The sequence below is a fragment of the Notamacropus eugenii genome, chromosome 1, assembly GCF_028372415.1.
Source record: "Notamacropus eugenii isolate mMacEug1 chromosome 1, mMacEug1.pri_v2, whole genome shotgun sequence".
Taxonomy (NCBI): domain Eukaryota; kingdom Metazoa; phylum Chordata; class Mammalia; order Diprotodontia; family Macropodidae; genus Notamacropus; species Notamacropus eugenii.
Window position 1 is genome coordinate 746856464 of NC_092872.1, and position 72089 is coordinate 746928552.

The window sequence follows — 72089 nt, forward strand, 5'->3', positions numbered from 1 at the left end:
ACCACCTTTCACCTCTTACTCTGCAAATAGCAATCAAATAATTACTACCATTTTTCATATAATGTCCTTATGGATTAACTGCCCATTGATTTCTTTCTAAGTTTTCCCTAGAAACTCCCTTCTCAGCTCACCACTCTCCTTTTGGGTTATTTCCACATTCCATGCAGGTTCCTGGAGGGAAGGGCAATTTTTTTGCTTTTGTATTGCCAGCACCATGGGCCTGGTGAAGAGTAAGCATTTAATAATTTTTTTTCATCTATTCCTTTACTAATTCAAAAATCCAGCCAGTCCTCCTTGGTGCTGGACATAGTCAACTGAAAATAAAGGTGTTAAACTCTTTTTAGAATGTGTTTCCAAGAGGGACTCAACACCCTACAGCAATATTTTCTGGTATAAAAGGCCACCATGCACAGTAAGTTCCTAAGCCAGTGGTTTTTCATGACTGAGTGACCTGTCCCCAACCCTTCTTACCTTTAAGATGCCCTACACAGCTATGGTCACTCACTACCCATACACTGACAAGTTCCCTCAAGTGCATTGAAAAGCAAATTGCTTAAAAAGGCTAGAAAGCAGTTCCTATTCATCTGAGTTCCCTCCATTCCTTGGTATACTTTAATTAGCTCTTCTTTCTCCAGGGCTTCTAGCAATGTGTTATAATCAACTGAATAAGTTTGGGGTCAAGGTTACCATAATTTAAAACTGTCAATCAGCCTCCACAGTTTCTCAGCTCATTAATACATGTTCAAGCTCCTAACTCATGTTCTCACCAGATTTCATTAAAATTATAAAAGCCACATTTCCCTCCTGCCCCCCTACTCAAGCTCTGGTTCTCTTAATTTGATTTCTTGTTAACTTCATTGTGTCTAGAGGAATTAGGGTTCGTAAAAGGCAGTAAACAGAATTACATTCTGGAGACTGGGGCAAATTAAAAAGAGCCACATCCATAATGGTCTTTTGTTACATATAAATGTTAAAAGTGAAGCATTGGGCATATCTGTATTGTGGGACACATGATATTTGATTCCCTGCATTACAAATGGTCTTTTTTGGACATTGGACCTAAGTAGGTTGATTACTCTGAAATAAGAACCACGTTCCCCCCTTTCCCAAATTGAGGGGGAAATGTCTATTATGATCTATTTTCTATCTTCCTTTCTTTACACTGTCAGTCACACATGCCTAGAATTGTCTTATTCCTTGTGCATTCAAATATCTGACTTCCATTTTCATGTGTCTATCTCAATTCTGTTTCACCTACGATACCTGGAGGATGGATACTGTGTCCTGCAGGGCTTTAGGTTTTGCCTTAAGAGGCTTGGGTAAAGAGTATGTTTTCTAATGCTGTAACTCAATATTTCACATGAGTGGTTCATCCTTCATTTTCAAAAAGGACAAATGACATCACAGGGTGAAGACTAGATTTGTGTGTGAATTGGATTTGAGGCAGAGTTGCACAAAATCTTTAGCCTCATGCTCTCTTCCACGCTCAACAAAATCCAATGAACAGACAAAAGTCAGGACAACTGGTGATGGTCTGGCATGCCACTAATGACCTTTTCATCTTCAATGTCTGACCAAACTCTGGTTGCTTCATGGTGCATGATTCACCCCTTTGATGGCCATTGGAACAAATTGTTCTCGTCTGTCCATTACACTGGGGAAAATTTTCATATGCTTGGGGTAGATATCCTCCTACTTCCCCAATGGGTTTAGCCTGTCCATTAAGACTGTTTTACTGGGATGTGGCTGCTGCATATGCTACAGCTTCTTAGAGCCACATGTGAAAGTTGGGTGACAGGTAGATATGAAAAGTGGATAAGTAACCCTGAAAAGGGCTCACTGAGGCTTCATACTAGAGGTGTTAGTGCTCCCTGAACACTGTATACATCGCCTCACATGAGTAAATAATTTTTCCCCAAGATTACCACTGGAGAATCTTTAGTTGGTCAAACTTAACTAGCATTTTGGAAAGTGGGAGACAGGCTAAATCAAAAAGGGCATTGGATGCTAAAAGGAATATTTTTTTCTATTAGATCTTAGAGGTTAGGAAGCCAGGGAAATTTGTTGCATACAGGAGTGGCATTGTCGGCCCAACATTTTAACATCAATAGAACTGCAGAGTGGAAGATGGGAAGAATTAGGTAGAGACTTAAGAAAGTCCAAATAGCAAACTATCATAATAGTTTAGAACGAACATGATGAGAGCTTCCATCAAGATGGTAACTGTGTCAGAGGAGAGAAGGAGATATATATGAGAGAGTTTTAAAAGGAGAAGTGGAAAAGACTTGGTAACAGATTGGATAAAGAGATACAGGAGAGTGAGAAGTGCTAGATTATACTCAGATTGGGAGCCTGGGTGACTGTGAGGATGTAATACCATTCACAGTAATAGTAAATATGGTAAGAGGAAAAATATATAGTATGGACATATATGTATGTACATATGTATATATACACACGTGTGTATTTACATATATACATTTGCATACATTTTATGTGTGTGCAGTTATATATACATATACACACATTATTTATGTGGGTATATGTATGTATATGTGTGTATATATTTGTATATGTGTCTATACATGCATACACACAGATGTGTGTCTATATCTCTTTAAGAATCATATGGAAAGTGATTATGGAATATATTATAGCAGATGAGATCACTAATTGAAATAGTATAGAGATAGAAAAGAAGAGTTTTGGGGAGCATCCCCAGTTAGTACATGTGACCTCGATGAAAATCAAATAAAAGAGATAAAGAAAAAATGGGAAAGCAAAAAGAAAGAGAACAAGATGGGGGCGATGTTATGAAAAACTAAGAGAAAAGATTATCAAAGAGAAAAAATTGATCAGTAGCATGAGGGCTGCAGAGAGGTTAAGAACAATGAGAACTTAGGAAAGACCATTAGATTTAGGACTTTAAAATGAACCTGACTCTTAACTCATTAAGGCATCATGCCATCCTCTAACTTTTTAACTGAGGTGAAATAACTTTATTGATTTATACAATCACCATTGCCATAATAACATGGAGATCAACTTCAATTTCTACTTTTGAAGTCAGACTTTTCTGATCCCCTCAGAGTCATGCAAGTTCCTGCCTTCACTCTCCTCGAATCAGATCTGTCTCTGTCTACAACATATGTATACATATACTATATACTACATACCATATATCACATACATATTCTGTACACATATACCATACACACACTCATGTGTGTATATACATATATTTGTGTATATATATATGGTATATGTATGCATATATGTGCGTGTGTATGCAGACACAGAGATTTTCATACCCAAAGACCTGGCCTGAGCTGTGGAGTGTCATGGCAACACTAGAACTTGAGAACCTGTTCTGTCCCCTGCACTACAATTTTCTCTGGTGAGAAGATCATGAAATACATCAGCAGAAATGTGGGTGCTGAGAACAAGGCCTATGGGAAAACCATATAGGATAGAATTTTAAGAGAAGGCAGAGATAGAAATATTGGTATTAAGGAGAGAGAAAAAGGAAAGAGGAGAGGTGGAAGACACGCATATGTAAATATATGTGAATGGATCTGGGGCCATCTCCAGTTCTCCTGACTTGTATCTTGCCACTGGACTCAGATAGCTCTGGAGAAGAGAGTGAGGCTGGTGACTTTGTACAGTCCTCCCCCACTTCCATCCAATTCAGTAGCATGTCATGGCATCACCTTTCTGATGCCATAGTCCTCTTTGAGAATGATGGGCAAACATCAGCAACACAGGGCTGGTCTTTGTTGACACCCAGTGATAACCCAAAGTGGGCCAAACAACCAAGCAAGTCATAGATTCTAAGGTGAAACTCTTTCTCAAATACAAGGACATCATAAGCCCCTAAAAACCTTCAAACTAATTTATTCACACACACACACAAACACACACAATGACAGTAGCACAAGTAGTACTGATAATTATCACTACAGCAAAAATTCATTTTTACATAAATGTTATGATCCTGAATGCTTATAATTCCTAAGCTTGTGAAATACATTTCAAAATATTGTTACTTATAAAAGAAATTAAAATAACTGGGAAGTTAATGAGGTATGTGGCATCTTTCCTGTCCTATAAGCTAATGAAGATGAAATGAAGACTCATTTAGCGAGCCTACCAAAGATTGAAAACATTGGAACTTTTTTCTCATCTCCAAGTAACCCACAAATCATAAAACAAACAAAAATGATAGCAGGATTATGACTTATAATAGTGCCAAATTGCCTTGTAATGAAGAAGGAGAGAGAGCAATAAGAAGGAATAGGCCAAGGAAAATGAAGAGAAAGAGATGGAGGAAAAAGAGAAGAATGAGGGAGAAAAGGAAGAGGCACTTTGTAAAGTCCCTGAAATACAGAGCTAAAAATAGAACAGTCTCTGCCCTCATAAAGGTAAATGTATCTTGATAGTGCTAGGGAAGGAGGAGGATGAGGAGGATGAAAATTATTAAGGAGAGAATGATGAGAAGGGTCTTAATTGTGATGACAGAGACAGATAATATCTCTAAGATATTAGGGATGCTTCATTTTTCCTTCCCTCAGGGAGGTGATACTGGTGGTTCTGGTAATGACCACAAAAAATACATGTGATGGCATTGATTAATGAATTATTTTTTTCCTGAAAATATCATAATGATCTTGAGAATGGGTAGTATTTTGGCGTTTTGTCTGTAAACAATGTTTTCCCCTAGGAAGTGGAGAACAGAAAAGGAGTTTAGAACATTCTGAGAAATGTCAGAGAAAACTTCAAATTCCATTTTGTTTCATGAAAAGCACAATTTCACAATAAAAGCATTTTGATAAATTTATAAAGTTATTTAGATTTTTGTCTAATTACGCTAGCACTCTAAAGTGTTAATACTCCACATCTGTTGAGAGAGACAGAGACAGAGAGAAAGAGAGAGAGAATGAAAGGGGGGGAGGGAGGAAGGGAGGGAGAGACAGAGAGAGAGAGAGAGAGAGAGAGAGAGAGAGAGAGAGAGAGAGAGAGAGAGAGAGAGAGAGAGAGAGAGAGAGCCAGGCAACTTTTTCATGATCAGGAAACTTTATTCCCTTTTTGATAGTTGTTTTCTTACAGTACTTAAAAACTTTCAAAATTGTAAGCATCACCTCATTTGATATTGTAAACAACCCCATAAGTTAGGTAGTACCGTGTTTACTTTTTTTTCCCTAGATTACGAATGTGCCACTAGATATGGAAGGGATGGTGATGATGTCAGTTCCTAAGGGAAGCAAGTGGGTGTGTTTGACTGGATGAAAGAGTATAAGAAGGGAAATAGAGTAAAAGAAACTAGGAGATTGGTGTCAGGTTGTGAGGAGTTTTAATTATCAAACTAATGCTTTCATTGTGTCCTAAAATCCATAGAGAATTAATGAAGATTCTTGAGCAAAGAAGGAAGGTGATGGATTGGGCTTGGGATTTAGGAAAATTATTTTTGACAGAAATAAAGGATGGATCAAAGAAGGAAAAGATGAAAGCATGTAATCACAATACATGACTCCCCTGCATAGATAATAGCTGATATTTCAATAGCAATGATTATCTTATGTGTTTGTCATGTGATACACCCAAAAATGTGTTTTAGCTCCTTTTATTTCCCTCTCCTTATCTTTTTTCATAATAAGTTAGGCTGTGCAGCAGATATAGCCCTAGGCCTGGAGTCAGAAAGACAAGTTCAAAATCAGGTTCAGAAGTTGAGTGGCCATGTGACTTGGAAAGTTGACTTAAGCTGTGTCTCTTTTGTCTCTGAACTGTAAAATGAGGATTAAAATTATGCTTATATCCCATGGTTGCTGTTAGGAATGAATAATATATTTCCATAATGCTTAGCATAGTGGCTGGCATTTAGTAGGTGATTAATAAATGCTTATTAAATTCCTCTTCTACTTCTCACCCTTCCTCTTTTTCTCTTGCTCTTCTCCCTTTCTATTTTTCATCTTCATCATTATTGAAAACTAGAAAACAATGTTTAAAAGTGTGTTGCTTGAGGGTGTTCTTCTTTGGTGGGGGATGGAGGGGTAGGGGATGTTTTCTGTCAATGAAGAAACTCAGGCTAAGAAAAATTGAATGAATTGCCTACTTTCTCAGCCTGTCCTGAATTCCAGACCTTCCTCTTACTTTCTTTTTATGATAGCACCTCTCAAGAGTGCAAGAACATTAAATGCACTAGATCAATCTGAAATTGCTAATGTATGCTTAATACATAAACCTCCTTACTTTTATAAAATTTAAATATTTTCTCTGAGAATAAGAAGCAAAAGAAAGGACTAAAATAAGAACTTCCATTGGTCGTTCACTTCAAAATGAACACTTTCATTGATAATTAATCTTTTTCCTTAACTGATTGAGAACAGCCATTCAGACATTTGAGTATAAAGTGGGGATGGGGGAGTGGGAGGTTTTTCAAATCTAACCTGGGAGATTATCAATAAAAATGAGGCATAGCACAGATAAGTGGATTATCAGGTTATTGAGTCATTTAAAAGTATCATGATTTTATGTAACATTTTCACTTATTTGTTCTAAATCAATTATGCATTTCTTAAGAGAGGACAGTGTAGGAGTGGTGGATGGACAAAAAAATTGGTGGTTATTGCCCTGACAGCAAAGGACAAATGCCTTCACAGAACAGAGTACTTCCTAGGGCTAATTAAATCAAATCTTGGTAGAAATCCCAAAGGTACTTCTGCATTTGTAGTATTTCCATCAAGTGCTTCTGAGCACATGAATTCAATATTTCAAATTTATGGCACTCACCTATGGTTCGAGGTGAAGGGTAGCTGGCTGGGTGCCATTGGCTTCTTGGATATTTCATTGGGACCCTCATTGTCCTCTCTTTTGAGGCATATAGGATAGTCATGGATGAAGGACTGTGCTTTTTCAGAGAGATTGTGTGTGTTGGGATGGGGACAGAAAGAAAAGGAACACTTGACAGAAAGAGAAATTAATTGCTGAACCTTCTGCGTATTTCAACTTCAGCCTATGAAAGACTGCTGGCAGTCTTAATGAATCATTGCATGGCTTCATTAATCTTTTCTTGGTGCCCTTTTTCTGATCAGCATAAAAACCTTCAGGGAATTATCTTTTCAATAATTTTTGGAGGTTTCATTCTTAAACTATAGGATGTTCAACAATCTTTATATATCTGTTTGAGTGGACTCTAATATTCTCCCATTGAAACAAAACTCATTTTCACCTTCTGTTCATATTTAAATGTTCTCCATCATATTTCCCATTTTTCACAAATTCTATCCCTTAAATATATATCTTTTAATATGAAGTGCTATCCTATTCAAGTCATAGTCTAATGTCATATTTTAATCATGGGTCTAATTCCCCCAAGTCTAAATGATATTTCTGAAATCAAATCTGCATATATGCCTGAATTTCCAGTTCAGTTAGCTTTCTACCTATACCTCATGCAATTTTGGAAAGACATATAAGGGCATGATTCTGCAAATTACTTCAAATCTCTGCCTTCAGTAATTTTGAGGGCTCCACCCTGTCATGGAACAAGAATCCATGATTCCTATGATTTAGATAGTGATTAGATCTGAATTCCAATCTTAGATTATTTCTTTTCCTTAATAATCATCATTCTTAAATTTTGTCTTTATTTTTGTAAGGTTTTTTTTCCCTCTCAGCAGAAGGAGGAATAAAACTTGTGTCCCTACCGACCCCACATGGCAGCATGAAGTTTAGAAATGCTTACAATACTAGGCAATTATATTGGAGAAGTATAAATACCTTCATGCTTACTATATCTGGATGACATAAATACTTAATATAGCACCAAATTGTTTTAATATATAAAAAATATAATCTTATTTGATATAATGAAAGTTTAATGTTTCTACCTTGAGGTTTTTCTTGTAGTTTTGCAAAGATGTTTTGATGGATATGCTAAAAATAATAAGAGCTGGAGAATAGCTCACACCTGCAAATAGATAGCTTCTCTCTTTACAATCAAAAGTATATAGGTAGACACAATGATGTAAATCACCTTAAGTAGACCTTAATATATTTTTTCTTCATCAGCTGCAAAAGAGCCTAGTAATGGTGATCATAGTGGAATAATTACCATTGGAATTCTATTATGCTTTCTATTCCAATAATATTCCTTTTTTGGGAATGCCGAAAAGTCTTCGTTTTTGTAGCAGAGAACCATAGCTTAGCGTCTATTTTGGGAGGAACAATAAATTTCCCCATCTGTGATTTCAGAATAAATGAATGATCTACCTTTTTGAAAATATGATGGAATACTGAGCAATAGCTAGCTGGAATGAGGTGACTGAATGAGGGGGTGCTCTATCCTCAGACACTACATTATAGCAGGGCCACTTCTTTTTTTAACACATTGTATACTTCAAAAGCTAGAACTCCCTGAGTTTAGTACTTAATTAGAAAGAATAATTAGTTCAAGTATGCATTTAAGGAGAAGAATAGATCTGTTGAATGCAGCAATCAGAGAACAAGTATGCAAGAAGGCATTTCCTCTACTGAGATGTAGATAATAACTTTCACACACAGCAGTACAAGAATACACAACAGAAGCAGGTGAAAGTGATCTACATGAAGCTAGAGGATTTTTCAAGCATTTTTCAAGCTCTAAGCAGCAGGTAGGGTAGCCTGATTTGTTCTTCAGGGTGGATCCTTAAAATATATAAAAAAATATTACTCCAAGTTCTACATCTGAACCTTTTCTTGGTCATATGTTCATCCCAGAATGTGTGTGTGTGTGTGTGTGTGTGTGAGTACTCGCATGTGTGTACATACAGGCATTAACAGGAAAATTTCCATATTGGAAATTAAATATTACATGTGGCCATGTGGCCAGCCACACCTCATTTAACATTCAATGAAATTCAACTCCTAATCTCCTACAAATTATTAAGACATATCTGTGTTTGGACCATTACAATGAATTAATCCCTTCCCTACACATGTTTTCTTGTAAATAGTATTTTTCCTATTAAATGAAAAGATAGTTTTCAACATTGATTTTTTATAAGATTTTGAGTTATATTTTTTCTGCCCCTCTCCCTTCTATATCTCCCCCAAAAGACACCAAGCAATCTTATATGGGTTATACATGCAGAATCTTGTAAACAGATTTGTATATTAGTCATGTTGTAAAAGAAGAAATAGAACAAAAGGGAAAAGTCACAAAAAGTAAAAACAGTATGGTTTGATCTGCATTCAGATCAAAGAGCTAAGTCAATCATAGATGTTACTGTTACTGTGTACAGTGCTCTCCTGGTTCCAATCACTTCACTCAACATTAGTTTCTATAACTCAAAGTATTTTTCTGAAATCTGCTAGCTCATCATTTCTTATGGCACAATATTATTCTGCTATAATAGTATACTACAAGTTGTTCAGTCATTTCCCACTTGATGGGCATCACCTCAATTTCCAACTCTTGGCCACCATAAGAATAGCTGCTACAAAAATTGTGTACATGTAGGTCCTTTATCCTTTTAAATTATCTCTTTGGGATACAATTCTACTTGTGGTATTACTGGATCAAAGGGTATGCAGAGTTTAATTGCCCTTTGGTCATAGTTCCAAATTGCTCTCCAGAATGGCTAGATGAGTTTACACCACTACCAACAATTCATCAGTTTTCCAATTTTCCCACATCTTCTCTAACATTTATCACTTTTCTTTTCGGTCATATTAGCCAATCTGATAGGTCTGAGGTAGTACCTCAGAATTGTCTTAATTTACATTTTTTCTAACCAGTATTGATTTATATCATTTTTTCATGACTATAGATAACTTTTTTCTCTTCATCTGAAAATGTCCTGTTCATATCCTTCGATTATTTATTAATTTGGGAACAACTTGTAGTCATATAAATTTGAATCAGTCACAAATGAAAGGGATATTATTGTACTGGCTAGAGCATTGAATCTGTGGTGAAGAATATCTAGGTTACAAGCTCATGTTATACACTCACTTGTGATGTACCTCCCAGTATATCACAATCTCTCTGTACCTCAATTTTCTTTTATGTAAAAATTGAGATTTGTATGTGATAGCCTCTATGATCTATTTTTACTCTCAATCTATGATTATATGAAGTATGATACACATATTAAAAATAAAGTATTCATGGAGAAGTAGGCAGAAAAGTAAAATTTATTTTTTTAAAAAAAGGACGTAATGGGGCTGGGATTCCAATAATCAAATAAACAGATGATTTTGTTTTGAAAAGTTATACAATATCCTCCATATCCTATCACATCTATGAAAAAAGACAAAATTTTGTGAAATACTGTCATTTCTGTAGTACCTAAATCACAATTGTGTTAGGATGATCAAATGTAATATATAATAAGCTAATTCAATAAACATTTATTAGCTGAGCCCGGAAAGGGCTAAAACAAGAGTCTAACATTTGTCATGCACTGTCCTAAGTGCTGAAAATGCAAAAGTAAAAGTGAAAAGAATAAACAATTCTTGCCTTCAAGAAGTACTCATTCTACTGATTAAATATTTTTTAAAAAACTATATGAAATTCTATGCAAATGTCAACTGCTTGGTTTATCTTGTTTTTCTAGATAATACTAGATAGAAGTGTAGGCCCCATGGGAATTTAATTGACTAAATGAAAGGATGGGCCACCTAAGAAAAGAATGGGAACTAAAAATAATTCTAATAATCAGAACCTCTGGTTAATTTGCCAATGAAATAAAATACACTTTTCTCAAATATAGAAAAAATCTCTTTTCTAAGCTGGAGAAATTGCAGTTACCTGTTAATTACTAGTTTCTGGTGTTGTTTCCCAAAGTGCAAAAACAGACATTCTGTTAAGTCTCTGGCAAACGCTCAGACAGCTCATTGCACTTGGAGGAAGGGGTGTGTGTGTGTGTGTGTGTGTGTGTGTGTGTGTGTGTGTGTGTGTGTGTGTGTGTGTGTGTGTGTGTGTAAGAGAGAAGAAGGAAACAGAAAAATAGGGACAGAAATATAAAGAGGGCAACAGAAACAGTTGGGTACTGGCATAGATAAAGGCAAAGAGAAAGACACTGATGTAGACAGAGAAACAAAGGTATAGAGACAATAATGACAGAAAGAGAAACAATGATACAGCGATAAAGGGGTAGAGATGCAGACAGCAAATGAGTCAGGCAGAGACAGAAAACAACAGGCAGAAACAGAAAGATATTTCAAAATATTTTAGTGTTTTTCTGATTCAATTAAATTTAATGAAACTGATTAAGCATCTACTATGCATAAAGCACTCTGGTGAACACTGGAGATGCAAAATGACTCTGACCCTGCCTTTAACAAGTCCTTACTAAGGAATTTCTCTGACATAGTGGAACAATTTCTGAGATTGGGGTCAAGAGACATGTTAGTCACATGCTCCCTCTAGACCTTGCTGGATATAGGGCTATAAGTCAGTCCCTTAATTACTCTAAGACCCATTTTCTGAATAAACAGATTAGAAAGAGCACAAAGTAAGATAAATAATAGCATTCACTGGATCAAGTACCGTACTTGAAGTAAGGAAGCACTGAGCCCAAGTCCTCCCTCTGTCTCACTGTTTTTGTAATTTTCAGTGATTCATTTCAGCTTTCCTGACTTCAGTCTCTTGGGTGTAAAGTGAGCAGGAGTGGACTTGATGTTTCAAAAGATAGGTTTCAAATAAAAATATATGTCATATATTCTATAATGATATGAACTTCAGCAACTATAAAGATCAAAGAAATGATATATAGAAAATACTGGTCAAAGCAGTTGGTCAAAGTGTTACATAAATTTCTGACATCATCATATTAATTACTATTATTTCTTTCCATAAATCAAGAGAGTGGTGAAGGCAAAAAATAATTAATGACTTTAGAAAAAAATGATGAGAAAGAAAATACTCTTCCCAAGGATGAACTGAGGGCAAAGTCAGTAGATGTTACTTATAAAAGGTAGAACCAGATTTGGGTCTTGAAAGAAGGATATTTGGATTAAAAAATAGGAATATCATATTATTCCAGACATGGAGAAAGGAATTTAAGTGTAAAGAGACAGGACAAGATCAGGGCCAACTGGTTGTCCACATTGGTTGGCAAGGATATAGAGGGAACAGATAAATTTAAAATGACTCTAAAAAGGGAAGTTAGAGGTAGTTTATTCAACACCACATAATTTGTAATCTAACTTACAGTACATGGGGAACCACTGGAGATATGTATTCATATGTGTATGGGTGTGGGGGTAATTAATCTCAGGAAAGAAAAGGTTATATGCTGAGTGAGAGGATTCAGGGTCAGTTGAAGGTGTGAAGAAGAATGACTGCTGAAAGGAATGTGAGGAGGGAGGAGAGGGATGCTGCATGGGGTCATTTTACTCCAAATGAGAGGAATTATACCCAGCCCAGACAGCTTAGTTTCATGACTTCCTATAGCTCTTATGATGGACAAGGAATAATAGTGGTGAAATTGGATGGCAGGGCTTATCCAGAATACTTTTATTTCAACACACATCATGAAATCATTTTTTTTTTCAAAACATTTATCTTCTGGCATGCTGTTTCCTGTTGATTGAAAGCAAAACAGGTAACAGGAGGTGTTGACTGCATCAGATAGAGACCTTTTCAACGGATAAAGAAGCTGGCTTTTCTGAGCACACCATTAGCATCAGGTTCAATGAATTATCCCTGCTGGTAATTTACTGTCATTCCTAGAAATATAGCCTTGATAACCAGCCATGGCAATTCTGGGAATGCAGTTGAAAATTTAACCCCTCAACTTCAACCTTAAGTCTACCAGTCTTTCTTCTTTTGCAACCTACAGTATTCTCTGAGTATTTAAGGAGAAGGATTAAAATGTATTGGCATTGGTACAGATCCATTCAGGATGAGAATTTGTTGCTTTATAGAAGTATCAAAAATGGTTACATTGTTTCCATTTCTTTGCAAGATTTCACTTCACTAGAGGATAGTGTGGTTCTGTGAACAGAGCACCGAAACAAGAGTTTGAGGAACCCTGCTCATATCCTGGTTCCACCCTGTGTTGCCCAATGAACTTAGAAGGAAGTCATTTCACTTGTCTTGTTTTTGGTTTTCTTATGTTTAAAATGAGATATGATTAACTAAATAGCTTTTAAGGTTCATTTCAATTCTAATTCTTGATACTAAATCCAGTGTTTAACTAAATTAAGACAAAATGTTCCATTCAATGAGAAAATCTTAAGAATGAAATGGTCTATGTCTTATACATTGAGTAAGTGCATGTTTTTCATTTTGTTTTGTTTTTCCATTCACTCAATCAAGCATTGAGCCTGTCCTTTAGGACTCCTTCAAAAAACATAATTTTGGAATTGGAAGGTACCTTCATGGTCATTTAGCTCAGTTAATATGTGGAAAAGAATATTGAGCCCAGCAATTCTATATTGTCTTTGTTCAAAGACCTTCAAGGAGGAAATGTTCTTTATAATGCATTTGTAACCATTCATTTTTGGAATAACTATAATTGTATCCATGAACCAAAAAAAAAATATCTGGTCTCTCCATACATGATATCTAGATCTGACTTTCTCAGCCTTTTACCTTTTGCTCCTTGTTCTGGCTTTTGTGGTCAAACAGATAAAAATTAATCTCTTATCTGTAAGTGGTATAACATCCAAATTCTTAGAGTAGAAGTTAAGGGAATTACAGAAAGAAATAGAAAACAGAACTATACTTTAGCAACAAGAGAAGAAAAAGAAACTGAAAGAATTAGAATAGGCAAAGAAGCAACTAAGTTATCACTCTGTGCAGATGATATGATGATATACTTAGAGAATCGCAGAGAATCAAGTAAAAAACTACTTGAAATAAAATACAGCTTTGGCAAAGTTGCAGGTTATAAAACAAACCCACATAAATCATCTACATTTCTATATATTACTAACAAAGCCCCACAGCAAGAGATAGAAAGAGAAATCCCATTTAAAGCTCTGGTAGACACTGTAAAATAACTGGGAATCTACCTGCTAAAACAAATCCAGGGACTATATGAACACAATTACAAGACACTTTTTGCACAAATAAAGTCAGATCTCAGTAAGTGTAAAAACATGAGCTGCTCATGGGTAGGCTGAGCTAATACAATAAAGATGAAAATTCTACCTAAATTAATTTATTCAGTTTCATAGCAATAAAATTATCAGAAAAATTGTTTTCTAGCACTAGAAAACTATAATGTCAAAATTCATCTGGAAGAACAAAAGGTCCAGAACATCAAGGGAATTAATGAAAAGAAATGCTGGGGAAGGTGGCCTAGCCCTAACAGATCTCAAATTGTATTATAAAGCAGCAATCATCAAAACCACTTGGTACTGGGTGTGAAATAGAAGGGTAGATCAGTGGAATAGGTTAGCTACACAATATACAGTAGTCCATGAATAAAGCAGTCTACTGTTTGATAAACCCAAGGACCCCAGCTTCTAGGATAAGACCTCACTGTTTGGCAAAAACTCTTGGGAAAATGGAACAGTGTGGTGGAAACTGAGCAGAGACCAATACCTGACACCATACATAAGAGAGAAGTCCAAACGGATACATGAATTAAGTATAATGATTGATACTATAAGCAAATTAGAGGAGCCAGGAATACTGTATTTGTCAGATTTATGGAGAATAGAGAAATGCATGACCAAACAAGAGACAGAAAACATTATGAAACGCAAAATGGATAATTTTTATTATATGGAATTGAAATGTTTTTGTGTAAACAAAGCTAATGCAACCAAGATTAGGAGGAAAGTAGAAACCTGGGAATTTTTACAACTAGTATTTGTGAAGGCCTCATTTCTAAAATATAGAGAGAATTGAGTCAAATTTACAAGAATGCAAGTCATTGCCCAACTGATAAATGGTCGAAGGATATGAACAGTAAATTTTGAGAGGAAGAAATTAAAGCTATCTACAGTCAGATTAAAAAAATGCTCTAAATCACTATTGATTAGAAACGCAAATCTAAACAGCTCTGAGGTACCATATCACACCTATCAGATTGGCTAACATGATGAAATAGGAAGATGACAAGTGTTGGAGAAGATGTGGGATAGTTGGAATACTAATTCATTGTTGGTAGAGCTGTGAGCTAATCCAAACATTCTGGATAGCAATTTGCAACTACACTCAAAGGGTTATAAAAATGTGCATACTCTTTGACCCAGTAACATTTCTTCTAGGACTGTATCCAAAAGAGATCATACAAATAGGAAAAGGACTCATGTGTACAAAAGTATTTACAGTAGCTCTTTTTGTTGTTGCCAAAAACAGGAAATCAAGGGAACATCCATGAGTTTGGGAATGGCTGAACAAGTTGTGGTATATGATTGTAATGGAATACTATTGTGCTATAAGAAGTGATGAACAGTCAGATTTCAGAAAAACTTGGGAAGACGTATGAACTAATGCTGAGTGAAGGGAGCAGAACCAAGAAACATTATACCCAGTAACAGCCACAGTGTGTGACGACTGTTTCTGATAGACTAAATCCTGCACAGCAACAAGGAACTAAAGCATTTCCACAGGACTCGATGCAAAAATGCCATCCACATTCAGAGAAAGAAGTATAGAATTGGAACGCAGAATGAAGCAGTCTATTTTCTCTTTTATGTTTTGTTTTTCTCATGGTTTTTCCCATTCATTTTAATTCTTCTATGCAACTGACTAATGTGAAAATGTGTTTTATAAGAACATATTTGTAGAACCCATATAAGATCTCATGTCATCTTGGGGAGGCAGGGGGGAAGGAAGAAGAGAAAATTTAAAACATATGGAAGTGATTGTTGAAAACTGTAAACAAATAAATTAATTGAAAATTAAAAAAATAAAATGGCCTTAATAATATGCAGTATCTACTTCAAAAGGTTTTTTGTCAGGATAAAACAAGAATGTAAGTGTAAAAAAAATTTGGAAACATTGTTTGACTACTATTCAAACTATTATGCAAATAAAATTTGAATAAGGCTAGACAATTCTTAAAAGACTACTGGTGTAAAATTTAATAAACATTTCTACTTACCAGGCCAATGTAGTCATATCCTTGATTGTAGGATGTTTTTGTTCAAATTATCATCAGTGGTAATTATTTAAAATAAATATATTATAATTAGAAATCAGATACTAACTTTACTAAATATCTGATTGAATATTATTTAGTAAAAGGTTAATTAACAAAATATTGGGTTCAATTTAAAAAAAATAGTCTTCCATATATTTTAAGGTATACTATTTTCCTAGTCCTAGAAGATGTCCTATTTCACCTTTCTTTAAATGTCCACAATTAGCTGATTATATCCTATGCTAAAACAAATAAAAAGATACCCATTTATTATATGGGCAAATTACATTTAGTAATTTATTTTAATAATATCAAATTCTAAATTATTGACAGAATTAAATATCTCAGTTGGATGAACCTGAAAATCGCTTTCACTTCTAAACCTGGCATTGTGTGGGTATAATCCCAATGAAAAAAAAAAAGAATCCCCATAAGTAAATGACTTTGAAGTTATTCTGTATATTCTTGTCCCATTTCTCTCCATCTTTTTCTAAGAGAAATACAAGGGGCAATTCTAGAAATAATTGTCACTCCATATATATGCTAATTCAGTAGGTGTGTAGTAAGGGTGGTACATTTAGATTCCAAGTTTCTTAATCCAATTATTTTCACACACAAAAAAAATCCTACGTCCTCTTACCTAAGTGAATATGAAAACCATCCAAGTGACAGCCTTTGTCATGGGCATAGGAAACATATTTTTACATCAAATGCTAGAATGCACAAGCAACAATGATTGAATGAAAAAAATAGTTAGTCATTTACCACAAATGAAAAAGACATCCTCCAATGCCTGATTATACTCTATGAATAAAATAATATCACTGCACTTAAAGATACTGAGTTGTGAAGACAACTCTCCCATTGTTAACAAAAATACTCCCCTCAATTCTTCGGTGGAGAGAGTATTTGCAGCTTGGCTACCATAGGTTAGCAGACCACACCTAATGAATTATTCATTCAGTCATACACAGGTTTCTTCTTGAAATCTGGTTGTCCTTAAAAACACATGCTGACAACTACTTTAGACTTATGAAGTTACAGCATAAAAAACAAGTACCAATTACAGTGCATCATTTTTTTCATGAGGAATTTAATATATGATATAACACACCTAAAGACCCATATGCCCCAAGCATGCTACGTGAATCTCAACTGAAGGGTCCCTTTCAGTCACAGTCTTGCCTAGAACTAGTTAAGTGTTAGAATAGTCTTTAAAAGTCTCTCCATATGGACTTACTCTGCCTTCAGGGATTGGGAGTTTGTCAATATCCTTCTTAAAATGTGATACTCATTATTGAAAATTATATTCCATATGTGGTAATCAGAACAGAGTAGATCACCTTTAGAATGACTGATATTCTGAGCCCTGCTTAAATATTCACGAAGTTGGGAGCATGAGCCACAAGAGCATTTAATCTCAGGAGACCACAGAACCCTTCAGATATAAAAGAAGACACAAGTATCTCTTTAATAAAAGAGGTCAGTGTCTTACAAGACTTGAGTTCCACTGAGAAAAAAATTGAATGGCAGCATCTGCCAAAGATGAGATCAAAGGAGAAAGGGGAGAACAGAGAGAGTCTTATGCCTTCTCTACTTTTACATTCCCTTCCTGAGTGGTGGGAGAACTTATATGTCACCTGGCCACTCCAGGGTTGTGTTTTCTCATACGTAAAGTTAAAGATTTGGGCTAAATTGTCTGGTGTAGTGACTGAGTTGGATTCAGGAAGATGCAGTTTCAAATTTGCCTCCAAAACTTTAAGGTTTTGTGATTCTGGGCCTGTTTTAATCCATAAAACTGATATAATCATCATAATAGCACGAACTTTATGAGGACAGGGTGACTCAAATGAAATAATGTATATAACATGCTTAGAAATACTTGAGGTATTACCCATACTCAAATGTTTGGGAGGTATGGATTATCATAATGAGGTTTCCCTTATAGGTAGAAGGTTGCTATTTGAAAGTTAAGAGATCCAAGAAGCCATAGGATTTGGCATCTCTACCAATCATTGGGAGAGAAATTTCAGAAAATTCTGCATTTCACAACCCATGAAGTTGAAAAGACATAGATATTTACTTAGGGATTTCCTGTAATCTGACAGTCATAAGATTCAGGAGAATCAGCTCTACCTGAAGAAGCAGCTAGTTAGCACAGTGTATAGAGAATTAAGCCCCCAAGTCAACAAGACCAGAGTTCAAATCTTACCTCAGATATTTCCTAGCTGTGTGACCCTGGACAAGTCACTTCATCCTTTTTACTTCATTTTCCTCTTCTATAAAATGAGTTGGAGAAGGAAATAGCAAACTACTCCATTAGATTTTGCCAAGAAAAACCCAAATGGGTTCACAAAGAGTCATTCATGACTGAAATAAAGGAAAAACAACAAAATCTCCCAGAATTGTTATGAAGATAAGATACAATAATAATTGTAAAGTATTTAGTGTTATGCCTGGCACATTGTATGTCCAATATAAATGTTGCTATTATTATTATTATATCTACTACACAACACTGCCTCTATTTGCTTTCAATTATTTAAGTAATTAAGTTGGAGGAATGAAAGAATGGAGAGGATTTTTTTTCTTCTTTTGCTATGTTGACTTCACTTAAAACACTAGACATTTTAATTCACTTGCTAGATTTCATTAATTTTTTGCCTATTTTGAACACCTTCCATCTCCAGTATTGTAAATGGTCAATTAGTAGCTACTTTCACTGTTTGTTGGTTTTTTCATCCTCCACATACTTTGTGAAGTCAGGAATTAATTTAAGGGGAAAATATGCAAACAAGAAATTGATGACTGGTGAATGAAGATTGAGCTACACATCACTTGTTTCCTGAGTGAGCTTCCACTTTTCTCTCCTCTTTTCTCCCCCATTACTTACTCAATGGAAATTCCATATTAGAAATGGTTTAAGGTGAAAATTTGATTAATTTTTATATACAACAAATAAAAGTTTATTTTTCTGTGCTAGTCATGATAATAAAACTTATAAAGGAATTTCAAAAATATCATATTGACTGTATTTCTTTATTTTCAGAAATTAGTTAGATTTTAAAATACAAATAGAACGAATATGGCATCTATGCTTGGAAAGAGACAATACAGTGATAAGGGGGCATTTGAAGACTGAAATGCCTAGCCAAAGTTTAATACTCCGTAAATCTGTGAGCCTGGATATTGTATGTATACTTAAACCTAATTGCTCCCCCACAAAATGGGAATACTTATATTTTGATTAATCTCACAGCTTTTCTGTGGAACATGAAAGGACATAAGAAGTAATTTACTCTTCTTTTTCACAATGCCATATAAGTTTTCAAATCCTCAGGTACTTCTCCTGCAAATTGGGAAAAGAATACTAATACCTAATTAGATGTTGTTTGGATGATCAGTTGAGATAGTGGATATTGAGTGTTTTGCAAAAATAAAGTTCTATGTAATGTAAACCATTACTATCATGTCCATGTTTAGATTTTATTTAAACAACTAGTTTTATATATAGTACTTACTGTATGTGACAAAGTGTGATAAGTACTGGGGACAGAAAGAAGAGGAAAATAAAAACCTAAGACAAACAAGCGATAACTTGGTTGCCAACTAAGCAAATTGACACTGAAAAAAATGGGATTGTCATATCTTGAGCATGACATGTAGCCTCTGGAGGATGAAGAAGAGGAGGAAGAAGAAGAAGAAGGAGGAGGAGGAGGAGGAGGAGGAGGAGGAGGAGGAGGAGGAGGAGATGATGATGATGATGATGGTGATGACTAACATTTCTAAAGAATGTTAAATCTGACAACTTGCCTGACATATATTATCTCATTTGGTCTTCAAAACTTTGTGAGTTAAGTTTTATTATGATCCCTTTTTTGCAGATGAGAAAACAGATAAGAAATTAATTTAAGTGATTTACCTAGGTTCATCCATTTAGTAAATATCTGAGGGATTATTTGAATTCAGGTCTTCTTAACTTTATGGTTAACCCTCTAATCACTGTGTCACCTGGTTACCACTATCAGCTGGTTATCGTGTGACAGTCCTTCACTCAATACGTAAAATTAAGAAGACGCTTAAAAAAATTAAGCTCATTGGGTGGTTGTCCAAATGATGTTATATTTGTAATATCCTTCATGCAGTACTAGATACATAGTAGGTCCTTAACAAATATGCGATCCCTACTATGTACTTCTCTTTCCCTGTGATTCCTTTATGATAGTACATGATTGTGTGTCATGTACGATGATTATTTGTACAATACCTAAATGCACCCAATTTCCACATGAAGAAGATCAAAGAGTCATTGATGTATCTGAATTAGGAACTTGAAATGAAGCAGCAGATATCAGCACTATGTTTTTGAGGAAAAGAAGTCAGTGTTGTCAGGTAGGATACATTACACAAGCCTTTTATACTGAATAGTCACCTTTTTTTGCGGGGAGGAATGATGTGATTTGACCCAGGGTATGTCTGAATATGTGAATTAATGAGCTGTATTGTAATGGCTTTCTAACATATTAGACCAATTCTGGCTGGTTCCCTCCTGAGACAGGAGTGACATGACATGCATATAGAGACAAAGAAAACCAGGGTAAAAGCCAGAAATGGAATCCAAATTTCATGTGCTTAATAGCACATTCTCCTTAATTCTACTGAGGACGATGGCAGATCAGGTTCATCTAAGCTCAAATCACTTTTCCTTGTACTTTAACTTGAGAGAGCAGCATCATTGAACGGTTTACCATAAAACTATGATTCTTGTCCATAATTTGGTCTATCTGCTAAAGATTTTTTCCCACATTTTCACTAGACATGCTAAATGTATAGAATTTAAACCATGCTTTTGAGGAGAGAGGAAGAATCAAGCTAATATTGCAAAGTTATTTTCAATTTATACAATACTTTCCTGTGAAAGATCCTGAGCTAGATAACAAAAGTAATTTTCATTCCCATATTACAGGAAAGGAGATTAAGGCTCATGAAATTATTTTTGGCATCAAAAGTTGCAGTAAATTCCAGTCATTACTCTGAAAGGTCCACTGACTGTGGAATTCAACACTTCACCTCGGTGCAGAACCAGAAAGAAAGGAAGAAATAAAAAAGAGGAAAGCAATCTTATGTTCTATTTAGAGAGTTATATTTTCTAGGGAAAGGGAGAGGATGGTATATTGCAGCCTATTTTAGACAGAAAAATGATGAGTGCCATATGCAGTTGTCAATGTCCCATTACAAGGACAATGTTTAACTAATGATCTAACTCAATGGTTTCAAAAGTGAAAGGTGTGGGATAATAGGTATGGAGGCCACCATAAAGCCAGAAGAAAATGGAGATGATGAGCGGCATACAAAGTCCTGTTGTCACTTCATACATCTACCTCTTACTAACTGCAAGGACATTGTGGAACATGTTCCCTCTCTGAACATCAGTTTCACCATCATAAAATGGGGGAAATAATTTCAGTATCTACCTCATATATGAGAATATTTAATATCTATCTATCTATTTATCTATCTATCTATCTATCTATCTATCTATCTATCTATCTATCTATCTCTCTTCCTCCCTCCTCCCTCTCTCTGCCTCTCTCTCTCCTCCTCCCTCCTCTGTCTCTGTGTATCTGTCATCTAGATATCTCTATGGAAATATACATATTGCTAGATCCATATAGATAGACATACCTATATAGATGTTACATGCAATATTTATATAGATGTGCATATTATATAGATAGATATGTACTTCAACATAGAGTTATCTACACAGATAAATAGATACATATAGATATGAATCTAAGTTTAGATTATATAAAAATATCTAACATAGACAGGGCCCCTTATGTACACGATCTTTTCTCATGCTCCCAACACTATGATGCAGGTGCTATTCACAGCAAATCATCTTCCTAGTGTCACCACTTCCACTTTTTAGAGGAAGAAACCAAGGTTCCTCTATCATCCAGCAACAGAGAGAGAAATATTTGAGAAAAGTTTTCCCAAGTTCAGAAAATTGCTTCATAAATTTACTACATTACCTTCCTAAAATTCAAACTTTTTCCTTAAAATAATATACAAACATAAAGTATTTTTTCAAGCATATAACCTGATATTAATATTTAATGATTGTGATTTTAAAAATCTTATAAACCAAAAAACTCTTCATAATGCAATCATTTGAGAAATTCAAAATATTTAATTTTTTTCTACTAAGAATGTACTACTTGCCTTCCTTTTTTTTTGGTTTGCTTGGTCAGTCTTGTTTTACATTCATGAATTTTACCTCTGAAACTAAAGATTTCAGATGTGGAATATAGACATTTTTATTATAATTAAGAGATGACAAAAATTCCTTATTTGTGTATAAATTATATATACACATACGCACATATTAACATACACACATATACATATATACACATACATACATTAATATTTGAATATATGTGTATGTACAAGTGTATAGTTTTCTCCTTAATTTTCATTAAAATGGCAAATGCGATTCACCAGAGTAAATTAATTTTGTCTCATTATGGGTCTTTGAATAGTTACAATTTAGAATTTATTAAGATATTCAATGAATATTATTGAACAAGAAGCAAGGACTTTCTACTAAATCCTTAATAATTAGTTATAAATATTTCAAAAACCCCATGCCAATTATCCTAAGGTTGGTATTAGACATCATGGTAACTACCAGTGAGATACAATCAGGGAAAAAAAGTTTCATTTTGTTTAAAGCTTACTGAGGGATGGTTTGCAAAAAGCATATTCAAAGAGAGCTGCTTTTCACAAGCTTTCTCTAAATTTTATTGCCTATGGCAATATCTTTCAAGGAAACTTTGATTCTTTCCAGGTATCATCAGTACAGGTGGTGAATTAGTAATGGAAAGGGAACTCTGAATTGGCAATGATAGGAGAAATGCACTGTCCTTTAAGAGCAAAAACACAGAATATGCAAAACTCAAAAGAGAAATTTAAGCATTTTCTGCAAGTCTGAATATTTTTCTCCCTCTGCTCCCACTAGGAAGGTAGGACACAAGCTTTCAAAACTGAATAATAAAGTTCTTTCTTAAAAGATAATATATCAATGTTGTACACGCTTTATATTACAATCTTTATTTGATATCTCCTTCTTCATCCCCACTCCCATTGAAAAATGACTGAAATTGAATTTAAAGTAATTTGTAAAAAAAAAAAATCATGTGATGGCATCTATACATACATACATAAACATACATACATGCGTGTCATATAGTAAGCACAACATAAATGTTAGCTGTTATTATTATTAACTTTAGTTTATAACATAACAGAGAAAAATAATGTACTCATATCAAGAGAGATCACATATGTAAAGCCAATTGCTAACGTTAAAGTGCACTATAAATGTTAGCCAAACTACTTATATTGTATTGTTTGTAGAATGTTTTCCTTATCTTTGTTTATGTAACCATGAATTGGGTGACACAGAATGTCACAAAAGTCTTGTTGTGGTTTTAATCTTTAATGGCTTAAAATTACTATTTAAGTTTTAAAAGCTTAAAACAGTACTCATACTTTTTACACAACACATTCCATGAGGCAGCATGGTACAGATGAAAGACAGGCAGGTTTGGAGACTTAGGACCTGTGTATCTCAGTTCTGCCAGTTACTACATGTTTGACGTTGGGTATGAAAATCAGCAAGCATTCATCATGAAATCAGTGTTCTAGGCAATCTGAACAGAAGAAATACATACCAAAGGGCAACAATCCTTGATGCCAAAGATTACATATGTGTGTTTATATCTATATATCGAAGATATATAGATACAGATAGATACACACATATACATATATTTATATGTGTATATATTTATGTATATAATGTGTATATTGTGTATATATGCACACATACATACATGTAAAACATGCATGCACATATATACAGTGAATATATGTATATGTGTATATATGTATGTATGTGTGAATATATGTATATATGGGTTTTATGTATATATACATGTGTGTATATATGTAGATATATATCCTAGGGCAGAACAGAGAAGATTTTCAGTCAACATAAGGAAAAAAATGTCTGGTAATAGCTTTTAAAAATGTAATCAGTCAAATAAAGGAATTAGAATGGGCAAAGAAGAAATTAAGTTATCACTCTTTGCAGATGATATGATGATATACTTAGAGAATCAAGTTAAAAACTACAAGAAATAATAAACAACTTTAGCAAAGTTGAAGGATATAAAATGAACCCACATATATCATCAGCATTTCTATATATCACTAACAAAGCCCAGAAGCAAGACATAGAAAGAGAAATTCCATTTAAAGGTACTGTAGACCTTGTAAAATATTTTAAAGTCTACTGCCAAAACAAATCCAGGAACTATAGAAATGCAATTACAAAACGCTTTTTGCACAGATAAAATCAGAACTAAATGATTGGAAAAATATTGGTTTCTTGTGGGTAGGCTGAGGTAATATAATAAAAATGGCAATTCTCCCTAAATTAATTTACATATTCAGTGCCATACCAATCAAAGTACCAAAGAAAGTATTTTATAGAGCTAAAAAAAAAAAATCATCAAAATTCATCTTGAAAAACAAAAGTTCCAGAGTATCAAGGCAATTAATGAAAATAAATGCTAGGGAAAGTGCCCTAAATATTCCAGATCTTAAAATGTACTATAAAGCAGCAATCAATAAAGTCATTTAGCACTGCCTGAAAAATAGAGGAGTAGATCAGTGGAATAGGTTAGGTATACAACACACACTAATCAATGATTATAGCAAACTCTTATTTGATAAACTGAAAAACTCCAGCTTCTGGGAGAAGAACTCACTGTTTGACAAAAACTATAGGGAAAACTGGAAAATAGTATGCAAAAACTTGACATAAAACAATGTCTGACATGGTATGCCAAAATAAAGTCCAAATGGGTTTGTGGTTTAGGAATAAAGGGTGATACTACAAACAAATTAGGGGAGCAAGGACTAGTTCATCTGAACAATTTATGGAGAATGGAGGAATCTTTGACCAAACAAAAGATAGAGAACTTTATGAAATGCAAAATGGATAATTTTGATTACATTAATTTTAAAAGTTTTTTTTTTTGCACAAACAAAACTAATGCAACAAAGATTAGGAAGGAAATAGAAAACTGGGAAAGAATATTTATAACTGGTGTCTGTGATAAAAGTCTCATTTCTAAAATGTATAGAGAACGGAGTCAAATTTAAAAGAATATAAGGCATTCTCCAAATGATAACTGGTCAAAGGATATGTACAGGCAATTTTCAGAGGGAGAAATTAAAACTATCTGTAGTTATATGAAAAAATGCTCTAAGTCCCTAATGATTAGACAGATGCAAATCTAAACAACTCTGAGGTACCACATCACATCATACCTATCAGATTAGCTAACAAGATAAAACAGAAAATGATAAATACTGGAGCAGATGTGGGAAAGTCAGAACACTAATTCTTTGTTGGTGGAGTTGTGAGCTGATCCAAACAATTTGGAGAGCAATTTACAACTGCACCCAAAGGACTATAAAAATGTTCATAACCTTTGACTTAGCAATATCACTTCTATGACTGTATTCTAAAGAGATCATAAAAACGGGAAAAGGACTCATGTGTACCCCCCCCCCCCCAAAAAAAAAGATCAGCTCTTTCTGTGGTAACCAAGATTTGGAAATTGAGGGGATGCCTATCAGTTGGGGAATAGCTGAACACATTGTGGTACATTAATGTAATGGAATATTATTGTGCTATAAGAAATGATGAGCAGTTGGACTTCAGAAAATCCTGGAAAGACTTAAATGAACTAATGCAGAGTGAAGTGACTACAACCAGGAGAACATTGTTCACAGAAAAAGCTACAATATATGATGACTGATTTGGACAGGCTTTACCCTTCTCAGCAACACAAGGACCTAAAATACTTCCAAAGGCCTCATAATGGAAAATACCATCCACATCCAAAGAAAAAACTATGGAGTTGGAATGCAGAGCAAAGCAGACCATTTTCTTTTTTTGTTCTGTTTTGTTTTACTTTCTCATGGTTTCTCCCATTCATTATAATTCTCCTAGGAAACATGGCTAATGTAAAAATGTGTTTAATAAAAATGTATGGTGGAGCCCATATTACAATGCATGCCATCTTGTGGAGAGAGTGGGGAAGGAGGGGGATAAAGTTTAAAACTTGTGCAAGTGAATATTGAAAACTAAAAATAAATAAATTGAAAAATGTAATCATTCTTTTGGGAGGTAATGGGCTTCCTATCAGTGAGGGACTTCCAATAAAAACTTGATAATGGATTCTTACTATATTTTATAGTGGATTCTTACGCAAATATAGGTTGGGTATTGACCTCAGGTATCTATTTCAATTCTAATGTTCAGTTATCAATCTTGAATGTTTAGAGAATGAAAAGCCTACAAAAATGAGTGAGAAATAATAGAAAAAGCATTTTATATGACTATATTAATGTTTAATCAATCAACAAATTTAAGTATTTACAAAGTGCTAGGCCGTGGGCTAAACAAAGGAAATGAAACAATATAATAATGCCTCTTTTCAAGTGGTTTTCATTCTAATATAGGAGGTGAGATTTGTTTTCATAAGTATATAACAAGTATTACAAATAAATATAAATGTAGTCTCTAAAGATGAAATTTTTGAGAGTAAGGACACTAGAATCTGAGGGAAGAATTCATATAGAAGATGATGCTTGAGATGTGTTTTGAAGGAAAAGGATTCTGTGACTCAAATCTGAGGCAGAATTACATTCCAGTTATTGGGAGAAGAACAGTGCAAAGGCATAGAGAACGGAGATGGAGGGCTGTGTATGAAGAACTGAGAGATAACTAGTTTGGCCAGATTGTAGAGTATGGAAAGAAAATTGATGTACAACAAGACTGAATAGATTGATAGGGACGAGGTTACATAGGACCCTAAATGCCAAAGTAATGAGTTTATAATTTATTCAAAAGTAATAAGAAATGACTAGAGTTAAATGAGTGAAGGTACATCATAGTCAGAAAAAAAGTCAAGTATCCCCATGAATTTTTGGATGATGTATATTATCACACAATTAATTACCTTAGTATACTAAAATAAATATGTATATTAAACTTTTTCATCAAATTAAATTGACCTGGGTCACACAGTTATGCATGAACCAGATGTCAGAGAATTATAATTAATAGATGATTAGTGAGGAGTTGTGTTTCCTCAAGGGAGGAGGGAAGAGATGAGCCATGTTTGACTTTTGTAATAATTTGCTAGTCTGTCTCTGCAGATATCTCTCTCTTCTTATCTGCCGCTTTGAGAAGACAAAGAAAGTTTTGGTTTGGTCAATAAATGATGAGAAAAAAACATATATAACTACCACTGCCTTGCTTTCTTGCTCCGGTAAAATTTCATTCATTGACTATAGTGTTTGTTTTTCAGTGATGATGTTGAGGTTTTTTGTTTTTGTTTTTGTTTTTGTTTTTTGTTTTTTGCGTTTACACACCCCTATGAACTGAACAGCGTGAATCATATATGTAATCACTTCTGAGCTTCACATGTAATTTCACTGAGAGAAGCCATACACATTTTACATACACAGATTAGTAAATTAAAAATAAGACAAATTGACCAACCCAGAATCACAGTTAGTAAGAGTCAAAAGTACGAATTAAACCCACGTATTCTTTAGTCTTGACTGTTTAGCACTCTATCCAACTCAACATATTGACGTTGACAATGATTAACGTTTTTTTTTGCTCTGTGCAACAAGTGTCTTCAATCATTACTGTATTAAATGACCCCAAGTGTTTTTCTTACTCACTTTAACCAACTTTGAAAGGGAAAAGGATTAATGGATGTCATTGCAGTGTCATTATGCTACCAAAATGTTTTCAAGGAGAATGAAATGTTCTGCTGATCCCTTAGAGCTTTATAGGTAACTCTGCAAGAATCCCATTGAAGTAAAAGACACCGTTGAACAGATTAACAGCAATTTGGACCAACTTTCAAAAAAAACCCCAAAAAACTAAAGTCAATCCTCAATTTTCACAGGGGTAATATTTTTTGTTAAAAATTTTGGGAAAATAAACTAACAAAGAAAGCTGAAATTTTATTACATTGAAACCATGGGAAATAGCGATTAGGTTTCTGTGACCTTGAAAAATTGCAACATTTTGGTAGAGATAGCTGAAAATGCATTTTTCTGAATATGATGCTTTATAACAAAATGTTTATTCTAATAACACGCACTTTTCCCCTAACATAGCAACCATAAAATAACCCATAAAATAAATTATTACAAAATAAAATTGGTAACATGCAAAACGTTTTTTTTTCTAGTATTTCTCTAGAATTACTCGACATTTTGTGGTAACATCTCAATAAAAGGAAAAAAAAACCCAAAAGAAATCTAAACATGGATCTCAGAAAATGTTCACTTTTCTTACCACATGAAATCTATAGTATCATAATGCTTTAAAGTAAATAAAAATCTTAAATCTACTTTAAAAAAATCAGAATCTCATCTTTCACTGTGTCAGATAGAGGTATGAGGGCATTATGCTGTTCACTGTACTGCTATAAATCTCTCTACACTGACCACCCTATGAAAACCAAGAGATTTTAGTCACTGCTGTTGCAGTACTTCAAGAATCATGAGAGTTCAACATTGATTTGACCATGTCTTTCACAGCTTGTGAAAGGCATTGGAGATTGTGAAGCACACACCACATGGAAATAATCTATCAGCAAGAGACTTTTGAGATCCTTTTGAGATCTGAGTATGGGAATATCACTGAATTTGTGTGGTTGCCAACATGAAAATGAAAATGAGGTTGCTAATAAAATCATGCAAATGTTTGAAGTCATGAAAATGAAATGCATGAATGTTGAGGATTTGCTGTATGGATGTCCACATGTTCTTCATTATGGGACAAGTGTTTCTGCAGAAGAACCCCAGAAATTTCAAATCTTTAATTTTCAACTTAGCATGTAGTCTCCTTCTTTCCTGTCTCTATCCTATTTAATCTAGGCTTCAATCACTAGCATTCCCATCAGAGGTCATCCACCCTAATTAAGATTACCACTTCTTAATAATCTAAACTCATAATGGCAACTCTTGTCAATATTCATAGGCCATGATATCTTCCCCACAAGGAATAATATTTTTTTCTCTCTCACTATTTCAACTCTCTGTTCTATTAAAAAAAAATTCTAACTATTCTTCAAAGTTATTTTCATTGAAGCTTTCCCAGACTGTTTTTGCTCATTTTGGAACAAAACTATTACTTAATTGGTATAGGGAACAAGCAGTATGGAAACTTCTTCAACCATTGCAGGTCAAAATATGACCTGTTTACAATCTCAGAGGTTGAGTTACGTCAATGAGAATTTAAGGGACTTATCAAAGGTCTCAAAGGCAGTACAAGCAAGGAGATAAAATTGATCCCATGTCTTCCTAGATACTTAAGTGGTACAATTGCTAGGTGCTGAACCTAGAGTCTGGAAGACCTGCATTTATATCTCTCTATCCTCAGACACATACTAGTTGTATGGCCCTGAGTAAGTCATTTAACTCGAGCAAATATGCTTCAGACTTCTCATTTGTAAAATGAAAAAAAAAAAGCATAATACCTATGCCCCCAGTTGTTGTAAAGATCAAATGAAATAAAATTTTATAAAGTGTTTTGCAAAGTCTTTAAATGTATTGTCATTTTAACAATCAGTGATGATGACAACACTATAATGACGTGTTCAAAGCATCCATTGTTCCAGTTCCCTTTAAAGGTGAATGAAAGTGAAGTAGGGAAACATCTTATTGAATATTAATATTATTATCATTATTACTGTTAATGTTTTGTTGTTGACACAGAAGGCACATTTGCCTCTGTCCCTTATTAGAAATCTTCCCTTTTGAGCAGACTGCATAAGATCCATACAACCATGCATTTGGGGCTTTTGATTATACTGAATTTATTTTTCTACTACTTTATGTTATAAACTGTCTCCTCACTGAGATTATATCCCCCCTAAAGGCTACATTGCTATCCCACAGTGCTGGAACATGTGTCAGCTGAGTTTCTTATTGACATTATGTTATTTCTTCAAACACATGGAGGGCCTCTCAGGCATTACTATACTACAATATCAAGAAGAGTCTCCCTAATGAGGGGAGTAAAAGCTATCATACTGGCCAAGACTGAAATACAGAAAAGGATTCAAAAAGCATTGCAATCTTGGGACTTCCTTCAATATCGGGGAATATGATAGACTTGGACTAGAAAGGATAACCCCAGGGAAGCTGTAATGTCAAAGAACCCATGACTAAGCTTGTCACTGGTGTTGACATTAATCAAGTTTAATGAAGAGACTGAAAAAAAAAATCAAGGTCACAAAATTATTTAGATATCTGACTAAAGAAAATCAATAGATAGTAATATTTACAACGAAAGCAACAAAAATAATAGATAGCTCCTACAAAATTCTTTAAAAATATGTTACATATACTAACACAACTGTAGTTGTTATGAAATAACAGTATGGGGTGGATGTTACTATCATCCCCATTTTTACAGATCAAGTAACTAAAGCATTTCAAGATTAAGTGACTTATTCAAGGTTCCACAGGTAGAATTATCTGAGCTTGGCTTTAAACTCAGGAATTTTGGATTCCAACTTCCATGTTTTAGTTATTGCTCTACCTACATGTCAACACATTCCTGAGCCTCAGGAGCAAGGTGCTAAGGCACAGCAAACAGGAGATGTTCGAGTAGAGACTTCTCAGTCACGTGCATGGCTTGTTCTAATGCGGAACACTTTGCACATGGATTAGAGTAGATGGCTTCTGAGATCATTCTCAGCTCTCTTAATTATGGCATTCTATCAAACTGGGCATCTGATTTAGAGAGATAAGGCTAGTAGTCCCATGTCTAGAAGCCAAAGAACTTGTCACTTGCTTTGTAAGGATTGTTCCAGGTTGCAAGGCACCAGATACACTACTAACATGAGCACTTTCCCAGCCCTTTCCTTTCTCTGTCTCCTCTAGGGATTCCAGAGAGCCTATAGTTAAATATTCTATATGAAGTTTTATATCAAGGAAATTAGCAAATGTTGGAAATCAAGATTCAATTTGCTGATTTATTGATTTCTAGACTTAAGTAAGTCATGTAAGAAAGGTAATTAATGTAAATAAAACTGGAAGTTCTCTTACGTGCATTTTTGAGAGCTGATTGTTAAACACTTACTAGCACAAGCCTTATCCTATCCTATCCCACCCCACTCAATTAAGAGGTATGTGCTGAGCTACTTATTGAAGAAAGGTGACATTACCAAAGATGTCGAATTTTTAATTATGCCTTGTTTGGGTGGAACAAAGACAAAAATTTCCAACAATTAAGGAAAAGGCGATTTCCCTCACTTCACTAGGTAGGAAGGGGCACCAGTTTTCTCTAGAGGGTACTTGCACACTTTTATTTATCCTATTCTAGCCTTATCGGAACATCCCTGAAGTCATCCACCCAGGAAGAAGGCAAATAACTATTTTGCTGATTCCCACATTCTCCATAAAATACTTAAAATACTCTGAGATATTTTCTGGGTTGGAATTTACGCTTTATCCTTGTGTCCTTTAAAGTGATTTCCAAGTTGTACCCCACAGAGCTGCCAAATTTAAAAGGCCGATCAGCATTTATGTTATAATCCTTTATTTCCAGAGGTTAATATTTCAGTCAAAATATGTGTTCTGGGCTGACACTTGCTTTATAAGATGCCAGAGCTAAAGGGCAGATTTATTATTAAACACACACACACATAAACACACATCTCAACAACAAAAAGACTGATGATTATTCAGCTGAAATCCTTCAAAAGGCATTAAAATTAGAATAAACTTTAAAATGTTGATAAATAAGTGTGTTCTTATGATCTTATACAACTATCTTACTGCCCCACTAGTTAGCTACTTATCATGTATATGAGAGGCAGATAGGTGACACAATTGATAAAGTGCTGGGCAGGGAACCAGGAAGATGAGTCTTCCTGAGTTCAAATTTAACTTTGAACACTTGTGACCTGAGCAGGTCACCTGGGCCATGTGACCTTGTTCAAGTCACTTAACCCTGTTTGCATGTTTCCTCATCTGTAAAATGGTCTGGAGAGGGAAATAGCAAAGCTGCTGTATCTTTGCCAAGAAAATCCAAAATGGGTTGCCAAAGAATTGGACACAACTGAACAACCAAATCATGTATATGAATATGCCTGAATGAATAACCATGGTGGGAAGGTATTCCCAGGAAGAATAATATTGTTGTTGCACTATGGTAGGATGTAAGGAGCACTAAATTTGGAGTCAAAAAGCTTGAGTTCAAATTTCCCCCGTCAGTACCATTGAGACCTTCGGTAAATCATAACTCTTCTAGATCATGGTTTCCCCATCTGAAAAATAAAGAACTTGGAGAAGATCATCACAAAAGTCCCTTCCAACTCAATAACCTATGACATTATATTTAATGTGAACAATATAGATTGGAGACAGTGTTCTAAAGTTTAGACACAAAAGTTTTATGAAAAAAATGTAAAGTATAATGTGAAATGTGCATGTTAATATAAATAACACGCTTATCTATTTTACATTTATTATTTCATTTAATCCTTACAAAAAGGATTCCTAAAAGGTAAAAGTATCTTCATTCTGGCTGGAATCCTGTAGATAAAATGGACAGTCATTAAGCTCTCCATTAAACAGAATTACTAGCATCTGTATAACACTTTATTGTGCAGATGCCAGGACAGCTCCTATATATAATAATCCATAGGTATGATTGTCCTCAAACCATGTCCAACATGTTAGAATCTACCTGAAGATTTGTTCCTCTACCCTAATGTTGAGAATCCAGGATCTCCCTAAGCTCAGAAGATTTCTTATAGGGGAAATAAAAAGTGCTGTTCTAATCAGTATTATCATCATAATTTTATTGGGGAAAAGGGGAATCCTACCATTGTACAACATGTATGGACAACAGCTTGAGGCAGAAAACATTTCATCTTTGAAAGAATATGTATCCAGAGAAAATCATTCAAATTTTCTTTCCAAGCAGTAAGATGGAAAAATTCAAAATCTTAAGGAAAATAGAGGTAATTTAATGCGGTGGAGAATGGGATGTATTCTGAGGCTGAAGAGTTGGATTTGTATCCTAACTTAGTCACTTACTTGGGCAAGTTTCACACACACACACACACACACACATGCACATTTACAAATATACACATCCATACACATATACCTCCACATACACAAATGTATATATATACATGCATACATATACACACATACACACACATATATGAATTTTATCATTTGGAAAATGAATGGATTGGACTAAACTGTATCTGGAGATGTCCCTTCCATCTTTAAATTCATGAAGGCAAGGTGAGTTTTCCCACACATGCTATCTTTCCCCACACTAGGTCTACTGTTGAGAAGTATTCAGGACTCCTAGTTTTCATTTCAGAGCTTTCTGTCTTCTCTTGGAAAAGTGTCTTTTTTAAAAAAAATAAAATCATTGTGTGGTTTTTTTGTTTTGTTTTTTGTGATTTGGCTCTTTGCTTCAACTTTCCGTTAAAAAAAATCAGTCCAATAATATACATTTTCCCTAATTTCAGAAAACTGTTAATACTAAACTGTTTTCTTCCACTCTAGACATGGATGTTTTTCATGCCTTGATAGTCAATATTTTTCTCCAGTTTTTACTGCTGCTTAAAGGGGGACAAAATCAGAAAAAGAAAGAATGAACACCCTAAGAAAAGAGCATTTCTGATACCATCTAAAGTGCAAAAGAGAGTGCAAAATTATAAATCATAATTTGTCTGTTTCCAAAAACCATACTTTATTTATCACCTTCATGGATGGACTTACTTTGGTACATAAAATATGTTTGGGAATACAGAAGACACAAACTTACATAATCATTAAAATGGAAATGAATATCTTGGAAACCGCAAGCTATTTAAAAATACATTCTGAGTTCAGCAGAATGTAGTCCCTCCAGCATTTAGAGAAAGTGAATTAATTAACACTCATTCTTGAATGTGTGTGCTCACAGAATTGTAAAGGTGTAGTCCAATTAAAAATATGCAAAAAAAGAGGAAGAGAATCAGAAAAGCTTTGGGTCCAAAGGACATCAGTTAGTTATTAGCCCAACTTCCTTTTCAAAACAGTAATCTCAACTGCAAAATCAAATTTTAAAAAGTAAAATTTAAAAGAAGTAAAAATAAAAAACAAATTTAAGTTGGGATGTGACTCTTTGTCTCTCAGGACAAGTCAGAACTTTCTATTAAATAGGTAGCTGACATCATACTATATTCTATTATGCTCCTCTCCTTATACACACATTCCTTTCTAGGCCTATCCAATATGTCTTCCCCTCTCTACCCTCTGTGTTTCAGTTAGAATGGAAGAATAATGAAGTCTCTGTCTCTGTCTCTGTCTCTGTCTCTGTCTCTCTCTCTGTCTGTCTCTCTCTCTCTCCATCTCTCTCACATGCACCACACACACACACACACACACACACACACACACGCACACACACGCATACACCTTATTCTCTTACCTCAATGCTTTTACTCATATTGTACCACATGTCTGGAAAACACACTCTCCCTTTTGGATTCTTATCCATCTTATAATGCCAAGTCAAATATCTGGTCCTTGAGGAAACCCTTTTCCATTCCTTTTCTTCTAATTACCTCAGTTTTCCTTTCCTTCAGTGATATCATTTCCACTCAAACCACATGAAGTATGTTGTTTGGCAAATCTCTAATGCATGCATCATGTAAATTCTGCTTCAGGACACACATTGATTAGACTTTTTCAGTTTGGTCTCATTAGGAAGAACCAGAAGTCATCACTAAAGTCTAGAAAGAGAGCCATTTAGTCTTGTTTCCTGAGAATATTTTTCTCAGATAATGAGAGATATCTAAAAGTGGACCAGGAAAACTTGAGAGGTGGGGAATTTCACTTCATTGGAGTTCCCCAAGTAGAAGCTTGATAATTACTTATTTCATAATTTTAGAATTTATCCTGAGGAATGTGTAGATTTTACTGGGTGGCCATGAAGGTTATTTTTGAAGAAGTCATTGATTTATGATACTCTGGTGTCTGATTTATAAGCATCTATAATTTAGGATGAAGGCATTTATGTCTCCTCCCCTTTTAGAATGTATGTTCCTGGTGGGAAATGGCAATATGGATGATAGATGGGTGGATAAAATGGTTTAAACTCTGTAATCTCTTTGCAAGGTGTAGCTTTATTTGATTTGCTCAAAGATATCAGCATAGTTGGTTATGAGGATCAGTAAAGGCTGTTCAGTCTAAATATAAAATTTGTAGCAATACATCTGGAGTTCAGCTCAATGAATTGAAGGGTCCAGTCTAGTGATAGATTGCTTCATATCTGGAATTGAGGATTCCAGTTAGAGCTAAGCCCCTAAGAAAGAACAGCTTTCCTTGAAAGGAGAAAGTTTTTTCTCTAATGTTCCTCTCTTGTTATCAGAGAGAAGGGACCAGTGGGAAATCCAGCCCTGAGCAAAGACACAGCAATGACAAACACAGGCAAAACAAGCTGAAAGATAGCCACTTGAGGGAGGACACAGCTTCCAGTGACCTGATCCCTTGAATCAGAAAAGAATTCTGGCTATGACCTCTCAAAAGACTTGCTAATAACCAGGAGTTGGGAGTTTACCTTTTGGCAGTCTCGGAATGTATTTCTCATGATACATGTACTTTCTGTTTGAGGTCATTCTTCCCATAGTCTTGTTTATGTTTGTGGATGGGGGTTCATGACCAAAATGCTAGTATTCAATCCCTCAGAGTTACTCATGGAATCTTGAGAAAGAGATATACTACTTTCCTCTGGGACCTGTTCCCAGTGCAAGAGAGAATTGGTAAAGTAAATCCTGGGGGAATGTTGCAGCAGTAACCAAAATGAACATCATTTCTGTTTTTAGGAATCTTAGAATCTAATGGAACACACAAGTTGATGCACCCAGCACACAAAAATATCAGAGAAAAATGATCATGTATTATTTTGTCAGGACCACAATTTCCATAAAGACCTATTTCATAGAATATTTAGTGATTAAAGGAAAATGGATGATTTTTATCACTACTCAAAGATTCTCAAAGCACTTTATAAATATTACCTCACTTAAGTTCCACAAGAACCTTGGACAGATCATCACATATTTAAGAGGAGGAAATAGGCTCAGAGGGGTAAAAGCTCCTCCTTCATGGGCACAAAGTGAGCGGCAGTCAAGGACATGGTTGAAATACAAGTGCCCTCTGATCGTGAGTTAATCACTCTTTCACTGACTCCATGTTGCATCTCCTTGGATCCATGCAGGTGGCAGAAGGGTCTCTTTATTAGAAAACTAAACCTGTCTTCATATTCAGTTCCACTGAACAAGAAAAATGCCTATGCGGTAGGCACTGTACTGGGCATCAGAGATACAAGGACAAAAACCAAATATCCCCTTTATTCAGGGTGCTTGTATTCTATTGGGTGAAAACAATATGCTCTAAGTGCAAAGTATGAACAAAGTATTGGGGAGAGGTAATTGGCAGAACAAATCATTGAAAACCTATGGAATTATAAATGATTGTAGTTAAAAAGCTTACAAGGTACCAGAACCACAAAGTCAATTCACAATCATCTATTCAAATTTTACTATATTACCGACACTGTGTTAGGTCTTGAGAATACAAAGATAACAATCCTTGCCCTCAAGAAGCTTACAGTTAATCAGGAGAAACAAGATGTGTACATACAAATCATTGCAAAAAGAATGAAACAGAAATGCAGGATAATTTCAGTAGAAGGGACTAGGAGGCTGGGGGATCCAGAAAGGCCTTTTTTAAAATTGTATAATCAGTTATACTTGTTCATTTTGGATGAGGGATATGATGGAAAATAGAAATAAGGAAATTGACAATTTTTCTGCCAGGAAAGACATGTGGATTAATTGGGTTGGCTGGAAAGAATAGTCTCAGTGAGTCAATTTCTTTTCTCCAGAGGCTATTTTCATTGAATTAAAAATGTTCCACATTTGAATTCCCTGAATACAAGGTAGGATGAGTCTCTGCGGACCCCTACTTTACTGCAAACATTAGACTCTCAATCACTGTGTGTTGATTTGACTTGATTTAATTTAATTCTTACTTGATAGTGAAACAGAGGGTGGAGGGGAAAGTGTGAGAGGAGAGGAAGGGATACGAAGATAGAGAATTAAGAAGTATTGCCAATGGGAGATAGATGAGAGAGGAGGATAAAGAGTCCCTAGAAAAATAATGAAAGATAATGGGCAATGGCAATTAAATTTACCAAGATCCAATTTAAGTCCAACTTTCCGGGTTGCCATTTAAAAATAGACCTGCCCTCCATGGAGCTCCTGGCAATGGTTTCTGCTGCCATCTTGAATTCTCCAAGTTACAGACATCACAAAATCGCATATGTAGGATCCTTTTACTTATGCATGGTCTCCTGCTCCTTATTTACCTCATATTAATCTTAATTCCTTGCTCATAAAGTGCCTGATTTTCTTTAAAATATATCAATTATCAATCAATAAACATTAATCAAATACCTACTATAATCTAATCATTGTGCTAAGGGCTGAAACACTATTCTACATCTCATCCCCATGAAGCCTTCGCAAATTATTTTATCTTAGGAGTTCTACTTATGGTCTAAGGGATTTATCAAACCTGGAAATTATTAATTTAGTTAAAATTATTATTTTATATTATAAATTATATATGTATATATAATATTACAAGTTACTAACTTAATTTAAAAATTCTCCATGACATTCCAGGAAAAATAACCTGCAAGAAAGTTTTCTGGGGTATCTGGAGCTTCCTGCTCAATTCATAGAGTGGTTCTTATATACCTCATTTCCAAAGAATTCACAGGTGAGTTTTATGTGCCTTTCATCCGGATACAAAATTAATGTAAGCTGTCCTCATGTTCTGCACAGTGGGCTGGCCCCAAATTGCCAGATAGTGTTAACTTAAAAAAAAGAATCTAAACAGCACAAAATCCACACCCAATAATCCCTGCTTATGGGTTAACCTTAACCTCATAAATACACTACTTATACTACATGTATCCTAAGTGTCACTCAGAGTGCATCTCACACAATAGGATCTAGTAAAGATGCATTGACTATTGTTAAATTAGAATTTAAAATATGCAAAGCAAATGGGGAATATATGAAAAGGTATTGAATAGTTTTATTTTGATGATTGATACACACCCATATACACACACATATGTGGACATATACAAATAACCTGAAGATACCATATTTTGATGGAATTCTAGCAGAGAGAGTCTCTTTAGACTAAAGGTATTTTTAATCTAAAACATTTAAAAGCTTCTCCATGTGAAAGGGGCCCTGAGAAGTGGTCACAGATTAGTGGTATAAATCCTCCTTTCATATGTGTACAAACTAACTAAACCTGGCTAAATCACTTGAACTTTTGTACCTCAGTTTTCTCATCTATAAAATAGGTACCTGTAGAAAAGTGATCTAGAGGATCATTGTGAGGTTTGGGCGATACACCATTTTACTAATTTGAACTGCTTATAAAAGCTATTAATATTCTGCAAATGGTTACAAAAAAGAGCCCAGTAAATGGAGAATGCTATTCACAGAAATGTTAAAGGAAGAATACTTGGGGTACACCCAATATGAGGCATGAATAAGGATTATACCCATAATTTAAAATATTATGAAGTTTGGGGAAAATCATTTTTATAAAAAATATTTTATTTAAATCAGAAGAGTTTAGTCACTGTACAGACTAATAGTGGACATATTCTTCATGAAGAGGTTTGCTCTATTATCTCTGTTGGTTTGGAGAAGAGGTAACAGAGATAGGATTATTGATATGAGAGTTGTACCCTATGGAAGTTCGTGCTACCAATAATAAAGTGTTGGTGATGGGACTCAAGCCCTATCTACCTCTTGCTGGTTATATCATGGAGCAGGTTCTGTTCTAATTCTGAGCATTCAAAGCCTTTCAGGAGTTTATCCTTTCCTTCCTTTCTAGTCTACTTACCTATTACTCCTCACTGTGAATTCTTTGAACCAGTGACATTGGGCTCCTGACTATCTATGAAGAAAAACCTCAGTCTCTTACCCCTAATCCTTTTCTTTGGCTGTCTTCAATGTATGGAATTGTCTCCTTCCTCCATTCTCATTATTGACATCCCTGTCATCCTTTATGTTCCAACTAAAACCCCAACTTCTACAGGAAGTCTTCCATAACCCTTTTAATTCCAGGGCTTTCCCTCTGTTTTACACATACATACACACATTATATTTATATGTATACACACAGGTACATACATACATATTTATGGTATATAAGGTTTGTTTTTATATATTTATTTTCATATTGTATCCCCCATTAGTTCTTAAGGTCCTTGAGAGGAGGGATTGTCTTTTGTCTTTTTTGTTATATTCCCAGCACTTAGCACAAAGTCTGACACATAGTCAGTTCTAATTAAGTGTTGATTGGTTATAGAGGAGAAAGAACTGGCCTTAGAGTTAGGAAGACCCAAGTTCAAGTGCTTCCTGGGATACCTATTGGTGGTGTGACTGGGGAGAAGAAATTTCAAGTTTTTTGTCCTCCAGAGATTACTCCAAAGTGGCAAGTTACAGACAAGGAGATCACCTGTTCTGGCAGAAGAAGCTTCCTCCTTCTGGAATTTCCTATCCCAGTGAAGTTGCCACCTCCAGTCATCCTGATGAATATCAGGATTCAGATGGCTCTGGAGGAGAATTGAGACTGGTGACCTGCACAGCCCTCACTCACTCAAAACAAAGTCAAGTGCAGGTCATATCATTATTTCTCTGATGGTAGGGTCTTCTTTGGCAATGAAGGATGAACACAGCAACAATCTCAATGAAGTTACAAAGCCATTCAGCACAGATATTCCCCACTTGATGGCCCCTTCCTGAGGCAGTGCTAGGGAACAGAGCAGAAAATGGGAATTTATCTATCAGCTATCTATCTATCTATCTATCTATCTATCTATCTATCTATCTATCTATCTATCTATCTGTCATCTATCTGTCTGTCTATCTATCTCTATTTATTTCACAGTAGACATGCAGGCTACTCTCAATTATCAAAACTGAAATGGTGGAGGTAATAATGATAATACTGATAATTCAATTCTGAGAGTAATCATCTCCCACTTATTTGTCTTTGACTTAGTTGTGTACTTTGACAGAAAGTTGAAACATTTGCTTAGTATCTTGGAGATTTAGCAAATATAAAATATAGTACCCTACTAGCAGTTAGGTGACACATTGGATAGAGTGCCAGGACTAGAGTCAGTAAGATTCATCTACCTGAGTTCAAATCTGGTCTCAGACACTTACTAGCTGTATGTCTCTGATTAAGTCACCTAATTTTGCAAAATGAGCAGGAGAAGGAAATGGCAAAGTACTCTAATATCTTTGCCAAGAAACCCCAATCAAGGTCACAAAGAGTCAGACACAACTTAAATAATGCAACAATCACAACAAATTTTAATGCGTCCATCAATGAACAAACTATTACTAAGTGCCTCTTTTGTGGCAGGCATTATACTAGGCACTGCATGAGTTACGAACAAAAAATGAGGATCGTCTTTATGTCCAAGGAATCAACATTTAACCAAATATTTATCTAACCTTTGACATATCACCACCACTCTCTGATAATCAAGCTTGATATCTGCTTAAAATGTGAGGAAGGAGGTTGAAGTAGACGGTCTCTCATGTCCTTTGTGCCTCTAAACCTATGAAAATAAGGTGAAAACCAATACTTGTCACTAATAATGCAACTTTTCAAAATGCCTTTCCAGTGACTTCAGTAAGTATTTGCCAGTTGGTTTTTTTAATCCATTTTGATTCTGAATACTGATAGCATCCTCTCCTTCATTAAATTCAAGTGTGTAAATTTCTGTGCACAAGCGGGGAAACGACTCTTCAAAACAACAAAAGGAAATAAACAGAAGTTGAAAACATGAAAATGATTTCTGGTCATTGAGAGAAGATTTTTAGCAGAGCAGGAAAATGTTTCAGAAGATATTGACATCCCTAGAGAGTTTCAAGCTATGTGCACAGCAAGGCTTTTGGAGACCCAGTCCCTTGCAGAAGAGGGAGAATGACTGCTTTTTCTTCATCTTAATGGAATCACTATCTCCCCAGAGTTGGAAAAGCTACATATGGAAAGAATGATAGAGATCCCTTAAGGCCGCTGCCTTGGTTTCAGAATAAATTACTTTGGGATGTAATCAATGTGAGGCATATGAATCCAACCCTGAACTCACTGCCTTTGTCAGACTAAGACAAATGTCCTTGCACTTTAATTCTCGTTGTCATTTATTTGAACTATTAGCAAAAGAAACGGGTCGACTCAATAATTGTAGACTACTTAGAAATACTTTTTGGGGGGGTTTCTCCACTTTGATAATGTGTCTGATTGCCATGCCTGGAATTCTCCCTTTCCTTCCTACCATCTTTTGGTCTCCCTGCCTTCCTTCAGATCTCAGCTTCAACCCCATCCCTTCCACTTCTCCTCAGTCTCTTCTTGTTTGAGACCATTTTTTATATATTTCAATGTGTGTGTTCATCCTTCATTGCTGAAGAAGACCATTCCATCAGAGAAATAATGACATGACTTGCACTTGACTTTGTTTTGAGTGAGGGAGGGCTGAGCAGGTTACCAGCCTCACTTCTCCTCCAGAGCCATCTGAATCCAGTGACCAGATATTCATCAGGATGACTGGAGATGACCCAGGATGAGGCAAGTGGGGTTAAGTGATTTGCCCAAGGTCACACAGCTAGTGAATGTCAAGTGTCTGAGGTGAGATTTGAACTCAGGTCCTCCTGACTCTTGCACTGGTGCTCTATCCACTGCACCACCTAGCTGCCCCATATACTTGAATATGTCTTATATGTATAGATCTGTATATTTGTCATCTCCTTCTTCAAAATATAAGTTTCTTATGGGTTTTTGTATCCCCAGTGCTTAGCACAGTTCTTGGCACATACCACACACACTTAACAAAAACATTTTTATAGGTGCACTAGAATTAGTCAGATTCGTTTCTCTGTACATTTATTCCTTGTTCCTGTTCCATACTGCAGGTGTTCTGCAGTGATTTAATATTGGCTCTTGGATGATTAAGTTGCTCATGCTAATTTATCGTGCAAATGCATATGGAATAAAATATTGCAGCCTTACTGAATATCAAAGTAATTCATCACGATTAATAACATCACAATGGCGAATGGAGGAAGTAATCATGATTTGCTACAAGTTGTAAAGACTCATCGAATAACTTTAATCTTGCTATGTTTAAACTTTGAATTGAAAGTACGTTCAACCATACTTGATAATGAAATTGGAGATTCATAATGATACTATCAATCATAGGCAGGGCTGGTTATTATTGGGGCAGCAGAGCAGGAGCAACCCAGGTGGGATACTTCGATTGGATATATGCTACCCCTAGTAATCAGAAGATCATAGAATAACAGATTCACAGCTGAGATGGTGGTTTAAAGATCATCCAGACAAACCTCCTCATTTACAGTAAGAAACTAAGGCAAAGAGAAGTGAAGCATTTGGTCTATGGTCAAACACCTAGTAATGGTCTGAGGAGAGATTTGAACTCAGCTCCTTCTGAATCAAAATTCAGATTCAACAAGGTGTTGGGCTGAAACATAGAGCAAAACAGTGAGTATTTTTAAAGCCCTTAATATGTGCCAGGCACAGTCCTCAATGTTTGGGATACAAAGAAATGTAAAACTACTTGCCCTTAAGGAATTCACATTGTAATGGGGGAGACAGCATATAGATGATAGCGACAATGATGATTACCCAATTTAATAAATATTATAAATAAACAATAACATTAGAAAATATACACATAGGCCTTTAAATTCTGCAAATCATTTTACAGATATAATTTCAATTGAACTTATTCTGACAACAACCATGTGACATAGATCCTATCATTCCATTTTACATATGAGGAAAATGAGGCTGAAAGAAGTAAACTTAATTATCCAGCATCACACAGCTAGTATAAATATGAGACATAATCCAGTATACTTCCCAGTCACATGCCTTGAACGTATAGAATTCTTCCCAAAGTGATTTGATAACTGGAGTTGACTGTAAATGACCCTATCAACCAGAGATGAGATACCAAACCCGTTTATCATGGTGGCTATAAACTAGCTTGCACTGGGTCCTAGGGCAGAGGACACTTCCTTCTCTCCCTTTTCCTCTAATCTCCTCCTCACAACACATTCTCTCTTTCTCTCTCTCTCTCTCTCTCTCTCTCTCTCTCTCTCTCTCTCACACACACACACACACACACACACACACACACACACACACACACACACACACACACACACACTTTGTGGTTCAGAGATTAGGGACCTAGGACCTGTCCTGTTGGAAATACTTCCATGATACCCTAAGTTCATAAGACATTATTCAACTGCTAATTTCTCTAGGATACTGCAAAGGAGCACACACATTAAGGAAAATACTGGGTGCAGAATCTCTCCAGAGTTCCTCTACAAATGTGAACAACTTAATATTTATCCTGTATGTTTTCAGTATATTTTTGGACTCACTATCACAGTCAGAGAATGACTACACCTTCATCTTATCATTTAGCTGCATTTATGAAATGAGATAAATGTATGATATGCGTAGACTAGATAGAAGGAAATCTCAGAGGGGAAAATGGCAGCTGAGGTTACTGGGGAAGACCTCCTACAGGGCCTGGGATTTAGGTTGAGTCTGACAAGAGCCAGGAATCTTGAGACACAGCAGTGATGATGGAGAAACTTCCAGGCAGTGAGTAAAAAGAAATCAAGATAGAAGACAGATTTTCATATATGAGGAAAAACAAATCTACCAGGATATCTGGATGGAGAGTAGGTAGAGGACAGTAAAGAATATGAAGATTAGAAAAGTAGAAATGCTCCTGATTAGAAAGATATTTCAATGTCCAACATGAAACTTTTAATGTGGTCCTGGAAGTAATGGGGAGTCACAGTAATTTATAGGAAGGAGGAAAATATGAGATCATGAACATGAGGAACATCATTTTGATAACTGTGTGGGATTAGGAAATGAATAATACCAGGGGTATTGACAGTTATTGACATGACCTGGCTAAGTATTGATGAGGGTCTCCACTAAGATTGTAGATATACGAATGGGAAATCAGGGACATACGTAAGATATGTAGCTTTGTTTATTATATGAGTACTCTGATATAGGTCATTATACTAAAGAAGTGAAGTTGAACAATGGGGCCATCCTTGGTAATGATGAACGCATGAAAACACATTCCAATATCATTCTTCTCCAGGCTGTACTCTGTATTTCCTCCACCATCCTTTCAGCATAAGCCCTCAAATTCATCCTGGAATAAACACATTTTCCTTTCAGCTTCACCCTCTGTTTGGCTGTTTTCTCCCAGAATCTTTTGTGAAGGAGGATAACCCTTCCTCTCATTGAATCACTACTCCCACAATTATCATTTAAGGAGCATGCCAAGGTCAGTTCCATCTCAGACCCCCAGACTTCCCTCGGGGCTTCTTCTACTTTTCACCAGGCTCAGCTACCTTTCCTGTGATCCCACTTTTCAGGTTACTTTGATGTGTTATCTTATTCTGTTAAAATGTAAGCTCCTTAATGCTAGGGACATTACTCTTGTGTGTGTATTCCCACTACTCAACACTTTTAAGCACCTAGTCAGTTCTTAATAAATGCTAGTTGACGGAGAAGGGAATAATTATGCAGGAGAAGCAGTATTTAAAATTCTCTATGATGTGAGCACCTTTCCTGTCTGGACGATCTTCTTATACATCACTCCCCTCTGTAAAATTTATGGTCCAGCTATACTGGCTGGCATTTGTCACAAATGATCCATCTACTGTCTCCTTGACTTTACAACGATTGTTCCGCATACACGGAATGCTGTTCTGCTCTCCTCCATTTTTGGAATCTTTAATCAATATCACCTTCTGAAGGGGCTGTTCCCACTCTTTCCAGAGGGTAGTTCCTGACCCTTTCTAGTTACCTCCCCTCCACTCCATTTTTTCTAGTATGGGCCTATGAAGGCAAACTATGCCACTCCCATTAAAATGTGAGCTCTTTTATGGTAAAGGTGAATTGATATTTTATTTTGAATCTCTAGCATTCAGCATAATGCCTAAAATTTAATGTGCTAAATCAAATATTATAGAATGATTGGTAGAAGTAGCAGAAAATTACTGTCAAACAATATACCACACTTAGGTGGCATCGTGATGGAGTGCCAGCCCTGGAGTCAGAAAGATCCATCTTCATTTGCTCCAGTCTGGCCTCAGATATTTATGATTTCTATTACTGGACAAGTCACTTAGCCCTGCTTGCCTCAGCTTCTCTTACTTGTAAAATGAGCTGGATAAGGAGATGTCAATCCATTCCAATATTTTTGCCAAGAAAACCCCAAATGAAGTCATGGGACAGTCAGATAGAACAGAAATGACTGAAAAGCAAGGTTTGACAGAGAGAGAGAAAAAAAAGATGTCAAGAAATAAGGAGAGAAAGTACTGAATAGTCCATGGATCTTAGTGCCTTCCTTTCAATATTCAAGTAAATCAAAATCCAACAGGTCAACCCTCTTTGGAAAATGTAGGTGAAGAGAGATAACAGATACCTTTAAGTTGGGAGAACCAATTAACTATATCTTTATTATTGGATCTAATCTCCATATTGATGAGATCTGAAATTCTCTAGAGTATTTAAATATTGGTAGACTGTGAGGATATTGTTTCCCCTTGTGTCACCTCTGTTAATGCAAATACATGACCAGTTTATGGAAGGTAAAACAAGTATAGATGGTTTATTGATGGTCACTCTCCATCTTTTAAATAAAATTTTAAAAGAAAAAACCATATTTTTTTTTATAAATCCAAGAAGGTCTCTTTAATTTTTGCACAAAAATCAAGCTTTTTCAACCATCCAGAAAAACAGAAATATGTAAATCTGACTTTAGAAAAAAAGATAAACAAAAATAAACAAACAAACAAAAAATAACCCAAACCCTTCACCTCCCGAAGGTCAGACTGGTGTAGTGAATAGAGAGCACTGTCTGGTGAGTCAGGAATACCTTCATTCACATTGATCCCTCGACTTGTTCTCTGTTTCTTTCACCAGGTCAGTTAATCTTTGGAAGACTTAATTCCTTCATTGGTAAAGGAGGGCTATTAATAGCACCAAATTCACAGGATTATTATGAGAGAAAATGAGGACAAAAAGTGCTTTAAAAACTTAAGGCACAAAATTCATTTCAGCAACTATTAGTTCCTATGAAATAAGAGGATTAGTCTAGATCTCAAGACTCCCTCTGCATCTGATTTTCAATGAGACTGTGTATTGTTTAAAAAAAAAAAGAAAAGAAAAAAGCTTCTGAGCATTAGGGAAAAATATAAGAATTAGTCAGAAGACTGGAATGTGAAAAGATGGATGAGCTGTGACTACGTCATCAAAATGAGGGACAGAAGCTTTTTTGTTCTCTGGTAATGGCTACATAATCCAAACTTCAAATAAGAGAATAGATCTTAAAATAAATTGAACAGAGTAGAAGAGAATAGGGCTTAAATAGCAAAGTTAGGATCAGCAGGACATTTGAAAAATATTTAGGGGTAGGGGGACCAGAAGTGTCTTTTTAAAGAAAAAGAAAGAGTATGCCAAGCAGAAAGGGGAATCACTGAGGTCAGGAAAAAGCTTCCTCTGAAAGCATCCCTTTTCAACTCAAGCCCCTAAAGGAGTGGATGAACAAACAGACTGAGTGCAAGTTTTAGAAAAGTGGCAAGTGAAATGCCTGGATATTTGAGAATCTCAGTCATGTCTTACAACATTTAACAAAATGGGACCAGATAGTTTTCTTTAGGGCTGTACATGAGGCATGTGAAGAGGCAGTGGAGGAAAGGATAAGCTGAATATGATTTCAATTTCATATTATTATTAGAAATATATGCTTAAGCCACCAAACAAAGCTAGAATGAGAATGCCCATGTCTGCCCTGCTTGAAGGTTTATTAATTTAATCATTTTGAATTTTCATTGTCATGTCCCTATGAAGTAAAACTATAACTGTTTCCAAATTGTTTTTACAGAACAGGACATGAGATTCAATGTATGACCTCAGAGCTATTTAAATGTAAACCTGGATTCAGGAGAGAGAATGAAAGAACATAAAAAAGACTTAGGAAGGGAGGAATGCTCATCAAAAACTGGAAGGGTCATTGGTGGTCATTCCATCCAATCTCTTCATTTTCCCAATTAAAAGAATTCAATGCCTTGCCCAAAGATCCATAATTGGTAAGTGCTTGAGGCAGAATTTGAATTATCTAACTCCAGGTTCAATGTATCTTTCCATTATCCTTCACTTCTGCCTCTTCAACATGGATGCAAAACTCATGTATTAATCACCTGTGCATCTTTAAGCAAATTAATTAACCTCTCTGGAACTCAATTATTTCATCCGTAAAATAAAGGATGGGGGATGGACTATACAGCTTATGAGTGCCTATTCAACTCCAGGTCTAATACCCAATGATTCGGAGGCTCAATAATCTTAAAAAAAAGTATATCTGGTACTGTCTGACATGCAAATATCTTAGTAAAGGCAAAGGACTGAATGAAGAAATCAATGATAACTTTGTTAGATCAACTAAAGATTGCTTACATAAGATAATTGGACATAGGGTCATTGATTTTACTATGGAAAGAACGTCAGATTGCAGGTGTTACCCACTTCTGATTTTAAAGATAAGGACACTGAGGCTTATGAAAGTTGAATTGTCTAAGTTTGTACAGGTAGAGAGGGAGGCAGTTTTTGTCCAAATTCATCTCACTTCAAAGCTAATATTTTATACACTCTACATATTTTGGTTTTAAAATTACTTTCAAATTACTATTCACATAAAAATAGTGGAAATAAAGAAAATAACTGACACTCAGTTACTGTGTGTATATCATAGATAAATACATACATTATCTCTCTGCATATATATATGTATATGCACATATATATCATATATACATACATACATGGCATTCATCTAACTTAAATATGCATATGTAAATGTGTATACATGTATATATGTGTATGTATATATGTCTCTATATATGCATTTAAACAGGTATTCAGATGACCAAAATCTGGGGGGCTTAGGTAATGTACTGTAGGATAAAATTTTAAAAAGCTCTCTAGTATAATCTGATGTGATAGATTTCAGTCAAAATAAATGTGAAGTCTTGTTCTTGGGTATAAAATTCCACTTCACCCATACAATATGGTGGTGGGTAAAAAGGGAGGCTGACTATGATTAGATGGCAGCTGTGAAAAAGATCTGAGGGTTTTAGTGGACTCCAAATCCAATAAGAGTCAACAGTATGATAACTGACACCAGAAAGGTTCATATGAACTTAGGTAGCATCAAGAGGGCCCAATTTTCAAATAAAATTGGGCATCTAGTCCCATAGTATCAGACCTTGTCGGATCATCCCTATAGTATTGTGTTTGGTCCTGGGCTTATCAGTTTAAAAATGAAGTTGTTTTGTTTGAATCTGTCAAGAGGAGGTCATTTGGCACCTTGAGGCAATTCTTATGAGGAAGAGTTAGAGAACCTAAGAGTGTATTCCTAAATAAGAGAAGACTCCTGGGGAAGCTGTCACATAGAGGAGTTACTACAATTGTTATGTGTAGCCTAAGAGGATAGGAGGTGAAAAAGGCAAATTTAGGATTGAAGTCATGAAAACATTCCTATCAATCAGAGCCATCTAAACTAGAACATCTTCTTTGGGGTTCTTTAACAAGAGGCCAGAGAGGAACTTGGAGCGTGCAATAATGTAGACACCTTTTTCTATGAGTTGAACTTCATTGCTGCTGATGTTTCTTCCCACTCTTAAAATCTATTCTTCTTGGAGTAGTGCAATGGGAAGTCTGAATTTGGAGTGATGTCAACTGGGTTTAGATTTAAAATCTGCCACTTATATGCATGTTTTTGGAGGGTCATATGGCTGTTCTTGGCCTCTCCTTACTCATATGTGAAATGAGGGGTTTTGATTGCATTCCCTCCAAGGTTTTATTTTTCCCTAGTAGTAAATATTTGAAGTCCCACAATTACGATCATCATCATCCTCATCAAAGAAAAGGAAACTGAGACTTAGGTAAGTGGTTTGTTGAAGTTCACATAAAGTAATAACTGTGAGGTACAGAATTAGGACCTCGGTCTCTATAAATTCTAGCTATCACTTGTTCACCACCATCACATATAATGTTATACTAGAAATTTAAAATAATTATTAACAAATATAAAGGATTTCAAAAAGTATTTTTACCCAAAAGACTTCAAAATGATCATTTAAAAAAATTCATTTGAAGGTCAATTGTAATTTAGTTTCAGAGATAGTTGAATGTACCTGGGAATATTTATGTGTGTGTGCATATATATATATGTATATATACATATATGCACACACATATTTATGTATATGTATACACACATATATGTATATATACATGCACACATGCATATAGTGTATATATATAGTATATATCATGTATATACACATCATATATGTATGGACATATGTATATGTATCTTTTATAATATATGTATGTGTATATGCTTGTATTTGTATATATTATATATATAGTATTGAAATCAACTGGGAGCGGCTCGGTAGCACAATGGGATGGAATGAGTTGCCCTCAGTTTCCTCATCTGTAAAATGAACTAGAAAAAGAAATGACAAATGATTCCAGGATTTCTGCCCAGAAAATCCCAAATCTCATGGAGTCAGACATGACTGAAACATAACTGAGTTAGAAACAACACATAATCATTCACATTGTAGATGATGAAATCTGAAATTCTGGAATCCCATGAAAAAAAAAAAAGAAGGCGATAATCCTAAATTGGTTGTTACAAGTCAGGATAACCAAAAGGTTATGGTCCTTTTCATAGTAATTGGTGAATCCATCGATTCAGTTAAAGGCTCCTATCTGCTTATGTGATATTTCCATCAATGAAACTGTAAATTAAAAAAATCTGTAATATAAACTATTTCCTAAGATAGAGGGTGTATAGCATATTTTGAAAAAAAAAGGTCCTTGAAAATAATGAGAATAACATCATGTTTTCATGCTCAAGGGGTCAGGTCAAAGTGTTTTTGCTTAGAATTGTAACTTGTTTAGCACACCTCATTGCCTAACCATTCATGATCCCTGAGGTGTTTCTGCTGCATTACACATAGTACATGCTTAATATTGAGTGAGTGAGTAAATGAATAAATGGGATATGAGATAAATTCTTTAATAAATTTTTCTATATCATTAATGTTTTGTTGATTTAGAAATCATACGATGGTAGATTCAGAGCTAGGAGACGGCACAGAGGATTTGGATTCATAGATTTAGAGATGAAAAGGAACCTTAAAATCACTAAGTCCAGCCACCAAACTTTATAAATGAGGAAAGAAGTCCAAAAAGGTTAATTGATTTGTTTAGGTGAATAATGTCTAAGGCAAATTTGAAACCCAGGCTTCCTGAGTCTTACACCAGTGGACTAAACACTAAAAGGCAATGCCTCATTGAATCCAAGCCCTCTCTTTTTATTCAGGAGGAAACAGAGTCCAGGAGTAGTTAAGTGCCAAATAGTGACCCAAAAGACATATGAATGTGTTTCTACTGTACCAGAGTCTCCAAATCACATGTTGGAAGGCAATGACTATTTTAGTAAAAGACTACAAAACACATAATATCCTTTATGGGATAATACTTTAAAACAGAATCATAGAAGAATAGATTTAGAGGTGAAGAACCCCTAGAAATCATCTCTGTTAGCACTTTCATTTTATAGATATGGAAACAGAAACAGAGGTCCATCACTTACCAAAAGTCACACAGCAAATAACAGATATGAGGGAATGTTTATGAGAATGATTTCATTTTTCTGTAGTGTCTTTGTGGGAGTCATATACAAGTGTTATTCTCAGGGTTTATAAATGGGAAAACAAGTGCATTAAGGAAGTATTTTGCATAGCACTTGAAGCTATTATCCTGAATTCCAGGATTATCTTCTAGATTTCATTGTCCTTGAGACACCATGGTTCCCAACTCCTAGTAGGATGCTCTATTCTCTTTAAAGTACCCCAATTCTTTTCAGAAAAAGAATGGCATTGGTCTGATTTAAGGTGGGTCTATCTCTCTAATTTCCCCTGTGCTCAGAAAGATATAAAAAGGATGTCATCCATGATTTAATGATTACTTCAATAAAAAGTAGACCTGAAGATGTTATATGTAAATCAGCTGATAATACAGTTATTCTTGGAGTAGTAGCTGGGAAAAATTACAAAGGATGAATACACATAAATAAATTCTCTCCACTTGGCCTAAATTTTCACAGCAATCTCACAAGTGCCGGAATGTAATAAAGCTCAGGGAAGAGCTCTCATTATACAATTCAGATAATCAACATGCATACAATTATGAAGAGTAAAGTGTATAGGAAGTGTGATTCAATTCATTTCAAGTCCAACACATTTAATAAATACCAACTATAAACCAGGCACTATTCTAGGAAATTTGGTTAAAAAGAAATTAATCAGTCCTTAGCTTCAGGAATCTTGCGTTCTACAGAGAATATGATATATACACTTTCTTGCTTGGTTAGACTAGCCCAATTAATTAATTCATCATCAAAAATGTATGCCATTTCCACTTTGTGCCATATACTTATGCAGGTATCAGAAGATAAAAATGAAAAACTCCCTGTCCTCAAACGTCGTATCCCCAAGTCTCCAAAAGATCCCATTTCTCAAAGATTTTATTCCATTAAAATAAAATCATACACATAAGCAAATATAAACTACAGGAAGTAACCTAAGATAGTTTAAGGAATGGGCCAGGGAATGGGAAGAGAGGTATTCAAGGAATATCTCCTGTGGGAGGTGGCACTTTCCTCAAAATATAAAGTGTCTGCCTTTCCAATCTTCATGGATTACCAAGAGCTTATATTCTGCTGAAAGCCTTTGACAATATACAGTTACTCCCTTTTCTAGAAAGAGGCAACAGTCAGACTTTTGTGGAGGAAAAAAATGTTGTTACATTTTATAGTTACAATGTTACATGTTACAATTACCAGGTTACAATGTATCCCTGTTTCCCTCCTATGAAAATTACATCCTCTAGGACTCCCACCACAAGGAAGGAATGGAAAAATAACGAATAATTATTAAGCACCTACGCAGTCAATAGAGTGTTGAGCCTGGAGTCAGGAAGACACATCTTGAGTTCTGATCTGTTTCAATCATGTACTAACTTTGTGACCCAGAGCAGGTCACTTAACTCTGTTTAACTCAGTTTCACATCTCTAAAATGAGATGGAGAAGGAAATGGCACATCACTCCAGTATCTTTGCCAAGAAGCCCCCAAACGGGATCGCACAGCTTCAGGCATGACTGAAAAATGACTGTACAACACTAGCACCTTCCAGAAATTGTGCTAAATGTTTTACAAATATGATCTCATCTGATCCTCGCTCAAACCCTAGGAGATAGGTGCTACTGTTATCAACATTTTATATTTGAGGAAATTGAGACAAGTAGAATTCAAATGATTTATCCATGGTCACATAACTGGAAACTATTTCAGATGTGCTTCCATGCCAGTTATACTCTCTACAGTATACATTATGCCACTAGATCAGACTGGAAACAATGGTGTTTCATCCCTATTATGCCCTCTGGAATATGAAAATAAATATGCTAAAATATAATGCAATCATCGCTCATTAAAAAAGCTGCATTTTCAAGTTCAAAACTTCTTAAACTCAATCAAAACCTGATCACCTTTTCTCTTTGTCCTTTACAAATTTCACAGTAGTTTTATGTGTATGCTGGACAAATGCTATGCTCAGAAAAGTTATTTGATTACAAATCTCTTCACAGTATTTGTAAGCTATGACAGGAAGGACAATTATATAACTTGCCCACCAGCATATAAGCTTATCTTTTATTGAAATGACTAATTCTAGTGGAATGTGGTATACATGTTGAGAGGGAGTATGCTGGTAAATATTTAACAGGAGGAAAATGTATGCATGATACTCTTTTTATTTTCATCTGTATTATTAACATTTTCAGCATCATTTTCTTAAGTTTATTGTCTAGGCGTATGTCAACCCTAACCTGAGGGCAAAATACAGAGCCTTCTGTTTATGTGCACCTTGAATTAAGTGTTCTATTTTTCTTTTTTTTCTTTCCTCCTTTATTTTTCCTTTCTTTCTTCTTTTTTTCTTTTCTTCTTTATTCCTATCTTTCTTTCATTTTACATTTTATATAAAATAAAGCTGTATTTAAAATGTAAGAAAACTTCATTAGTTCTGTAGTAGTATAAAAGCAGGTTGTGAGCACCGTGATATAATGAACAAAACCATAAATCTAGCTGTGATTTGTAGTTTTCATGAATTTTCAAGGTATAAATGCTCACACTGAAAATTTAACAATCAGGACTATTGGAAATAGAATATCTCATGTTAATCTAAGTATGGAGGTGGATGAATCATTTAAGATGTGGAAGTTTATTGCTTATCTTTTGGTTTCAAGTCTACTTTTTCCTGTCTTATTTATGTATAGCAAACGCAGAATATCTTCATGGATAGCATAATTTTCCTTATCAGAGAGGTATCAATGACCATCACCAATAAAAAGAATCACTGGATTTAAGAAGCTTAAGGTTTTTTTTGTTTTGTTTTGTTTTGTTTTGTTTTTTTACCAAAAGCATCAATATTCTAGATGTTCAGATTTGGATAAAATCTATGAGGTCAGAGAATCCAATTAGCTCCTAAATAAGAATTTCCTCTGTAACATACCATGCTAACCATCATCCAATTTTTCTAGAAGCTCTCCAATGACAGAAAACCCACTACATTTCAAGACAGCTCAAGTTGGTTTATGATCAACATTGGTAAGGAGTTGGAATGGTACAAAAATCCCATTTTTGTTTGGCATATTGGCATCAGTGGTGAGAAATCTATTGCATCAATTACCTGCTTTTCTTCTTATTTATTACAGACATATAGTAATAAAAAGGGGAAAATAAACACCCCCCTTTATTGCATAGTAAAATTTATTACCTTTTCAAATTATTCAACATTGGGGGTGGCAGTGTTTTGTTATCAAGTGGCATCTGTGAATAAATCTCAAGTAAACATAATTGGAAATCATTGGGTAGAAAGAGGAGATGCTCCCAGTGTAAGGAGGTTTGTCCACCTCATCACTTTTTGTTCCCATAGCTGTCTGAAATTCACAACTGCAGCAATAAAGTATGGATGAAATATTACCTTGAAGTCCCAAAGCTCTGTGAAAATGCCAGCATTCTCACATACCAGTGCCAGTTTCACTCTTGTCATGAAACCTCCTCTTCTGTCCTTCCCTATTATTCATTCCAATTTTCTAATCACTACATGTGTGACCTAGTCCTCCTGACTAACTCCCTGAGGATCCATTGCCCTTTAACCACCTACAATCTTCATGATAGTTTGTGCATGAATAATCTGTAATATAAGAAAGCAAAGCAGCTTTATAAGGAACTATGAGGAATACAGAAAGACATAAGAAGATAGGTAGGAGCTGATACCAAGAGAAGAAATCAGTGGCCAAAGAAGCAGAACTACACATACACATAGGCGCAAAAACACATATACACATAAATGTGTGTATACACGTACAAATGGTAATCACATAGAAAACTAGAATATAAAAAGAATACAGTTCAGTTATAATGAGTGATGTTCTTTGTCAAAATTAAGCTATCTTCGGACATAAGTTCTCAGTTGAAGCAAATGGTGGACTTGGGGACAAGGGAATTAAAATACTACTAATTTTATTTGCTATATCAAATATATTTTCCTTAACCACCTCCCTGTTTTTTAAAAGTATGTACTCTCTAAAGTAACACATTTTATTGATAAAATACCTCTTGTATTTTATCCAATGTCCAAAAACCAAACTAGCATTACCAATGAGAGGAGGAGGAGGAAAAGGAGAGCGAAGAAGGAAGGGAAAAAGAAAGAAATATGGGGAGGATGGGGAGGAGGAAAAGAAAGGAAGTAAGAGCAGTAGGAGGAGGAGGGAAAAACAGATAGCATTGGAAACTAATCTGGAGTCAGAAGATATGATTTTGAATTCCAGCATTGCTACTTACTAGTTTTATGAATCTGAATATTTGTTTTCCACTTAGAACACCAGTTTTCTCATCTGGAAATGGGAAAAAAACCTTTTTTTATCACCTGCCTACAGACTTGTTATGAAACTAACATTAGGTAACTGACTCAAAGCATGTTTTGTCTGTAAAGATCTACAGAAATACTCTATTTGTAATCACAATTCAATTCATCCTTAATGAAGACAGCAGTCAAAATGGTGCTGTTAATAATGATAATGAGGATATTTTAAAATATTTGAAGTATTAATATATTGCAACTACTTTTGCTGAGTTTCTATGAATATCCATCAGGGTAAGGTGTAGACTACAGTCCATTTTTTCCAGAAATAAATCAAATTTCCTCATAAAAAATGACTCAATCCATGCTGTTCACTCATGACCAACATATAACTTTTCCAGTGATAAGGAGATGATTCTAGTAAAACTTTATGACCATATAATAGCCTATGTAAGTGCTGTTGGTAAGCAATTAAAAATACCTTCCACCCTACTTTGGGGCACTTTCAAGAGGTCAGGCAACCAGAGAGTCTTCTAGGGAGTAGTTCAAGGAATCATTTCTTACTATCCTGTAATAACTTAGATAAATTTAATGAACCAAAAGGATCCTGTGCTCTCAAGATTTGAGGGTATGAGCACATATCTGAATAAGATATCTTCACCTCTGCGTGACTTAAGACCAAAAGATTAAAAAAAAAAAAACCCCTTCTAGTTATTCAATGGATAATTCTCAGCAGAAATAGAAATTCTTATTCATAGATTTTAATTTCATCAAAAATTACTAATGAAAATATTACATATTGTTATACATGTAGAATTTTGCTATTTTTTTGAAAATTTAGAGATGCAAATTTAGAGATATCTTATATGTCATCTGTAATCACTTTATTGAGGTTAATAATGGCCTTTTGGGAGTAGTAATATTGCATCTGGGTTAATGTATATGCAGAATTTATTCACACTTTGAATATAGTTACAAAATTATTTCCAGAATTGTTGAGCCAATAATGTCCAGCTCCACCACTAAGGTATAAGTGTGCTTCCCATCAGACATTCCTTCCAAAAATCAATATTATCCTTTTGGTTATCTTTGACAATGTGATTATTAAGAAGTAGAATCTTTGAATTCTTTTCACTGATGATGATGTTTATAACTGTTACTAATATTACTCTGTAGCATTTTAATAAGTTCTTGATAGATTTTGCTTCTTTTAAAAGAAAACTTCTTCATGCTTCTTCATGCTCATATCAGTCAGTCTTTCAATTATCACTTACTGGCACTTATATGCTAAGAAATGTGCTAAGTTCTAAGGTTATAAAGAAAACATGCTCACACACAATCTCTTACTTCATGTAGCTCACAATCGAATAGAGAAGACTACATGGAAACAACTCTGTACAAACAAAATATAAACCAGATTGACTACAGGTGGTCTCAAAAGGAAGGCACTGTGATTAAGAAGGCTGGAGAATGTCTTTTGCAGAAGATGGAACCTTAAAGCACTCAGGAAGCCATTTCACAGAGTTGAGGAGAGAAATTGCAGGCATTGGGAAAGACATTGAAACTGCTAGGTGTAGGGATCTGGGATTTTGGGTGGCCAGTGCTACTAGATCACACAATCCATAATGAAAGGATAACAGAAAGGTAAGAATAGGTCTCAATATGCCAGGCTACGAATGTCAAACAGAAGATTTTATATTTGATCCTGAAAGAAAAAAGGATGTGCTGAGATTCATTAAGTAATAGTCACCTAACGTTGTCAGATCTGTAATTTTTAGGAAGGTTCCTTTGATAGCTGAGTGAAGTATGAATTAGAATGGAGAAATATATGAAGCAGGAAGACCAAACTGTGGTTTATGTCAATATTTTAGTTATGAGATAACTAGAATGTACACCTGAATGATGGCAGTTTCAGAGGAGAGAAGGGGACATATATGGGAAATGCTACAATGATAGAATTAACAGATTTTCAACTGATTGGATAGGAAGGAAAAGAAAATGAGATTTAGAACATCAGATCTGGGTCAGAAGCAAGACAGGTAACTAGGAAGAGGATAGTACCTTCCACAATAATAGAACCATGGATGGGTGGAATTTCTGGAACATCAGATGAGTTCAATTTGGGGAATGTGGAGATTAAGATGTCTACAAGGCATCCTATTTGAGATGTCAAATAGGAAGGAGAGGATGTGAAATTGCAGGTTGGGAGAGAGGCTAGACCTTAGAATCATCTACATAGAGATGATCAGTGAAACTATAGGGAGCTATGGGAACACCAAGAGAAATAGCACTAATTGGAAAGATAAGAAGATCCATGACAGAGTTTTGGAGATCTTCCAGTTAGAATGTGGAATGTAGGTGAAGGTCCAGCAAAGGAAACAGATGGACCAATCAGACAGGCAGGAAGAAAATAGCAAGTAGAGTCATTATCTTTAATCAGATAATTGTTTTTTAATTAATCATTAATTATCAGAAATTATCTTTCCCACTAAAATCTTATAATGTCCTACTTTTCCTATTACTGTCCAGGGCACCTCCATCTCCCAATTCTCTCAGGCTAACAATCTATGAGTCATCGACGCCCCACTGTCTCTTATCTCTCACATCCAATCTGTTGCCAAGATCTGCCAATTTCATCTTAGCAACACCTTTTGAATACATCTCTTTTTCTCTGTCAGTGCCACCACTCTCATATAAACCCCACTACCTCATACCTTCATTATAGCAATAAGCCACTGGTGGGTCTGCCTACCTCAGGTCTCTCCCCACTCCAATCCATCTTCCATTCTCTACTGTGCAAATCACCCCTTGTTGCCCTCCTAATCAGTAAATGAAATGGCTCCCTATTACCTCACATTCAAAACTATGAATAGCCAAGGCCCTTCCTACCTCTCCATTTTTCATACATCTTGCTGTCCAAACACACTCTTGAATCCAGTGATACCGGACTCTTGGCTGTTTTATGGGGAAAATACTCCATTTCCAGGCTCCAGTCATCTTTTCTGGCTCTCCCCAGGCTTGGAGCAATCTCCCTCCTCAACTCCTACCTATTGACTTCCCTGGTTTCCTTTAGCTCTGATCTAAAGATCTCATATTTAGCAGAAGCCTTTCCAACCTCTTAATTCTAGTTCAATTCCTGCATTAATCATTTCCTGTTTATGCTGCATATGGCATATGTGTATGTATCTGTTTCCATCTTGTCTTCCCATTAGATTATGAACTCCATGAGAGCAGGGGCTATTCTTTTGTATCCCTAGAGTTAGCATAGTGCCTGGTGTAGAAGAAATGCTTAATAAATGTTTTTGACAGATTGATCTTTTTTTCCAGAACGATCACTCATGACTCTTCCTCTAATGCCCATTATGCTCAAGTCAAACTGGCCTGTGCATGGCATCCATCTCCTGCTTTGGTGAGTGTGTACCACCTTTAGCCCATTCCTGAAATACCCCCCTTCCTCACCTCTATTAATCACCATCTGTAGCTCCTTTCATTGCAGAAGTAGCTCCTCACAGCAGGTATTTCATGATTTCTTTAGTTGTTTAAGTTTGATCGATGACAAAATCACTTTGTGTACATTGTGAATTTACCTGAATTTATTTACATTTCTATTGTATCCTTTTGGTATAATACAAGTTCCTTGAGGGGTAGGATTATTTTTACATTTAATCCTTGGATCCCAAATGTTCAGCATAATACTTTAAACATAATATGTGCTTAAGAAAACTGTATTGAATGAACTGAAATAAATAAGACATATTTTGTAGCAGAAAGAACAACAATTCTATATGGAAAAGTCTTGTCTTCACATGCTGGCCCTAACACTCATTAGCTGAGTTACAATGGGACAGTTAGCTCACTTTTTCAAGTCTTAATTTCCTTATCTGAAAGTGAGAATAGTAATATATGATCTACTTTTACCTTAAGATTTATCATATCAAATATATTCAACACAGTTTAGTCCAATTTATTTCATTCAATTAAAAATTTATTTAGCATCTACTATGTACTAGGCAATGTTCTAGGAACTGGGGGTCCATTTAAAGATAGAAATTAAATAATATCTTCTCTCAAGGAAAATATATTCTAAAGAGGTAAAAGGTGTGTTGCAAAGTCTATGGTGGTATATTAGCAAGCGTTATTAGTAAAATAGATTTCAAATTTGAAATGTTAGTAATGACCTATTCATTTCCCATTTCAAAAATAAAATAGGGGGGCTGCTAGGTGACACAGTGAATAAATAGAGCACCAAAACTGGAGTCAGGAGATGTGAGTTCAAATGTGACTTCAGACACTGGGCACTTACTAGCAGTGTGATCTTGGGCAAATCACTTCACCCCAATTACCTTGCCTTCCCCCATCTAAAAAACAATAACAAAATAAAAATATTATAGGCTTAATAGATAACAAAGCTTCAGGATATTTTTTTCTTCTGTCCATATCAACTTTCCTCAAAAGATGTTTGGGAGGAATTTATGAGCATTGCAATATTCTTCTCTAATCAGATCATCATTAAAAAATTACAGTCTGTTTTTGTTTTTTAAAGGTATTTCTGAGGGTGAAAATCTCTTAGCATAATCAGTCCAGACATGGGTTAATAGTGTATAAGTTTTGTTCTTTGTAAAAAGTTTATTGATGTTTTAAAATTCATATTCTGGAAGTAAATTTATTTTCATTTCTAGGTCTATGAAATTGATTTGGTGTCCTGTGAAAAATAACTAAGCTTCACTCCAGCAGTTGTGCCCTGGGCAGCTCATTAAGTATTAAGCATTAAACAATATCCATCTCAGTCATGGAAATGCCCAGTTTAATTTAGGACAAATGAAGGGAACAAGATTACAGTGAGATTTTGAACAGGGAGAAAAATATTACAATTCCAAATATCCATTTCATGAATTTTAAATCTTGGGCCTCCAACTCAACGTTACAGCTGCACAGGTTTGCACAGATAGGGGATTGTATGGGGCCATTAGATGCCTAACTATTTTGCTCTTTGGGGTTATAATTTGAAATATGCAAGTTGCCCATTATGAATTGCATTTTTCTAAGGTTGTTCTCACATGGGAAATTATATATACCCTACAAGCATGCTTAAGGCCTCATACTTACTCTTTAGCATGTTTTGTAAGTGAATCACAGAATCCCAGAGCTCTGTGGCCACTAATTTGAAAATACATAAAAAGCATTCCTCATTACAACGTATAAAACAAGTGGTAAATTACCTTTCCTTGAAGATAGCCAATGAGGGGAATCCTGACCCCAGAGAACCAAATTTGTTTTGGGACATTATTTTTAGGAAATTCGTTCCTATCTCACGCCCAAATTGACTTCTGCTACACCTAACGTTCCACCTTCTGCTATTTGGGGGAGAACAAATTGAGCCCATCCATTTCCCTGCATAATAGCCCAGCACATGCATTCATGCCACTTTTATTCTTCCCGTAAGTCCCAACTAAAATCTGAAAATTCTATAAGAAGACTTTCCATATCCCCCAATCCTGGTGCCTTCCCTCTGTTTCTGTGTGTGTAAATATGGGTATGTGCATTGATGAATATACATATATGTATCAATATCTCTATAAGTATATACACATACACACATGCATACATGTGTGTATGTGTGTATGTAATTATACACACACAATGTTTGTACACATTTATTTATTTATTATCTCCCCAATTTGATGGAGGGGACCTTGGGGACAATCTCTCTCTTGCCTCTGTTTGTATCACGAACAATTAACACAGTGCCTAGGAAGTAGTATGTGTTTAATAAACACTTATTGACAACTGCATATGAACATTCCCTTTCCTCTAGAAAAACAGTCTAGCCTTGTATTTATGAACCTGACATTTTGTTTTCAAGTTTACATTTATGCCTACTAGTTTTCATTTTACTGGATTTAGCACAATGTTCTAGCCCAGCAGTGGGGAGCCAGAGGCCTCAAGGTTACATCTGACCCACTAGGTCCCCAAGTGAGTCCCTTTGACTGATAAAGGCCACACTTTAGAAGCTAGAGGGACACATGTGGCCACAAGGCTGCGGGTTCCCACCCATGCAATCAAAAATCATTTTTGATCCAGATTCTATCACCCTATATATCTGTGCCTCTCCCAGATTTGCATTATTGATCAATCTGAAAAAGAACAATGATCTCCTCTTCCATCTCTTTCAGTCATCCTCCATATTCCTCTACTCTGCCTCTTGAAATCACTTTCATCCCTCAAGAAGCAACTTAAATGCCAACTTCTAAATTGTATTTCCTGATTTATCCCAAGTGCTAGTGGCTTCCCTAACTCAATCGCATAACAAATTGAATTTGCATCTTTTCATTCATATTTTTCTAGGTTCTCTTTATTTATTCTTTATGAACTTAAAGAATAGACCATATGGGGTTCCTTCCTCAACTAGCACTATCCACTTGGCTCTCCAAAGGGCAACTGACTATTTCTCTTCTGAGGATCTTGGGTTTCTAATTCTGTTACTCAAGAGTTCCCAGTCAGTGGCCTCCCAATTAATTTTAGCCAATTATATTGAATGAGTGTAAAACACTTAATAAAATAATGTTATAACAATGATTAATATAAACACTTTCCAATCCCGCCTATTAAAAAAAAAAAAACAGATTAGAACATAGTGCCCACAGTATAGATAGTAACTAGGAGGTGAATGTAGATCCAAATTCACAGAATGCCTATGACCAAATTTTAAGTGGTTTCAATAATTCCCACACATCCCCCAACCCTACTTCCATTTTTTTTTATAAACACAGAGATCTATGTCCTCAAAGTACTCGTTATCCAGAACTTCTTCAACACTGCTGCTTCACTGTTGGACCTTGGATTTCCAAACTGGTCTCTTATAACAAATCTAGCTACCTCTTCCCACTGAATGTGGCCAATCCTCTTCAACCATTTGTAAAATATTCCAAGTATCACTTGTTTACTTTCTTCCGATGATAAAACAAAGAAAAATATTTCATTCTTTCCAATTGATTAAGACTTTTTTAATCCCCTAGTTTAAAATGATGGTTGATTGAGTCAATTGATAAGATTTTCCATGTTTAACTGGTAGGTCTCTACCTTCATGAATAATTATGTAAATATCTTTCTAAAGAATGAAAACCCCATGTCAGTAAGCTCTTTTATTTTCACATTTATACCTTCAATGTCTAATACATAGGAGGTGCTTAACAGATTCTTATTGATTCATTAGTAAGGGTATTTAACCCTTCCCTAACTTCTGTTACACAAATCAGTCATTTTTCTAAATGTATCTGACATCTATCATGATATTCTAAGTGCTCCCATATTACAAAATAATGGCAAAAATTATCGTAATTGCTGCTGCCATTGTTGCAGTTTTCTGTGGTTATTAAAACTTGTGATTCCATTGAAGAAGGGAAATCTTAGTATGGAAATGTCTAGACCGGGTCAGAAAATGTAATGTTGCTCGTAGTCACAGAGAGCTCTTTCTATCACTGAGCAATTATTGGACTTGTCCACGGTGACACAGTAAGTGCACGTTAAAGGAGCTGGTTGAATCCACATCTTTCCATACTCCTTTGCTACAATATAAATATGAATACACCAGTAACATACATGGTTTGTATTTATATAGCGATTTCAAATTGCTTTGGTTTTTTTTCTTCTGAACCTCAAAATAACTCTGGAAGGCGGGTAGGTACTAGAATTAGTGACTATCCCAAATTTACTCTTTATTTCTCATTTCCTACTCTCTGCAATTAGGGGTAAGGGTAGAACCCATTGATTCTCATAGATTGTTGTCCACATTGAGAGAGTCTTACCAGTCCCAATGACTGAAACAAAGGCAGGATATGACTTCATGGGCTGCTCTGCCCCTTCATACCATCTCACATCATGCAAGTCGAAAAATTAAATAAAACATAATGATGACTTTGCTGAATCACCTAAGTGTCCTTTGAGAGAGATGGATCCATATAGATAAAGTCAGTGATCCTTAAATTACTGAAACACACTGGTCTTAGATCTGCAGTCCTATCCCTACTTCATTCTCCAGGGAAAGAAGTCAGGCCAGGCTGTCTTTTAGTATACCAAATTCCAGTTCTGCTCTCATCTGAAACACCTACCATGCCCTTCATGGCTTAACTCCATTAGAAATTGGACAGAATTCCTTAAATACGAAGAGAGAATGTGTCCTTTAATGAGAATCTTTTTTTTAATAATGTTATTTTACAGTATAAAGTATTTAATTTTTTTTTAAATTGACCTTGATAAACACACACACACAATATGAGAACTCCCATATACAGGGGATACATGAATACATATGAAATTAAACACTATATAATGAAATGAAATTTGTTATTCCAATAGCTGAAGTAAAAGACTACTTGCTTCTGATCTCAACTCAAATTCAATGGTACATATAATATTGGGTGGCAAACAACATAGAGTGATGGATTTATATTCAGGCATAAACGAGTTCAAATCATGCTTCAGTCACTTACCCTCTGTGTAAGTCAGAGGAAGTCTCTCAAGCTCATTTTCCTCATGTGCAAAATGAGAATAGCTATTGTACCTCTCTTACATGGATGGGAAGGTGAGTGGCACAGTGGATAGAATGTCAATCCTGGAATCAGAAAGACTCCTTTTTTTGTGATTTCAAATTTGACCTCAGATACTTACTATCTGTGTGACCCTGGGCAAGTCACTTAACCCTGTTTGCCTCAGTTTCTTCATCTGAAAAATTATTTGGAGAAGGAAATGACAACCATTCTAGTATCTTTGACAAGAAAACCCCAAATGGGATCATGAAGAGTCTGACATGACTGAGCAGCATCATCTTACAGGCTTATGAGGACCAAATTAAAGAACATCAGTAAAACATTTTGCAAATCATAAAGGGTTGTTCAAGCCAGACTCTTGTTATATAGTAACATCCATGCAGTGGAAAGTGCCCGGATTTGGATTCAGTTGGTTGCTGTCCTTTGTTCTCAAAGAGAACCAAAATGTCATCACGATGATAAGGTCAAGTTTTAATGTGTCTGACTGTGGCTGATCAGACCAATACAAGCTCGGAATGCTCTACCACAGATTGGATACAGACAGTCCACATGAACATTTGGGGTGGATACTCTAAATTCGTACATCCTACGTTTCCTTTGAGCTGTTTTAATTCTGCTTTTCTTATAGAGCACAGCACCTTTTCTGATGTGGGCATGCCATGCTCCAAAGTTCTTGAGAGTGTCCTTGTATCACCTCTTCTGACCATCATATGATCACCTGCCCTGTATATGTTCTCTATAAAACAGTTTTTTTGGTAAGCATATGTTTTGCATTTGAACAATGTGGCCGGCCCATCAAAGTTGTGCTCTTTGAGGTATAGTTTGAATGCTTGGTAGTTTAATTCGAGTAAGGACCTCAGTGTCTGATACCTTTTCCTGCCAGGTGATCTTCAGAATCTTCCTAAGACAGTTCATTTGGAAGTGATTCAGTTTCCTAGCATGGTGCTGGTTGACTGTCCATGTTTCACAGGCATACAAAAATGAGGTCAGCACAATGGCTCTGTAGATCTTTAGTTTGAGAGTCAGTCTAATGCCTCTTCTCCTCCATACTTTCCTTTGGAGCCTCCCAAACACTGAGCTAGGTGCGGTAGTGCATGTGTCAAACTCATCAATGTTTACATCCCTGGAAAGTAGGCTACCAAGGCATGTGAACTTATCCACAGCATTCAAAACTTCCCCATTTGCTGTAACCAATGGTTTCATGTATCTGTGGTGTGGTGGCTGATGGAGCACCTATGTTTTCTTGGTATTAATTGTTAGGCCAAAATTAGAACAGGAAGCAGAGAATTAATCCACACTTTGTGGCATCTCAGCTTCAGAATCTGAATTGGGTGCACAATAATCTGCAAACAGAAAATCATGCACCAACACTCCTTCCACTTTGGTCTTGGTTTGTAACCTTTTCAAATAAATGTAGCTTTTCAAACCAGATATTTCTTATATGGTAACATCTATGCAATGAAAAATGCCCTGGATTTGGAATCAGAGAATCTAAAAAATATGTTTACTTCTCTGGGACTCATTTCATCATTCAAAAGAAATGAAAGGGAAGAATAAGATGCCATCCTAAGGACTTTCTACCTGTAAGTCTATGACACTATGAAAATTTTGGGCCTCATTTTTCTTACTTTTTGAGTTTATTTATTTTCAGTTTTTAACAATCATTTCCAAAAGATTTGGAGTTCCAACCTTTCTCCTCATCTCTCCCATACCCCTACTCCAAGTTGGCATGCATTCTGATTGCCACTTCCCCCAGTCTACCTTACATTTTATCAACCTCCCTCTTATCCCCTTCCCTTTACTTTCTTGAAGGGCAAGATGGATTTCTATACCCCATTGTTGGTATTAGTTAAGTCCCAATTGAATATAAAACATTTTTTAACATTTGTTTTTAAAACTTTGAGTTTCAAATTCTCTCCCTTTTTTCCTCTCCACCCACCCACATTGAGAAGGCAAGCAATTCCATATAGGTTATACATGTGTAGTTATGCAAAACACTTCCATAATAGTCATATTGTGAAAGACTAACTATATTTCCCTGTTTCGTCTCCTGACCTTAATTTTTCTACTTTCTCCTTTGACCCCGTTCCATTTCAAAACTGTTTGCTTCTGACTACTGCTTGTACTCTTCCTTCTATCACCTCATCCCTACCCCAATTTCCTGTAGGGTAAGATACCCAGTTGAATGTGTAGTTCCTCCTGAAGCCAAATTTGATGAGAGTAAGGATCACTCATTCGTTCTCACTTCCCCTCTTCCCTGTCATTGTGAAGCCTCTTTTTTGCCTCTTTTCTGTAAGATAATTCACCTCATTCCATCTCTCCCTTTCTCTTTCTTCTAATATATTCCTCTCTCACCCCTTAATTTTAGTTTTAGATATCATCCCTTCATATTCAATTTATCCTGTGCCCTCTCTCTCTCTCTCTCTCTCTCTCTCTCTCTCTCTCTCTCTCTCTCTCTCTCTATCTCTCTCTCTCTCTCTCTCTCTCTCTCTCTCTCTCTCTCTCTCTCTCTCTCTATCTCTCTATCTCTTCCTGTCTGTCTGTCTGTCTCCCTGTCAGTCTGTCTTTCTATCTGTGTATTTACTCCAACCACCCTAATAATGAGAAAAGTCTCTTGAGTTACCCATATCATTTTTCCATGTTCAACTTTAATAAGTCTGTTTTGATTTATCTTCCCAGCTTACCTTTTCATATATCCCTTGATTATTGAATTTGAAAGTTAGATATTCAACTCTGATCCTTTCATCAAGAATGATTGAAAGTCCTCTATTTTATTCAATGTCCATTTTTTCGCATGAAGGTTTATACTCAGTTTGTCTGGGTAGGTGATTGTTGATTTTAATCTAGCTCCTCTGACCCCTGGGATATCATATCCCAAGCCTCTCTATCCCTTAATGTTAAAGCTGCTACAGCTTGTGTTATGCTGATTGTATTTCCACAATACTCACATTATTCCTTTCCAGTTGCTTGCAATATATTCTCCTTGACCTGGGAACTCTGGAATTTGGCTACAAATATTTCTAGGAGTTTTCCTTTTTAGGATCTCTTTACAGAGGTGATTGGTGGATTCTTTTTATTTCTATTTTTCTCTCTGGTTCCAGAATATCAGGGCAGTTTTCGTTGATAATTTCTTGAAAGATTATGTCTAGGCTGTCTTTTTTATCATGATTTCCAAACAGTCTAATAATTTTTAAATTATTTCTCTAAGATCTGTTTTCCAGGTCAGTGGTTTATCCAATGAGGTATTTCACATTTTCTTCTATTTTTTTAATTCTTTTGGTTGTTTTATAATTTCCTGATTTCTCATCAAGTAATTATCTTCTATTGGCTCCATTGTAATTTTGAAGGAATTATTTTCTTCAGTGAGCTTTGAACTTCCTTTTCCATTTGGCCAATTATGCTTTTTAACACATTCTTCTCCTCTTTGACTTTTTGCACTTCTTTTGTAGTTTGGGTTAGTTTGTTTTTAAGGTGTCATTTTCTTCAATATTTTTGGGTCTCCTTTACAAAGCTCTTGATTGATTTTTTTTATGATTTTTTGCATCACTTTCATTTCTCTTCCCAGTTTTTCCTCTACCTCTCTTCTTTGATGTTCAAAATCCTTTCTGAGCTCTTCCATAGACTGTAACCAATTCATATTTTTCTTAAAGATATTGGATGTAGGAACTTCAGCTTTGTTGTCTTCTCCTGGTTCCATGTTTTGCTTTATCACCAAAGTAAGACTCTACAGTCTGAGTTCTTTTACAATATTTCCTCATCTTCCCAGACAAATATTCGACTTTTAAACTCTTTATCAAGATAGGACTCTGTTTCCTCTGGAGCTGGAGGTGGGTGCACTGTGCCAGGCATCAGGGATTTTGTATCACCAACTAGATCCCCCACTGTCTGTGGGCCCAGAACTCCAGAAACAACCTCTTCCACTGCTGCTTCTACTGCTACTGACACCATCAGTAACCACCACCACCACCACTTCCCTGGGACTGGGGCCAGACCTAGTCAGACTGTATGCTTCTCTTTCATCCAGGTGCCATAGAATTTTCCCACTGACCTTTTTGGTGTTTGTAGATTGAGAAATCTAGAAACTGTTACAGCTGCCAATGATTCAGTCTCCTGAGGCCTGCTCTGGTCCACCTGTGCAGGTGCAGCATTGGACTCTGCTTCTGGTCTGGTGTGATAGACATTTCCTGTCAACTTTCCAGGTTTTCTTGGGCCAGAGTTTTTTCACTCTGTCATTTTATGGGTTCTGTAGCTCCAGAATTTGTTTAGAGTCACTTTTCATAGGCATTTGGAGGGCTTTGTGGGACAGCTCAGGAAGTCGCTGCTTTTACTCTATCATCTTGGCTTCATACCCTCCTTTCCCTTATTTTTAATTTGGGAGAGGGCATTAGGCGACCTTTTCATTCCCTTCCAGCTGAATATCTGTGATGCAATTATACAGATATCCTGTAGTAACCCAACCTAACATGGGCCATCCCCAATTCCTATAATGTTCTCTATCCTCATCCCTGTTTCTTCCTTTCTTTGATGTTCTTCAAGCCCCAGATAAAAATTTAAAAACTACTTTCTAGAAAACATTCCTTGATCCCCTTTAATACTATTTGTTATCTGTAATTCATTTTTTTTCTTTATGCTGCATGTTACAAAGTATAGAAAACATATACATGCCACTTTGCATGTCATTTTCTGCTTTAGACTTTGAGATTCTTGTAAGCAAAGATTGTCTTTTGCTTTTCCTTTTGTGTCCAGTGTTTAGTAAAATGCCTGGAAGGTAGTAGATGTTAAAATAACGTTTATTGACTGGCTGATTTGGAAATAAATCAATTATTAAATAACTCAGTTGAATGAAAGTAAGATGATCATGAATAATACACAAAGAACTTTCTTGAATCTCAATCTATAATAATCACAACTATAAACAGAAATATTGACAAAATGGTGAGATACCCACATGATCCATTCAGTCCTCTCCAAAAATAGGATTTGTGGGGGCAAAATGGTATTATCTAAGGAGGTGGTGGTGCAAGTGAGGCAGAATTCCTTGTTTGAAGTCTTAGATCCACTACTTGCTCATTTGTGGATACTTTAGAATAATCTAATTTTTGATAGTCACTTTATTTTTTGTTAAATGAAATCTCATGGAATCAATCAAGTCAACCTCATTTTGGAGATGAGGGAAATAAAAACTCAGAGAGATTAAGAGAGCTTCCCAGGGTCACACAGTTAGGCTATGAAGAATGACTTAACCCTTTGATACTTCAAGTTCAGTAACCTATCAACATCACAATGACCTTTATATCCTCTTCTGTTTCTAATTGCTTTAATCCTATGAATCCTGAAGTCCCCAGGGATACATTACCTCCTACTTTTCCACTTACTTTGAGGCTATTTGGAAGCATTTGTAAAGAACAGAAAAGGTATAAGGACATGTAAGTTACCACTAGGAAGCTATAGGTGGCATAAGGCAATGTCCAAAGGAAAGGGGATGGCTTGTACTGGTAGATCAAATCATTGGATTTTAAAAGGTAGAATGACAAATATTCTCATAGCTAAAGGCAGTAGGGATACACTCCCATTTACTCAATGCACACACACATGCACACACATACACACACATTTTTGTATCAGCAAAGAAGATGTAGTTTGGGTTAAAATGAATCATTTTGATCTAAAGGAAATTTCAGAAATAGATCCTCTGATCTAAAGTGACCTTTTGGGTGATATCTCTCGAAGCCCCACTACTGCCTCCTTTTCCAAAGTTTCTTCAGATTTATTTTGCTGGTAAGAGGGGAAGCTGGCAAATGGAAACCCTAGGCAGGGGGAAAGTGAAAGAAATGGATGAAAAGTCATGACACTCAGAGAAGATGGCTACAGGGTTGAAATGAGCAGAAAAAACAATGGGAAAAGAAAAGCATTTGCTGCCATCTCACTCCCTACCCAGAAAAACCCCGTCATGGAGGCTTCCTGTCTCATCCTCCAGTCTTCAACTCAGCACTTCTCCACTTAGGTTCTGGCTTCCAGCCAAAGCACCAAAGGGGATATCTCCATTCAGCTGATTTGTAGCTTTCCTGAGCTTGATCTCTTGAGCAGGGAGGGCTGCTGTCACAGAGTAAATCAACATCTAGGCTACTGCCATCAGTCACTGGTAAGATGTCAACTACCAGTGATACTTTGCCATTGTTAATTGCAAAATAAACAAGATCTGGACTCTCCTGCTTCTCCTCTTGAGTTATCTTCCCCATTGACTCTGAAAAACTGCACTTCAAGAAATTTACTGGTATTTGTAAAATAATTTTAAAATCTTTATATCACAAAGGGACCTTAGATATCATATAATACAACCCGATCTTCTTACATTTTGTGATCACTGAGAATCAGTGCGGGATAGTGGATAGAGAGCTGTATTCAAGTCTTGTCCTTCTGCCCTCTTGGCTGAGGGTGTAGAGACAAGTAGCTTCATCTCACAGTGCTAAAAACAATTCTCTAAGTATTGAAATTGCAGAGAAAGTGTCTCTTTGCAGTAGTAGAGGGCGTTCCCTCTCCTGGGAATTATCTAAAATCCAATGAAAATGCTGGTCCTTTGCCTCTGTCCTTCTAAATAATGATAATGACAATAAAAGTGACATTTATATAAGGCTTTAAGATCAGCATACATTATTTCCTTCCACTCTTCTGCCTCCTAGAATCCCTTTCTCACTTGCCTCTAGAAGCAGCTCAAGGGCTGAAGGATGTTTGATTTTATCCCCCCAGATAGGAATACCTTCCTCCCTATCTATCTTGGACTTATTCTTCATTTATTTGATATATATGAACATGTACTCTCCTTATTAAAATGTTAGCTCATTGAGGGGAGGATTTATTTTACTTTCTATATATTTCTACTGTTAAGATAGAACAGGTCTTTTATCTAATTATTTCACAGCTACTTTGTTGATTTCATCTCACCTTCCTCATTAGAATGTAAGTTCCTTTTGCGCAGGGTATGGTTTTGTCCCACTTTTTTTTTTTTCTGTGCCTATCAATCATTAATCAGAGCAGTGTCTGGTTCATCATTAATACTTAATATGGATTATGTAATCCATATTAGTTTGGATTATATTAATATATATTAATTACATTAATATATAGTATACTAATTGTTAGTATGGATTATATAATCCATAATTGACTGGCACGTAAGTGGTACTTCATGAATTCTTGTTCACTGAGGGCAGGGAGCTGAAATTACTTTCCCAAGGTCATGTAGATGGCCAGTATCAGAACTTAGAAGGAATTGAAAATGTCTAAAATAAAATTCTAAGGTGGCTTGCCTTGCATTGCTGCCTCTTTGAGTTATACAGTTTGATTGCTAACATACTAGATATGAAGTGAGGAAAAGCTGGTTTAGAATTCTGCCTCCCAATATCCCTTGGCAGGTGATCACAGCTCTTCTCACTTCCCTTCTCTGAGGCTCCATTATACGCCCTTTCCATCTATTATTATTGTTTTATCTTCTGTAATAAAGGTATAATGCTAAGTATATAGACTATCACAGAAGGCTGTTGGTATAATCAAATGAGATAGTGGATGAAATAGGATTTTGATTGTTTCATTAACTTTTTTTGGTTTGCTTTTTTTCACTTTAATAGTTGCATTAGTATTAGTTCTTTTGTTTGTTTCAACTGAACCAGTGGTTTCATCAGTGTGGGGAACTCTCACTTTTGGACACTTCCTGTGCTAGTACAGATTTACAACTGGTTGGAATGTATATTCTTAAAGAGGTACCCTGAGCACTGAGAAGGTATATAAATGACTTACTCATGGTCATATGAAAAATCAAGACTCAAACCCGTCTTCCTAATTCCAAAGCCAATATTCTGTCTACCAAGGAATTTTGCTTTCCACACCATGTCTTATTATGTAAATTGCTACTTCTATACTTATGAAGACTCCTCTTTTTTATTATAGCATAGTGGTACCAGATGGACAATCAATTATTCTGGATGTTTGGGCTGGGGGAGCAGTGAAATAAGCCAACCTTCCTTCTTGTCCAAACTTGAAATGAATTCACATTTCTCCTGCCTTAAAGGACTG